Source organism: Diabrotica virgifera, chromosome 7 (assembly GCF_917563875.1).
Source record: "Diabrotica virgifera virgifera chromosome 7, PGI_DIABVI_V3a".
Taxonomy (NCBI): domain Eukaryota; kingdom Metazoa; phylum Arthropoda; class Insecta; order Coleoptera; family Chrysomelidae; genus Diabrotica; species Diabrotica virgifera.
In genome coordinates this window covers 216,483,668-216,555,756 of record NC_065449.1, presented here as the reverse complement: position 1 = coordinate 216,555,756, position 72,089 = coordinate 216,483,668, and the positions used below count along the sequence as shown (strand labels likewise).

Sequence of the window (72,089 nt, the reverse complement as noted above, 5' to 3'; positions counted from 1 at the left end):
ATGGTCCAAGTCTCTGAAGCGTAGGTGACGATAGGAAATATTAACTCTCGAACAAGGCGTAATTTTACGTTTTTTGGAATGTCAGTGTTCTTTCATATTTTTGTGAGTTTGGCTGTTGCCGATCTGGCCATAGAATAGAAAAGGCTAGAGCGAATTTTAACAAAATGAGAAAAGTTCTATGCACAAGAGATCTAAAGCTAGAGCTAAGAGTAAGTTTGACTAGGTGCTACGTCTTCTCGACTATGTTTTACGGAATGGAAGCTTGGACCTTGAATGCGGCATCAATGAAAAAACTGGAATCATTTGAGTTGTCGGTATATAGAAGAATTCTGAAAATATCATGGACAGAACACGTCACAAACAAAGAGGTTCTGAGAAAGATGAACAAAGAAATGGAAGTCTTAAATACAATCCAAACCAGAAAATTGGAATATCTCGGACATATTACACGTGGAGAGAGATACAACATGCTCTAATTGATTATGCAGGGAAAGATTCAAGGAAAGAGAATTGAGAGAATGGTACGGATGTACATCAAATGAACTTTTCAGAGCAGCCGTCTCCAAAGTCCAAATAGCTATGATGATTGCCGACCTGCGTCGCGGAGATGGCACTTGAAGAAAAGAAGATCTGGCCATTATGAAGCGTCTACGGACCTCGTCTTCGCATCCTCCAATGTTATTAATAACGGAGCCTAAGTAATTAAATATCTGATCATTTCCTAACCACCCAAGTTTCTTATCTCCATTTGGTTGTTTCTAATACCCCAATGCATAAAGAGGATGATATAGTGGTAAATACCTATCAAAAAGGGATGAAGAAGAGTTTTAGCTTGTTTTAGTTCTTTGCTTCTTCTCATCTGCTTTATTCTCGTCTGCTGCCATCATAAAAGTGTAATCGTTGAAATATTTTTCTCTATACTGCAATAGGGTAGTCAGGTTGATAATTACAGTAAAACCTCCGTTAACCGAAATATTTCGCGGGAAGGCCGTTTCGGATAACAAGAATTTCGGTTAAAAATAACATTGTTTTTTGTATTCTTCTTGTATCAAATTACATAACCATTCTTGGTCAAAGTTGGTATAAAAAAATGCTATGAGGTGATTTCGTAATGTGTTGTATATTTAATTCCTTTCTTTAGTTGTATAAAAGCAATGTTGACAAATTAACATCGAATTGTTTCCATTTTGCGATAAAAATTTATTTTTCTGACAAAATTATTGAAACTGCCATCCGTTTCGGTTAAACGATGTTTCGGTTAAAAAGGTTACGGTTAACGGAGGTTTTACTGTATATTTAATTAAATATTTTAATAAGCCTTATTCAATAAATTGCAATGGATTTTTGCATTTGTTGTATTTATTTTTATGCAATATATGTATTTAGTTTTTGATAGTTTTTATATTTTGATTATTTAAATGTATGCTACATTTCGTTACTTTGACCAGACCAACATTACACAACAAAAACATCGACAATCAAATTTTAAAAATACCTTTATTTTATTCTGGTAAAAAATAAATTGACTTTGTATATTAAGTGTACATTAAATTAATGATGGGAACAAAAAAACTTTGGTGAGTATATTTTTAATTATTATAATCATATATTTTTAAAAATTTTTGATGATTCATTTGAAAAGAAAATAGATCCTATAAAATAATGAAAGAAGTAAAAACATTTTTTGTCCTTTTTAAGTGCAGGCATGAGTGCTGTTATTGTTAAGTGGATATAATTTAGTAATTAATTTTGGTATTAAAAACTTGTTTAAAAATTTTTAATGTTTCTTGGGACTTCTTTTTTTTTTAAGTTTAATAATTGATATACTCGGTACTGTGTTAGCGATTTTTTTCATTATTTAAATGACAGTGAAAGGTAACAAATGATATTCCTGACAACTTTTTTACTTCTTTAGCATTGGCGGAAGAGTTACTTGCCTGAGATTTTACGTGTGAAACATAGAGAAAAATGAACCTTTCATCCCTAAAGAGTTCTGGAACAGTAAGGATCTGTTTTTAGGTGTATGTGAGAGGTGGCATTCAAATTTTGGCGGATAAAGTTAGGTGATAACTTCGTTATCATATATATAATATGTAATATAATAAAAAACTAAAATATTTAAAAATTTCAAAAAATTTCGTATTTTTCTACTTTTTTTGCTTATAACTTAAAAATTATTCATTTTAGAACAAAGTCGTATAGGAATCAAACAATGATAATTAAATTTTCTATCAGATGCGATTGGTTAAAAATGTCTCTTAATTTATCACCCTTGCTTCAAAATAGGAATAAATATAAAATAAGGGGGCAAAACAAGCCTGTCTTTATTCAATGATTTTGCATCACTTAGGTTACACTTGGAACCTTCCTAATTCGATTAAAAATTTTTTGTAATGTGCTAAAAGCGGACACCAAGTTTCATTAAAATTGACTAACTAGATTTTGCATAATAATTTTGCAATCTAAACTTTTTTTAAAAAATTAACAATTTTTAAAATCTTGCACAACAAAACCTAGAACATACAAAGATTTGTCAATTTTTTTACATATAAAGAAGTACTTCATCTATCTAATGCACTTTACAGAATTGAAATCGGATTATATAAGCAGCTACAGCAATGTTTTAAAGTTATAAACAATTTTTTGGCTTATAAACAAATTAGTGCTGTGGCCAGGAGGGAGTGCTACGGGCTCCTTTATTTAGGTGGACTTACCCAAGTTTTTTTATGTATTTTGACCCGTATAACACGAATTTTTTGGGTAACAATTGATCTGGATGTCGATAAGATTGTTATAAACAAAGAACTTGAGGAATTACATAACATCGATTTTTCGCAAAATAAAACCTTTTTTTTTGTATTTCTTGGGTAATTCTAAGCAAAAAATGTTTTCACAAGTTTTTTCGTAGGATGGAGAGTTTTCGAGATAAACGCGGTGGAACTTTCAAAAAATCGAGAAATTGAAATTTTTGAACGCATAAGGTTTGATTAAAAAATAAAACACCAATTCTGCTGACAGCATTTGAAAGTTTAAGTCAAATTATACCGGTTTTAATTATTTGCATTGCTAAAAATTAATATTTTTATTATTAAACAAAGCTATTTGTTTATAAGCCAAAAAATTGTTTATAAATTTAAAACATTGTTGAGGCCCCTCAGATAATCCGATATTATTTCTGTAAAGTGTATTAGATAGGTAAAGCATCTCTTTATATGTAAAAAAATTAGCCAACTTCTAAATGGTCTACTTTTTGTTCAGAAAGATTTTAAAAATTTGAACTTTTTAAGAATGCAAATTTATTATGCAAAATTTATTAGGTCGATTTTAATGAAATTTGGTACACGATTTAAGTATGTTACAAAGTGCCACTAAAGTGGTTAAAAGATATTGAATAACAACAGACTTATTTTGCCCCCTTATTTTGTATTTATTGGCACATTGCAGAAAAGGTAATACCTTAAGACATTTTTTACCAGTCGTATATCATACAAAATTCAATTATCTTTATTTTATTTCTATACGACTTTGTTCCAAAACGAATCGTTTTAAAGTTATAAGCAAAGAAAGCAGAAAAAAATCGATGTTTTTCTAAATTTTTAAATATTTTAATTTTTTTATTAATGTTTCGGGCATATTTGAGAAGGAGCATAAGTCAATTATTATTACTGAAGGTGTCACCTAACTTTATCTGCAAAAATCCGAATGCCACCTCTCACATCCAAAAATAGAGTTTTTTTCGCAGCTCCTTACTGGTCTATTCTGGCTCAATCGTAATCTCCTGTTAATTATAAATATGCTTAGAATGTCAGACTCTAGTTAAATTCATATTTTACAATTTCATGTTAGAAATTTTTTGAAAACAATTTCCGTATTGAAAATCATATTTTTATTCCTGTGTAAGTATAAAATATTCTGTGAGAAAACTGCACACAAGAAAATAGTTTCAAAATTTTCTTTTCTCCATTATCCAAATTAAATCAAGAGTAAAAGAAGCCAATAACGAATAAAATTAAATATTCTATCACTGTATTTGATAAACCAACGCTGGTCACCGTCATTTTTCAGACATATAAATTATTTGCATGGCTACTCCAAGCCCACGTCTATTGTTCCCAGAACTGTATTTTGCATTCCAAAGTTACCAACCGAACTTTTTGTTATCGTTACCTGGGGACAACAGCTTTTGTCCGCAGGCTTTAAAATTCTACCGAATCGATTTGGTTTTGCTGCTAGCCAGAACTTTAACATAATATTTCACACTGTAATGTCACTCTTTGTTATAAAGCTTGCTCGACGAAAAAGTTCACAATCTGTTGAACTCCTGTAATTTTATGAACAAGAGTTGAAAAAAGTGGAGAAATAATTCGAAGTAAAAGAGAAAATAATTTCCACAATAAAATAAATAAAAAAAGATGAAAACAAATTTCAAAGAAACGTTTTTCTTAAGAGGCTACAGTAGCGATCAACAGGTAGCAACAAACGCGTTCCAAGATTGCGGCTCTAATTTTGAATATTTTGTCGAGATATTTGGCACACATATTCGTAATATAATAAAGAATGGCGGTACAGAGCCCAATTTCAAAAATATATTAGTACGTGGAAATTACTCTATAACTAAATAAAATATTGAAAAAAGGAGCCTGTACCGCCATTAAGAAGAAAAAAAATTAACTTTCTTCAAATAAACAAACTATTTTATCCCATTCCTAGATTTTGTGTAATTTTAGAATTAGTAAAATTTTTTATTTCTAACAAGAAATCGAACATATTATATCTAAATAACTAATTAGGCAACATAGAGAAATTATCACTGCCATTTTGACAAACCTGCTTCAGATTTTCTCTGATCTGTTCTGTCATCTTTATCGATATCTGTTCAGTGCAGTAGTGTGTTAATTTAAGAATTCGTTTTGGTTGTTTCATAGGAAAGTAGTGTTTATTGATAGTTAATTTATTATATACTTGTTGTTGTTGTATAAGTTGTTGGCCTCTTTGAAAGAATAGATTGTTGTTAATTGTGAGTTTTAGTTATAGCCCGATCAAAGAACAATCTGACCAAAAAAAAAAATAAAGGAAGGATGAAAATTTGGGAGTAGGTAGTTGAAATTGTCTATTATTATATAAGAAAATGTTTACAATTCTACATCACCTCCATTTTCCAAAAATAGAGGGGAATACCCCCCTCTCGAAGGTGAAAAATATACATCCAAAATAAATCCGGAATTGGATAAAATGACTAATTCTAAGCAACTTTTGTTCTATAAAGTTTTTTCCCTAAGTTAATACTTTTCGAGTTATTTGCAAGTGACTGTGTTCATTTTTAACAGAAAAAAAACATGTTTTTGGACGGTTTTTCGGAGATAACTCAAAAAGTAAGCATTTCAGCGAAAAAAATATTCTTAGGAAAAATATAGCTTATAAAAAACTGAAAAAAATGGTGTATTCTTGAGATCTGTAGACGTAGTAGAAGCAGAGTTGTAGCTAATGAAAAGTAGGTTCTTCTTCATAAAATTCCAAATCGAATATTTTAATGTGAAATAACCCAAAAACGGAGCACTTTTAGGTGAAATTCTTTTTAACTTTTTTAAAGTGTTTAAAAAAGGATTATTTTGTTCTAAAAAAATATTAACATTAAAAGTAAGTGAGTTACGCTCAAAATATTGTTGGTCCCTTTTATTTTTTGGCAAAAAAATCGCGAAAATCACCCCCTAATTAGCACCACAAATAAATTTTATCATTACCACTTCACAAGTTACTTTGCTTATGTATTATTTATATGATCTGTAAGTTTCATTGGTTCAAAGTGCTTATTTTTGAAAAAGCTGTAGTTAAAATGGCTTGAACGAGTAACTAATCACGAGTTTAGGCAAATTTTGAATAGCCATAGCATAATCAATCTTATAACAAGACAACAAAAAAGGAGAAATATTCAGAAAAGTAAAACGTACATTTTATTACTCTTTAAGTTTTTTGATATTACTAATAACTTTTAAGTTAATTCAATGAACAATTCCATTTTTTTTTCCAAAATTAAAAAAAATGTTTTATTTTAAACCCAATTTTTTTCAAAACTGAGCACTTTGGACCAATGAAACTTATAGATAATATAAACAATACATAAGTAAAGTACCTTGTGAAGCGGTTACGATTAATTTTATTTGGGAAGCTAATTAGGGGGTGATTTTCGCGATTTTTGTACCAAAAAATAAAAGGGACCAACAATATTTTAAGCGTAACTCACTTATTTTTAATGTTATAATTTTTTTAAGAAACAAAAATAAACCTTTTTTAAACACTTTCAAAAAGTTGCAATTAATTTTCCCCGAAAAGTGCTCAATTTTTTGGTTATTTCACATTGAATTATTCGATTTGGAATTTGACGAAGAAGAACCTACTTTTCATTAGCTACAACTCTGCTTATACTGGGTCTGCAGACCTCACGTGTAAACCGTTTTTTTCAATTTTTTATAAGCTATATTTTTACTCAGAATTTTTTTTCGGTAGAGTACTTACTTTTTGAGTTATTTTCGAAAAACCGTCCATAAACATGTTTTTTTCTGTATGAGAGTATATAAAGTTTTAGGAGGATTTTTGATTCTAAAAATATTATCAATAGTTTAACAAAATGGAAAAAGTAAATCAAACGAAAAATAAAGTGAAACTTTCCAAGAAAAAGTCCATTAAAAACGGTGCCAAAATTATGCGAAAATCGAAATTTGTTTCGCTTTACAACAAAAAATTATTATTTATTATTGTTTTATTATTAAATATTTCATGCAAATACCTTTCTAAATACCTATCTTAACATAAAATTTTCACTCATTTTGGTTCATTTTTATAAATATTTATTTATTAATAATAACATCGTTTTCTATTACTTCCATTTAGCGCGACTATGATATTGTCAAAATATTAATCTTAGATAATGTCAAAGATTACCATTGTGGCCAAAGTTTATGATACTATCTCCCGAAGTTATATTTTGTTGCTACCTGTTGATCGCTACTCTTTATTCTTAAGTTACGAGTGACTAAAATTAAAAATATTATAAAATCAACCAAAAAGCAAAAAATAAAAAAAAAAATCAAATTCGAAGGATTATTCGAAAAAAACTGTCAGATTAAATATACAAATATCTCACACATTTGTTAAAAAATTGAAAGAATCTAACACATTCTTTAAGAAAAGCGTGGGGCTCGAAAAGTAAAAGGTATCTATCCTCAAACCATTTATTCGATGAAGACGATGAAGTACTAATAGCCGACAGTTGGAAAGATCTGAAGACGATGATCGATGAGCTACATAGGAAATCCTTAAAAAAAGGACTGAAAATGAATTTGAGCAAAACTAAGCTAATGTCGAACAAAGATGATCAACCGACGCTAACCATACTAGGAACAAAAGTGGAACATGTAAAGGAATATATATCTGGGTCAGAATATCAAGATAAGCAAAACAAAAAAAACAAACTACCGAGTAATAAAACTCTCATATACATATACTGAACGACAAAAAGATACCACAAAACCTTCGAACCAAAGTGTTCGATTCTTGTATATTTCGCTTTCTCACTTAGGCAGGCCGCACATCAAAGAAACATGAAACGTAAATTACGTTTCATGAAAATAAAACAGTGCTAAACAAATATACGTCCGGCCATTTATGAAACTCTCCGAAAATAAAAATGTGTCATGAGTCATGAGCATGAATCACACTCGTTTCATTGGTACGCGGACTTTGAGATTTATTTAGCAGTGTTTTAGTTTCATGAAACATGTTTTTCGTTTCATGTTTCTTTGGTGTGCGGCTTGGCTTACGGAGCTTAAGCTTGGCATTCACAAAAATGAATATACAGGCATACAGGGTGACTGATTAGTAGGGTAAAGCTCAATAGCTCCGCTATAGTAACAGATAGCAATAAAAGTTAAAAAAAAAAATTTTAGCCACCTTTGAGCTTCACATTACAAAATTAGTTAGAATGTTACAGGGTCTTCCATAACACAGTGGCAGACCAAACTTATGTTTTTTTAAATGAAACACCCTATATTTTATTCTAAATTCGAAATCCTGTTAACTTCTTCATCACAAAAATATAAAGGTTTGTTATGTTATACAGTGTATTTACAAAGTTATAACCAATTTTATATGAAAATCATAACAAGTTCAACTCCCTGTATAAATAAAAATAAGCAAAAAACAATGGTGTATTACTGGCATATTTTTTAACGTATTGTCAAAATTTTCAAGAATGGTCGATATTGCTAATTTTCTTTATATCAAATACAGGGTGAGTCAAAACGCAAGTACATTATTTTCTCAGTAATTTTAAATGGAATACCCTGTATTTTATATCACTATTGAAAAGTACCATTACCTTAATTTAATTCTTAGATAACATTCCCTATGTCTAAATTTTTTAGTTTTCGAAATATTTTCATTTTTCAATGGACCAGTACCGTGGCCACCCAAATCACCAGAATTTAATAAACTGGACTGATTTTTTTGGGGTTACGTTAATAATGAAGTTTATAAACTACCTCCAACAACAAGGGATGAGATGAAAAATAGAATACAAAGTGAATACAAAGTATTTCGATGTGTTAATTTACAAATGCTCCGTAGAGTAAGTAGCTCATTCAATGATCGTTTTTAGGCGTACATAAATTTGTTAGCAGATAATTTTGAACACCTTATGTAATTAAATATTAAAAATATTTTATTAAAAGTAGCTTCTATTTTTTTCAAACATGTTTTTTTTGCAAAATGTATTACTGATAAATTATGTTTCGTTCTTTATTTGTTACATTGTTACATATACATACAAAAGTAGTGTTTAATTGTCTTCACAAAATATTGTATTTTGTGTTTGTGTGTTTTTTTTTGTAAAATTTATTAGGTACTAATTTTTTTTGTTTATTTGTTGCATTTACACAAAAAGATAGTTTTTAATTGTTTCAAAAATGTAGTGGTTGTGTTTTTGTTTGTAAAATGTATTACTAATAAATTATTTTTATTTTTTTATTTGCTACAGTGTTACATTGATTACCGGATTGATAATCGGTAATCTTTAATTGTCAATTCAGTCATGGCTTACTTAAAATTTAGATAAATTTGAACACCTAAAATAATTTGCTCAAAAAAATGAAAATATCTCGAAAACTAATAAATTTGGGCATTCTTCTTCTCCTTCACGTGCCATCTCCTCTAAGAAGGTTGGCAACCATCACGGCAATTCGAACTTTCGATACTGCTGCTCTAAAGAGATCAGCAGAGGTGCAGTTAAACCAAGCTCTCAAATTGTTTAACCAGGAGATGCGTCTACTTCCGCGACTCCTACCCTGTATTCTTCCTTGCATTATTAATTGTAACAAGTTATAACGCTCGCCCCTCATAACATGTCCCAGATATTGCAGTTTTCTGACTTTAATTGTATTTAAAACCTCTTTACCTTTTCCCATTCTTCTCAACACCTCGATATTCGTGACTCTATCCACCCAACGTATTCTTAATATTCTTTTGTAGGCCCATAACTCGAAAGCTTCTAATCTGTCCGAAACATCCTTCTTTAATGTCCAAGCCTCCAACCCATAGAATAATACGGAGAACACGTAGCATCTCAGAAGTCTTATCTTTAAAGAAATTGTAATGTCCCTGCTACAGAGTACTTTTTTCAGTCTGTTGAAAGCATTTCTTGCCTGTCCTATTCTTGCTTTATTCTCTTCTGCGTACTCATTAGTTTCACTAATTATTGTACCCAAATATTTATATTTTTCATCCTTTTTAATTTGTTCTCCATGTATTGTTATGTCTTCTTGGCGCTGTCGAGCTTTTTTGATTACCATAAATTGTGTCTTTTTTGTGTTTAGGGACAGTCCGTTTTCTTGGCTGACTTCTACCACTCTGTCAACCATTTGTTGTTACTTTTCAATAATGATATAAAATACAGGGTGTTCCATTTAACATTACTGAGAAAATAATGTACTTGCGTTTTAACTCACCCTGTATTTGATATAAAGAAAATTAGAAATATAAATAATTCTTAAAAATTTTGATAATAAATAAAAAAATATGGCATTAATAAACCATTGCTGTTGTGATTATTTTTATTTATACAGGGAGTTGAACTTGTTACGATTTTCATACAAAATTGGTTGTAACTTTGTAAATACCCTGTATAACATTACAAACCTTTATATTTTTGTGATGGAGAAGTTAACAGGATTTCGAATATAGAATAAAATATAGGGTGTTCCATTAAAAAAAAAACATAAGTTAGGTCTGCCACTGTGTTATCGAACACCCTGTAACATTCTAACTAATTTTGTAATGTGAAGCACAAAGGTGGCTAAAATTTTTGTTATTAACTTTCGTTGCTATCTATTACTATAGCGGAGCTATTGAGCTTTACCCTACTAATCAATCGCCCTGTACAGATTAAATAATACAAGATTAGAAAAACTAAAAGAGCCATGGAACGACAGAGGCTTGATATCTCACTCATAGATCGGCAAACAAACGAAGCAACCCGAAACAAAACAAAAGTAAGGGACGCCGTGGAAGCAGCTAAATTAAAATAGAAATGGGCTGGACACAGAGATCGTCTCGAAAATGGTAGATAAAACAAAGAAGTTGGAAACTGGTGACCGTTCGAAGCGAAGTGACCAAGAGGAAGACCTCAAATGCGCTGGAGCGACGACATCAAAAGAGTCGCAGGACCAATGTGGAAACACCTCACACACAACAGGAATAATTAGCGAGAAAAGGGAGAGGCCTTTATTCGTCAATTCAAATAGAAAAAAATATTCCCGAGGCTGTACCACAAATACACTCGGGTGCAAAAAAATTGATCCACTGAATATTTGGTCATTTTTGATGTCTCGAATTTGCTAAACCTATTGTCCGAATTAAGTAATTTTTTTACCATGTTATAGCCTTATTCATTAACAATATCGCTGTAATAATATTATTGCTAGACAGGTAAACTGTCATTTTATACCGGGTGTACGAATCAAAGTATGTTTCTTTCTCAAAGTTTGCAACACCCTGTGGATTATTATAGCGTTTATAAAATACTGAATTTAAGAACCAACTATAGTCTCAGGTTTTCTTAACATTCTGTTTTTAAATTCATTCGCTTATGTTGGATAATAAAAAAGTTAGGTAGTTTAACAACTGGCCACGTTCGTCATCAGTACATAGTGTTTCGAAAGAAGTGCGGCAAACTTTAAGGGGTAATTTTGCACATGAAAATAATGTCAGTTTGCTTTATAATCATATGTCCGCAAACGCTTCGTTTCCGAGATACGGGATGTTCAATTTCTTTTTACAAACTGACGATTTGTTTATTGTTTTAAAACCAGATGAGATATGCAAATCAAATTTGGTGGGTTTTAAGACGTAGTTATTGCACATTTTTTGGCATACAATTAAGAATTTAATATTCACATTAGCGTGCAAACGGATATTATGACCGATTATATTACTCATATGCACGCCAATGGTGAATATAAAATTCTTAATAGTATAGTATATGGCTTAACACCCCATGTGGGGTTTCGCCGCTTTCGCTTTCTAGATCCATTTTACGGGGTGGATCAGTCCCCATGATCATTGTATTTGTTCACTAATATGTCTCCATTTCTTCCGGTCTATTGCCCTCTCTTTCCATTTTGTAATTCCTGCTCCTCTTAGGTCCTCCTCTACTTCAGTTAACCATTTCGATCTGGGTCGACCACGTCTCCTTTTTCCTCCTGGTTGCCACAATATCATAGCTTTTGATACTGATTCTGGTCCTTGTCTCCATATGTGACCTAGCCATTTGGTTCTTTGTACTTTTATTTTCTTTACTATATCTTCACCATTTAATTCTTCTAAAATTTCTTTATTCGTTCTCCTTCTATAGTCTTGTTCTTCGATTCTCACTGGACCCAGTATTGTCCTTATTATCTTTCGTTCATTTATCCTTAATTTCTCTTCTTCTTTTTTTGTCATAGTCATGGTTTCTGCTGCATACATCGTTATTGGTCTTATTATTGTTTTATATATATTCATTTTTGTTTGTTTGGTCAATATTTTACTCTTTAGTAGTTTTCTATTTGCTTGGAATACCCGGTTTGTCGCAGTTATTCTTTCTTCGATCTCCGTTTTTCTTTCCCCTTTGTTATTTATCATAACGCCCAGGTATTTAAATTTCTGTACTTCCTCGAATTTTTTATTTCCTATCCTTATCTCTCTGTTTTGTTCTGCTTTTCCGAGTCTCATTAATTTTGTTTTCTTTTCATTAATTCTTAGTCCGATTTTCTTTCCCTCTTCTTCTATCTCCATTAATAATTTTTTCATGATTTTTCGTGTTTTTGTTACTATCGCTATATCATCTGCATAGGCGATTAGTTGGTAACCTGATGCTCTTAGGTTTCCCTTATGGATCTTTCTTAACACAAAATCTACTGTCAGGTTAAATAGTGTTGCTGAAAGTGAGTCACCTTGTCTCACTCCTTTATTTATTTCGAATTCTTCTGTTTCCCCTTTTTGTGTTAGGATAGTTATTTTTGATTTATTCATAGACATTTTTATTAGGTTTCTTAGTTTTTTACTTACTCCTTGATACTTTAGGGCTTTCATTATTTCCTTTCTCTTTATTGAGTCAAAGGCTTGTTCAAAGTCTATAAATAATATTTCTATTTCATGTTGATGTTCGTGTGCTTTTTCCATGATTTGTTTAATGGTATGTATTAAAATAAAATTCTTAATTGTATGTCAAAAAAAGAATGTGTGTGTAATTTGTACGCACGTAAGAAGTTATACTTCTATATGATTTCTTAAAAATAAATATACTTTAAACAGTTAGTTTTATTTTTTTTTAAACACCAAACTAATTTTGTGCTTACCGCTTTCAAAAAAATAAAAAAAAAGTATAGGATTGCTCCGGATTCGAACTCAAGACCTCTCGATCTCTGGCCGAATGCTATACCAAATACGCTACGAGGACTGTGTCTGTATCGGTTCGGACGTACCTAATGACAATTCATGGTAACAAACAGACAAGGTGAAGTAAAATAAATATACAATAAAATGTTTTAATAATACTCATTTTACTCCTGAGGAAGACAAATCCAAAGACACAAAAATTATAATAAATATATTTACTAAAATCACTAATATATTCTTTTCACGCCTTTTCTTGCACTGATATATTTATATTACTTCGTCTAATTTACTTACCGTTGCACGTCATCCGCGTCATAGCCTGTGACGTCGCATGATACCAACAAGAAATATTTGGCGGTAGGTGTGTTCTTTTTTAGAATCATTTTGCCGAGTACACTGGAATTGCAGCCGCTAGACATATTTTATTATATACGCGTAGAAATATTATTTGAAGATTTCTATTAATGTTAACCTAAAGAAATACACAATAATATGTTTCATTTAATTTGTACAAATGGATTACAAAGCGTTTTTATGAAGCACATTTGTTCGGAACACACTGTAACTGTAATCGAATGAAGGTGACATTTTAGAATAAACTGGTAACATTTATTTGACAGTTGCGGTAATGACACTTCATATTTGTTTATATTTTTTACTATAAGTATCTGTTCTATTATATTTACTGTTTTTATTATTTACTTTACTATAAAAAGATCTTCTACTAGAAAAATATAAATTTCACCTAATTTTATCACGACTTGGAACAATCGAGGTATCTGACAACTTTTTTAGTTGTTATTGTAGACATACAAAGAAACCTATCGGCTTCTCCCAAGAGTTCGGAGCCGTTTTTTAATAATTAAACAATGCAGTGCAAAAACGCTTGCACTGCAAATCTTAAATGATTATAACTTAATTCTTGTTCTCTATTTCTTAAGTTTTTATTTATCTACATTGAATATTAATTTGTTTTGTTGTATAATCCACGTTTACAATAATTATGTGATCTATTTGATTTAAAATGGATTCAGGATTTTTTTATATTTTGGCAACTATGTCAACTTAGATCTATGGCGTAGATAATGACGTGCAACGGTAAGTAAATAAGACGGACTGTACATAACTTGAAAGATTTAGCAACTAAACGTCATACTGTCTGTGTGCGCATGCGCGCAGAATTATAAAAATTTGACTCTCAATCGCGCTTAAAGAAGTATAACTTCAAAAATGTGCAATAACTACGTCTTAAAAGCAACCAAATTTGATTTGCATATCTTAACTGGTTTTAAAGTAATAAATAAATCGTCAGTTGGTAAAAAAAATTGAACATTCCGTATTTATTATTATATTTATTATTATTATTCTTATTTTATTATTCTTATTTTATTGTTATTGTTATTAATTTTTTGTAGATCGTTTTTGAACACACCTATGATGTTGAAAGGATATAATTAGCTTACCTTAGCTAAGTACCATCTCTTTATTTCAGTACATAAATTACCTCTCAACAGCTATTGAACTAATTTTTCTTCGTTATTGATATTTTATGGACTTACGGTCTTTAAATATTTAATCTTCTTGATATAGTAGTCATGTTGTGACTGGCTCTATGACATAAAGTCCATGCCATAACAAAAAAAAAACAAAAAAAAACAAAAAAACATTCCGTATCTCGAAAAAGAAGCGTTTGCAGACATATGATTATAAAGCAAACTGTCATTATTTTCTCATGTAAAATTACCCCTTAAAGTTTGTCGCACTTATTTAGAAACACCCTGTACTGATGAAGAACATGGCTAGTTGTTAAAGTACTTAACTTTTTTATTATCCAACATAATCGAAAGAATCTAAAAACAGAATGTTAAGAAAACCTGAGACTATAGTTGGTTTTTAATTTCAGTATTTTTTAAACGCTAGAATAGTCCACAGGGTGATGCGAACTTTGAGAAAAAACACAGTTTGATTCGTACACCCGGTATACAATGACAGTTTACCTGTCTAGCAACAATATTATTACAGCGATATTGTTAATGAATATGGCTATAACATGGTAAAAAAATCACTTAAATCGGACAACAGGTTTAGGAAATTCGAGATTTCAAAAATATCCAATTTTTTTGTGGATCGGTTTTCTTGCACCCAAGTGTAGTATCAACGCTTTTCGACGCTGTACTGTTAGTACGTTCTTTAACGGTTAAATATTGCAAAACCTCTAACTTTTAAAGAACGGCTTGGATTGGCATGAAATTTAGCATACACATAGCTAACAAGTCAAAGAAAAAAAGTGATATTGTATCGATGTCTGCTTTTGCCTTGGGGGTGAGTTTCACCCCCTATTGTGGGTGAAAAATATATGTCCAAAATAAGTCCGGAAATCGATAAACTGATTAATTCTAAGCAACTTTTGTTCTATAGAGTTTTTTCACCAAGCCAATACTTCTCGAGTTATTTGCGAGTAAACATGTTAATTTTTCAACAAAATAATCACGTTTTTAGACGGGTTTTCGAAAATAACTTAAAAAGTAAGTATTTTGTCGCAAAAAAAATTCTTATAAAAAATATAGCCTGTAAAAAAGTGAGTGAAAAAATGATGTATATACTAGCTCTTTGTGCCTAGCAGAACCAGAGTTACAGCTAATGAAAAATAGGTTCATATTCGTCAAATTCCAAATCGAATATTTTAATGTGACATAACCAAAAAATTATGCACTTTTTGGGGAAAACTCATTACAACTTTCTTAAATTGTTTAAAAAAGCTTTATTTTTGTTTTATAAAAAACATTTCTACCATCAAAAATAAACAAGTTACGCGCAATATAACGTTGGTCCCGTTTTTTTTGTAAAAAAAAATCGTGAAAATCACCCCCTAATTCGCACCTCATATAAACTTAATCGTTGCCACTTCACAAGTTTCTTTATTCGTGTATGAACTGTTTTTATGATATGTAAGTTTCATCAGTTCAGGGTCCTTATTTTTCAAAGAGCTGTAGTTAAAAGGGCTTGAACAATTCTCTAATCAGGAGTGTATGCAAATTGAGAAACACCAAATCTTAATCAATTTTTGTCTTACAGACAAAAAAATACAAAATATTCAGAAAAACAAAGCCGACTTTTTTTATTGTTTGAGATTTTTGGTATTTCTAACAAATTTTAAGTTATTTAAAAAAAAAGCACTTTTTCAAAATTAAAAATTTTAAAAATTTTACTTTTAACCAATTTTTTTCAAAAATAAGTATTTTGAATCGATGAAACTTATAGATCATATAAACACAACATAATTAAAGCAACTTCTGAAGCGGCAGTGATTAATTTCATTTAAGTGGCTAATTAGGAGTTGATCTTCCCTATTTTTTGTGCCAAAACAAAAGGGACCAACTTTATTTTTAGCGTAACTTGCTTACATTTGATGCTAAAAACTTTATTTATAAAAACAGAAATGAAGCTTTTTTAAAACACTTTAAAAAAGTTCAAACGAGTATTCCCCAAAAAGTGCTTAGTTATTTTGATATTTCACATTGAAATATTCCATTTGGAATTTGGCGATCATGAACCTATTTTTCATTATCTATAACTCTGGTTCTACTAGGTGGAGAGACCTCATGCATACACCATTTTTAGTACTTTTTTACAGGCTATATTTTTGCTAAGAATGTTTTTTTCGATAATGTAGGTACTTACTTTTTGAATAATTTGCGAAAAACTGTCTAGAAACGTGGTTATTTTGTTAAAAAATTAACATTATTCACTCGCAAATAAAAAAGTATTGACTTTTGAAAAAATTCTATAGAACAAAAGTTGCTTAAAATTTGTTAATTTATACATTTCAGGACTTATTTTGGACATATATTTTTTCACACCCAAGAGGGGGTGAAACTCACCCCCGGGGCAAAAGCACGCATCGGTACAATATCACTTTTTTTCGTTACCATGTTAGCTACGGGTATGCCAAATTTCATGTCAATCCAAGCGGTTCTTTAAAATTTACAGCAAAAACCGTGAAAGAATGTACTATGTATTATATTATGATTAAAACAGCATAAATCTTAAAATGTTATATCCGCACCTGATTCGCTGTATTGTAATGTATCACGTATACGGTCTGAATCGCGTTGCCGAGACTATTCGGCTGCAATTTCCACTTGTTAATGAGTTGATAAAAAATGGGAAAAAAATTTCATTAAATCTCGCTTAAGAGAGCTTTTCGAGTTTTAAAAATGCTTTGACTGACAGGCGCCGAAATTTTACGGTAGAGCATTTAAATGAGTATTTAGTTATTTCATGCATTAAATCAAAATTATATATTTTCCTTTACCTATGTAAGCTGTGTCAATTACAACTATGTAGGTTAAAGCATTTTTGTCTTAGTTATCTATTTTTTTTTGGTTATTTTATTTTATTTTTAAATTTATAATAGGTAATTACTAGCTCTGAATCTTACTTCGAATTGATTATTATGGTTAAATTTCGTAAACAAAAAAATTTATTTGCTTATTTTCATGCTTTTTTGTGTAATAAAATAAAAATTTTCTACGGCCGTGATAAAAGAGCCACTTTCACGCACGCATTTCATTTCCGAAAGTTGCACTTTCCCGCACGGTGTGCGCGAAAGTAAATTTTCCAGAGAGTAAAATATCTTGTAATATGGCATTATAATATATTATAATACATGCAATAAACTAATATTTAGAAATTATTTACTAATTTATTTCAAATTTATCTTATTGTGCTCATGTTTTAATGAAATTATCGCGATTATTTCATTCATAGGAGATTTTGACCAATAGAAAGCTACAGAAATCAAAATTAAACTGATAATTTTTGATACTTTCCCATCGTCAAGTATATTACGTCAGATGCCCTTCGTTGCTATGAAAAAAGACATTCAGTGACATTAATGACAATTAGTGTTTTAAAAATTATATAAGTGATGACTTTCAACCGCCAAATATTTATATCAACTGTGTGTTTAATTGTACTAATTTGTACTTACATAAATAAATTACAATAAAATTTTGGTTTTGAACAGTTTTATTCATGAAATAATCGCAACAAATTGCACTCGATCTCTAAAATTAATATAGAATTTTTGCCCTCGTGACACTTTGACATAATTTCACGAGCCGAAGGCGAGTCTGTCAAAGTGTCACTCGGGAAAAATTCAATAATTTTAGAGCTCTTGTGCAATTACTACTGACAATACACAAATAAAAGTGTAAAAGGTTGGTAATTTTTTCTACACATATTCAAAGCGTATAAAATTTACCAACGTTGCTAATTATAATTGCGTAAATTCCGTCAGTAAATATACCTTCACACCTTTTCAAATTTTTGCTCCAATATGCCAGAATTTTAATTTTCTCGGAAGCTTTCCGGGCTGAATTTATTAAAAATAAATTATGACCTGTTGCTATCTTTACTAGATTACCTAATTTTTAGCTTTTTGTAAAGACTATTAGCGCAATTAAATTATATTTTTAACAGTCTGTTTTTGAAGCAAACAATAGAACAAATCGCTAATAGAATAAAGAAATCAAACTAGTTGTTCTATGCGTTAGCGCCAATACTGTGAAAAAGATAACCTACAGAAAACTTCTTCTTCTTCTTTTTGTATAGACATGACTCTGTCTGTTTTTCAATGTGCCTCTAGTAAGTTGTCGTTCCATCGTTTTCGTGGTCTTCCCACTGATCGTCTTCCTATTGGGGAACCGTCTCTCGCTGTACTGACTACCCTATTTGTTGTCATTCGGCTTATGAGGTCGTTCCATTATATTCTTCTGTTTCTTACCCAGTTATTAATGTTATCCACCTTGCATCTCCGTCGTATATTTGTACTTCTAGCTCTGTCCCATAGAGTCTTAACATCGATTTTTCGAAAGTTTTTTATCTCCGCTGTTTCGAGCAATCTTTTTGTCCTCTCTGTGTCGGGTCTTGTTTCTGGCGCGTATGTCATTATTGGTCTGATGAATGTTTTGTGAATTCTGCCTTTCATTTCTTTTCCGATATTTTTATTTCTCCATATTTTGTCATTCGGGAAACCTGCGACTCCGTTTGCTCTATTCACTTGATCTTCCACTTTTGTTTCGAGCCTTCCGTAGCTAGATAGTGTGATGCCTAGGTATTTAAACTCCATCACTTGTTCTATTATTTGACCTTCCAGCTCCAATGTACCACTTACTGGATCTGCTGTTGTAACCATGCATTTTGTCTTTTTTGAAGAAATTAACATGTTAAATTTTCTGGCGGTTATGTTGAATTGGTGCAGCATACGTTGTAAATCATCTTCACTTTGAGAGATTAGTATTGCATCGTCCGCATAACAGATAATTTTAAGTTGTTTTTCTACCATTTGGTATCCTTTTTTAGTTCTATTTTTTTTTTATTATTTCTTCCATGATCAGGTTGAAAAATAAAGGGCTCAAGGAATCCCCCTGTCTTATCCCATTGCTGGCTTCAATTGGGTCAGTTAGTTCATCTTCCACTTTTACTTTTATTTTATTGTGTTGTTTTGGTAGATGTTTTTGATCGTTTTAATTATTCCTAGAGGTACCTCTCTGGAGTATAACAAATAGATAACGTCCTTTAATGTGACCCTGTCAAATGCTTTCTTAATGCCCATGCTCTCTTAAGGTCCATAAGGTGCATGCCGGTTTGTTGTATTCCAACGATTTCTCTTGAACTTACCTCATTATAAATATAGCGTCAGTGCATGACCTTTCCGACCTAAAACCTTGTTGTTCTTCTGCGAATGTTATAACTTCATTCAATTTCTTTGCTCTCACTTTGGTTGTTTATTTTAATGTTGTGTTTAATAAGAAGACGTAGAGGATTTGCTACAGAAGACACAAGGATAAAAATATAATATCATAATGGTGATACCGACTGTGCTCTATACAAGTGAAAACTGACAATTCTGGAAATACTTAAGAACAGGATAAATGTAATGGAGATGAGTTACCTGAGAAGAATGGTTGGAAATACAAAATAGGATAGATTCAGCAAGAAGACGATAGGGAGAATGACCAACCAAGAACCAATAATGAATAAAATGGCAAACAGACAAATGAACTGGTGGGCATATGATGAAGATGCAACGCAACAGAGTTACAAGGAAAGTCCACCAAGCTAAGAACAACGTAAAAAGGAAAAGGGAGAAATAAAACTATATATAGATACAGCAAGTAGTAGAGGCGGGAAAAGGTGGTACTAGAGGCCATATGGGTAAACGAAAATTAAAATACCTAGCCTAAATCCAACATCCTGATGGGGGTCAAAGGAAGAGAAGAAACAAAGAAATGGAAAGTATGGTGTAATTTCATTGAAACTAAAAGTTTTGCACACGTAATAAAATTTATGAGTAATAATTTATATTAGCAGTCGATCTATCTATCTAAGATATCCGCCCTAAGATAAACGTTTTCTTCGGTCCATCTTTGGACACAGGCCTCCCCAATCCTTTTCCATTCTTCTCTGTCTGTAGCTACAGTCATCCACCTAGAGCACACGTGCTTCTTGACATCATCTGACCATCTCATTTGTGGCCTTCCGCTGTTTTTTTTTATATTCCCGTGGTCTCCAATTTATGAGAATTTTGTTCCACCGGTCTACTTTTTGTCTTATAGTGTGACCGGCAAATCTCCATTTCAAATTTGCAACTTCTTGTCTAACATCCTTAACTTTGTTTTTCTCTCTTATCCACTCGTTTCTCTTTTTATCCAATAGTCTTATGTGCAACATTTACCTTTCCATTGCTATTTGCGTTTTTATGATCTTGTCCATGTTTGCTGTTGTAAACGTCCACGTTTAAGAACCGTAAGTGAGAACAGGGAGTACGCACTGATTGTATACCTTGGTCTTAAGATGTTGTGGATATCTTTTGTTTTTAAGGATGTAGCTTAGTTTTCCAAATGCCGCCATGCCAGTCTAACTCGTCTTTTGATCTCTGCTCTCTGGTTTTCCTTTTATCTTGTCCGATCCTCATTGTGATATCCTCATCTGTATTTGTTATGGTTTTGGACTTGCTGTAGTTCATATTAAGGCCTATCTTTCCGGCTTCTAAGTCCAGTTATTTTATCATTTTAAACAATTCTTCTTTTTTATCGGTTATCAATACGTTATCATCTGCTTACCTTAGGTGGTTCAAGTGTTGTCCTCAAATTTTTATACCTTTTTATTTCCATTCTAATATTTTAAAGATATGTTCCAAAGCCTGATTGAAAAGTTTCGGTGATATTGTGTCACCCTGTCTTACGCCTCTATTTATTTGAATTAATTATTGACTCTCTTTCTGTTCGTGAAATGGTTTGATCCAGACTTAAGACGACATGCATCATGTCGTTTTCATATTTTTTAATTATAAAATCAGTATTTTTTAACTTTTTAACTACTTTAAATGTTATTTAATAAGTTCGTTTTCAACGTATGTCGGTTTTTTGCTTAATCTAGCATTCTTGGTAAGTTAAAACTTTGTATTTCTTTTTGAGTACTTAGCAAGTAATCTCTTTGTAGAACCTTGAAAAAGGAGGTAATTGCCTCCGAAAGCTTGGAATAGAATAAATAGTAAGCCATAGCACAGCCCTATTTTATTTTGACTACCACACCCAAAAAGAAAAAAGTATTTATATATTTTTTCCAAACTAGTCAAAAAACTTGGACTACCTTTTTTACTATATATATATATATATATATATATATATATATATATATATAATCAAATAGATGAAATAGAGAATGTGGAAAAATCCCCTTACGAACAATTCACATATATATATATATATATATATATATATATATATATATATATATATATATATATATATATATATATATATATATAGTTATATTTATAGTATATATATATATATATATATATATATATATATATATATATATATATATATATATATATATATATATATATATATAGTACGGTAGCCCGGCGAATAGCAGAATCAAGCTTTATAACAATAAAGCTATGAAAGGCGATGTAACGGAATCCTTTTTCCGACAATACATCATGCAAACACCGTTTGGGCTAACCAATCCGTCTCTTACTGGAGAATACAGTAAAATGAAAAATAGATAATTGCATTTCAGTTAGATTCGAACCCCACCGGTGCCCCGACTAGTTTCGACTCATGTCAAGTCGTCATCAGGAGACACTAGGTAGGTGTTCGGAGCTAACTGATTTGCCGCTATTACTTCGTGAATTTATAAACTAAATCCACCAGAGTATACTTAGTACGACCTCTGTATGTGAAAAGAGAAAATAATTTTTTTTTTTTTTTTTTTTATTTATTTTTATTTAATGTCGTCCGAACCACTGGGGTTATAAACGACAACAATCGGAAATACATTATTAAAAATAAACAGTGATTACAATATTAAGTGCATACTTATGAACTAACAAAAAGGAAATCTGGAAAATTTGTGGTACAATTAAATGTCTTTTATTCCTATATCCGTTAAAAACTGGATAATATTATTGATATTTTTATCGTCTCCAAGAAGCTCCGATATGTCTCTGGGAAGGTTAAGTTTACTTCTCGTTTGCTGGTATTTTTGACAGTCGGATAATATATGTTTAACTGTTACGTTTGTTTGACACTGCTGGCAGAATGGAGGATTGACTCTAGTTATTTTGTAGAGATGTGTATGACGGGTGTGACCAAGTCGGAGCCGAGTGAAGATAACTTGTTTTTTCCTAGGTAAAGAAAAGGCCTGTTTTTGTATAGCGTTGCCTTTAATTTGTTTTAGTTTTTCGGAACACTGCGACCACTTGTTTTGCCACGCACAACTAACTACGTTTTTAAGACACAATTTCACATCACTTGGCACAATTTTATTTAGATGAACTTGATCACTTGTTGCTGCTTCGTGAGCTAGGCGGTCCACAACCTCGTTACCGTGTACTCCAATATGGGATGGAACCCAGATTAATACCACATGTTTGTTTCCCTTTGCAGCATGCTGAAGTTCTTGATAAATGTCTTTATGAATAGGGTTGCAGGAATATATGTTTTGAATGTCACAAAGGGCGTTCATTGAGTCCGTTATGATTGTGTAATTTCTCTGGTTCGATTTGTTAATGAATTTTAAAGCTTCAAGAATTGCATACAGCTCTGCATTGGAAATAGTCCAGTTGTTATGCAGCTTAAATTTAGCATTATGGGTATTGGAGAAAATGGCTGCTCCCACTCCGTCCGCTGTTTTTGATGCATCTGTGTATATCTGTTGGTAGTTGCTAAATCTATCCATAATCTCTTTGAAATGATTTAATATTATGGTTGGATGAGATTCATGTTTATTAAATCTTGATAGATCAGTAATAATTCGTGGTTTATTTACAGTCCATGGAGGAGGAGGGTTTTCGGTAGGATGGTATATGGTCGGGAATGTTATATGATATTTTTGCAGTAATCGGTTGATTCGTTCATAGAAAGGCGGATCGCATTGAGGGTGAGATGAGAAGTACTGATTAAAACGATTTGTATGTACATTATGGTAAACTGGGTTATCTGGAAAGGATAGAACTTTACAAGCAAACGACAAACTCAAAAAATCTCGTCTAAATTCTAGGGGGGATTGCCCTGACTCGCTACATATACTTAGTATGGGACTTGTTCGAAAAGCGCCCAAAGCGACTCGCTATCCCGTATTTTGACTGACATCTAGCTCTTTAAGAACATATTTCTTAGCTGAGTTATATACCACTGAGCCGTAGTCAATTTTTGATCGAACTAAGGATGAAAAAATTCGTAGAAGAGTTGACGTATCGCTGCCCCAGGAGATGCTCGATAGTGTCTTCAAAATATTAATACTTTGTTGGCAAGTACCTTTCAAATTTTTAATGTGATTTTTCCAAACCAATGTTTTGTCAAATGTAAGACCGAGAAATTTTATTCCTTTTACAAAGATAAGATTCTTACCATTCAACGTTAAAACTGGATTATCCTCTTTTCGCTTTTTTGAGAAAAGTAGGCATTTTGTTTTTTCGCTAGAGAAGTTGAGTCCTGTTTTATCGGACCATTTCTGTAGATTATTTAATGTGCTTTGAAGGATTCTTTGGGTGGATTCTATATTTGTTCCTCTTAGTAGGAGAACTAGGTCGTCGGCATACAGTCTTCCTTTAACTGGTTGTTGACATTGTTCCAAAATATCGTTGATTGCAACAAGAAATAAAGTCACACTCAACACCGAGCCCTGAGGGATTCCGTTTTCCTGGATTCGAGTTGATGAGAGTGTTCCATTTACTCTTACCTTAAATGTTCTGAGTTGAAGAAAATTTTGAATAAATTTTAGAAATTGTCCATTAATACCCCAGGAGTGAAGCTTTTTTATTATACCATATCTCCATGTGCAATCGTAGGCTTTTGTTATATCGCAGAAAATAGCTAGGCAGTGTTGTTTGTTAATGAGTGCTTCGTGAACTTCGGATTCAAGATCAACTAGGTTATCGGTGGTTGATCTATTTTGACGAAAGCCATTCTGCTCCGGGATTAGCAGTTTTTTGTTTTCTAAGAACCACGAAAGGCGCCGGTTTATAACCTTTTCCAGTAGCTTACAAGTTGATGAGGTTAGGGATATTGGTCTATAGGATTGGGGATCTGTTTTAGGTTTTTGAGGTTTGGGGATTGGTATAATATATGATTCTGACCAAGATTTTGGAAAGTAGTGTTGTATCCACATTTGATTTAAAATATTAAGGAGGTATGATCTAGCGTTTGTACTTAGTTTTTGGAGAAAAATTATTGGTATATCGTCCGATCCTGGAGAAGAGTTTTTCATGCCGAACAATGCATCGTCCAGTTCTTCTGGTGAAATTGGAGAGTTCATGTAGTCATCCGTGTTCTCTGTGACGATTAGCTCCATTTCATTTCTAAATTTGTATTGAAGAAATCTCGGAGAGTAGTTGCTGGTGCTGGAATTTTGTTCGTAAAGATCAGCAAACGTTTCTGTGATTTCTTCAGTTGAGGTAATTAATTTGTCATCATGTTTTAAAAAACTAATTTGAGCGTTTTGCTGTTTCCCAGATAGTTGACGAATTTTTCCCCAAAATGTAGAAAGGGGGGTGGAGTTATTGATGGATGCCACAAAAGATTTCCAGTTTTGTTTTTTGGTTTGCTTAATCTTATACCGCGATTCAGCTCTTAGTTTTTTATATTCTATTTGATTTTGTGTAGTTGGGCATCGTCTGAATTTGTTAAAAGCCCGCTTGTATTTTTTGATCGCTTCGTCACACTCATTATTCCACCACGGTACTGGTGTGTGAGTTTTTAGAGTTTTGGTTTTTCCCACTGCTTTGTACCCTGCTTCCAATAGTATCTCGGAAAACTGTACATAAGTTGAAGCTATATCTGAGGTATTGGGGTCAGGAAGGTATGACAGTTTTTGGTCTACTTCATCTGAGAAGAGTGTCCAATTGGCCTGGTTTAATTTCCATTTTGAGAGAGGGGTTGTTGATGCAGTTTGGAAAGGACGGGTTATAATAAGAGGAAAGTGATCACTACCGTACAAGTAGGGGTGGACTTCCCAATTTAAAGATGTTTGTAGGATAGGATCGCACATGCTCAGGTCGATAACTGAATGTTCTCCTGTTTGTATATTGAATCTTGTGGGTTCCCCTGTATTCAAGATGTTTAGGTTCTTACTGTCAAGTAATTGTTCTAGTGTTTTCCCTTTTGATGATCGAAATTTGGACCCCCAGTACGGACTGTGACTATTAAAATCTCCTAAGAGTATACGGGGAGATGGGATCTGCTGAAGTAGTTCCTCAATTACGGCCGTTGAAAAATTTTCACTTGGTGGGATATAAATGTTGCATATTGAGATTTTTATATCACTATTAATAGTGACTGCAACGGCTTCTAAAGATGTATTTAAATGTATTGGTTCTGCTTCGTAAATTTGGTTGATATAGATTGCTACTCCACCACTTGCTTTATCTCTATTAGTCCTGTTTTTGTAAAAGCATTTAAAACCTTTTAACCTAGCATGGTAAGAATCTTTGAAATGAGTTTCTTGGAGGCAAATAACTGACGGTTTTTGTTGAGCAATTAGCTTTTGTAACATTACGCAACGGGTATGGTACCCGTTAAGGTTCCATTGTATTATAGATGTGAATGTTAAGTATTTAAGGATTCTTGTGAAGATGAGAGTTCGTTTTCCATTGGTGTCGGTTTATCGGGTTGATAAATTTGATGGTGTAATTTCTTTTTAATGTTTGTGATTTTTGTTTTTAACTTTTTTGAGCATTGAGGCTATATAGCGTCAAGATCATTAAGGAAACCTGGTACATTGTCTGTATATGTTTTAAGAAGATCCAGTATGTTCGCATTTTGTTGAGCTGCTTCGAAGAAATTTAAAGTCTGGTTAAAGTTAAGTGTAAAATTGTTTTTATTGTCTTCAAACATTCGTTGTAATGGTTGCATTTCATCGTGAATGGATTTGTCCGGTTTTATTTTCTTAGCTTTGGGTTTTTGAAATGTGGGTTGTTTTTCGAGGTCTTCGTGCGGCGGTGTGGATTCTGACATTTGTCGTTTAACGGAAACCGTTGAAGTTTCTTGGGGTATCGTTTCAGATGTTTTCGTGGATTCAGTATTCTCTTCGTTTTGCTCTTTGGAATGTACACTGACATCTTGATTGACTGGAGTTGTGCTAATGTTTTGGTGAGATTCATCATTAGACCCTCTAGTGTTGGTGGCTTCTGTGCATTGGGTGAGAATATCTGATGACGTTGGCTCGTTATGTGGTAGAAGTGGGCATACTGCGGCCAAGTGACCTGATTGTTTACAAGAGAAACATTCGAGATTGTCGGTTGCTAGGAAAATTCTGTATGATGTATTGTCAAAATTTATGAGAAAAGAAGCTGGTAATGTTGCAATATTTTCCAATGGAGTAATATATGTTTGTCGGCGAAAACTAAGAATATGACTAAATTCTGGATGAGAGGCATTTATTTTAAGAAAGTTGATAGGACATAACAGATTTAGACCTAGCTTTATAAGCTCGGCTTCTAAAATAGAATGTGGTATGCTAGGGCACACATTGGATAAAACAATTCTCTGACTTGGAGTGATTAGTTTGCGGGCAGTGAGGATTTGATTGTTGATTTTAATTTAACCATAATTTTTTAAAAAGTTATCTACAAGTTCTTTTGAGGAGAAATAAATGCATACTCTATTTTGTGAAATTCGTGAAGCGAAAATGATATCTTTAGGATTTACAATACTGCCCAAGGCTATTAGATAGTCTTCGATTTTTACGTCGTCAATGGAAGTAAATAAGACGGCTTGTTGTTTATCAGGGAATTTTGAAGATGTTTGATTTTTTGTTGTAATTGATGCATATGATTGGAAATTTTGTTGGGTTGGGTGTGGTATGGAGAGACTCAGATGGGAATTAGGGACATAGTCCCCTTGTTTTTCGTTATCCATTATTTAAAATCCACATTTATAATATGTGTATTGGGCAATTACGGTCCTGTCCCTTGAAGAACTTAATATCTTAACTTATCAAGGTTGACAAATAATAGTTTCGACAATAATTGTTTAAATATATGTAAACAAACTTTGTTTACTTACAGCTTTTGTAGATTCAAACGTTGATATGGATGAACTTGATTAAATCACTGTTTTTATTCACTACAGTAAGTTTTACTTTTGCGGTAAAAACTTTAAACTTTATCAAAATTGGTTTTTAATTATCACCGTAATTATAGCTATGCTATCGATACGATGTTTGCTTGACGGAGGTCAGAATGAGAATCCAGAAAATAATTATTCTCTTGGTAGCCCGGCGAATAGCAGAAGGCTACCAAGAGAATAATTATTTTCTCTTTTCACATACAGAGGTCGTACTAAGTATACTCTGGTGGATTTAGTTTATAAATTCACGAAGTAATAGCTACAAATCAGTTAGCTTCGAACACCTACCTAGTGTCTCCTGATGACGACTTGACATGAGTCGAAACTAGTCGGGGCACCGGTGGGGTTCGAATCTAACTGAAATGCAATTATCTATTTTTCATTTTACTGTATTCTCCAGTAAGAGACGAATTGGTTAGCCCAAACGGTGTTTGCATGATGTATTGTCGGAAAAAGGATTCCGTTACATCGCCTTTCATAGCTTTATTGTTATAAAGCTTGATTCTGCTATTCGCCGGGCTACCAAGAGAATAATTATTTTCTCTTTTCACATACAGAGGTCGTACTAAGTATACTCTGGTGGATTTAGTTTATAAATTCACGAAGTAATAGCGGCAAATCAGTTAGCTTCGAACACCTACCTAGTGTCTCCTGATGACGACTTGACATGAGTCGAAACTAGTCGGGGCACCGGTGGGGTTCGAATCTAACTGAAATGCAATTATCTATTTTTCATATATATATATATATATATATATATATATATATATATATATATATATATATATATATATAACAGGTATATAATATTTGCTGAACAGTTAGGAAACAAGGCTGAAATATTGGGGTAGCAGCAAGTTTAATTTAAATTTAATTTAAATATATAGTGAGAGGAAACTATGGTGTTCTGGATTTTTGGTAACACAAAGATAGCAATTATTATTGATTTCAGTTAGCCTATTTGTTAAATACTGTCTATTTATGATTGTAGTTTCCCTGATGATGAAAATAAACATTTTCGAAAGCTTGGAACTATTATAAAGAGTTTTCTTTGAGATTGCTGCTACCCCAATATTTCAGCCTTGTTTTATATATATATATATATATATATATATATATATATATATATATATATATAGAAATGCAAGCCTCAACGTTCCAGGCTGACCGATGACCCGGAAGCCGACGCAGCATAACCGAACCAATAAATAGATGCAACATACATTTTTCAGGGTTCTTTTTAGTTCGTATTTAATTGTATAACAATAGTTCCATAAGTTGTAAAAGTTGTGATTTCTCAAATAAAATCTTTTTTAAAAGTTACGTTTAAGTGTTCCCAACATTTCTGGCGCTGCGAACAGGATTCTTCGTACAGAAACCACCCGTTTCCTGGTCAACTTCAGTTGTTCGACGAGAATCCGCTGAACCTGGGATAAGAAGGAAGAGCATGCAGATAATATCACCAGTGATCATCATCCTGTAAGTCTATTTTCCTTACTTTCCTTTATGAGCATTTTAAACGATATTTCAAGAGATAATTTAGAAGTTTTATTTGAAAATCTTGTCTTAGATACTTCTAGTAGTTCTAAACATAATAATATCCGTAGTTCTAAAAAATCAGTTAAAAAATTAAAAATGCCTATGTCTAATAGTGATATTTCTAGCTTATGCAACACTTTACCCGAATTTTCTACTGGAGATAATCTCTCCACATTTATTAAATCGGTTGATAATTTAATTGTATTTTTGGGTACCCAAGAAATTACCCAACCACAAGAGTTTGTTCTAAATGCTAATATCGTTTCTCGTATCAAGGGTGAACCTAGAGATTTTTTAAACTATTCTAACAAAACTATTTGGACTGAAATTCGGCCCGCTTTACTCGCCAAATATGGCGATAGACGTTCTGAAGAAATTTTAGTAAACCAACTGTCTACCACTGTACAAAAATCTAACGAAAATTATGACCAGTATCACCAAAGAGTTTCCAATAACTTAAATGATCTTCTACAGCATATCTCTCTTAATGACAATGCTGCCACAGTTACGTTCAAAACCCCTTATTTTAAGAATATTGCCCTTAAAACCTTTTGTACCGGCATAAACGACCCCTATTGCGAATATTTGTCGCATTTTAAAATTGACTCTCTAGAAGCTGCCCTCCAAAAATGCATTGCATACGATAACCACAAAAGTCAACAACAATACATGAATTTCTTGAAAGGTCAACAAAATAAACGACCGAATACATTTAGACAAAAACCAAATAATTCTAATCAAAACAATTCAGATAGATTTAATAATAGAAATAATAATCCGAACAATTTTCAAAATAACTTTATGTATCCCCCTGGTAATATGCAACAGCCCACGTTTAATTTTTCGCCACAACCTAATTTTAACCAACAACAACCTAACTATAATTTTCCCGAAAGAAATTTTCCACAGGCTAATCAAGCCAGCTTTCCTAGAAATTATTCTCAGCCCAATAATTTCGGCAATAATCCTAGAAACGATTCTCAGCCCAATACTTTCGGCAATAATCCGAATTTCAGAAAACCTAACCCAAAAAATCTTTATAATAGACGAAATGTCCCAAATCGAAATTATACTTCTCCTATGAGTGGTGTACAAACAATCTCATCCAATCAACCCATGACTGTTTCTACAAGAACTCATAATTTCAACATAGATGCTAATTCTGACGAAAATCCCGAAAATTTCACACAAGACATCGAATCAGATAGCCAAGAACATTCTCAGGATTTTCAGTACGACCTTTTCAACAACGACCCACCTCTTCTATAAACTTAAATAATATTAATAACTCTCCCCGTTTACCATGTTTTATCATGCCCAAAACTGGTTTAAAAGTTTTAATTGACTCAGGAGGTTCTGATACAATTATTTCCCCTAAAGCTGTAAATTATTTTAATTCTTCTCACATTTATGAAAAACCCTTTACATTAACTTCAATGAACGTGACTCGTAAATATTTTCAAAATATAAAAACCCCTCTACTAAAAGAAATGAACGTAAATAAAATTTTTGATGCCCGAATCGCCGATTGGAATCGCGAATTTCATATTTTACTTGGGAATCGCGATTTAGAAAATTTACAAGCTGTCATAAATTATCAGACAAAAACCTTGACCCTTAAGAGTGTCGGTGTCACAATTCCATTTCAAACGCTGTATAGTAAAATTCCAGTAGACGATGCGGAAGGTGAAATTTTATTCCCTGAGACCGAAATTAATCACGTAGTCATACCAGAGTCCATTCACATTGCAAAGGACAATTACATAGATAATATTTCTTTCTGTAATCATATTCAACTTGAACCTATTCATGTAGAAAAATTAAATAATTATGAGGTCTCAAATGGCCCAACAAATTTTGATCCTTCTATTATCAGAACTAGTCATTTAAATTTAGAAGAAAAAGATAAAATTTTAAAATTGTGCAAAAGATACAAAGATATTTTTTATGATGATAAAAATAAGTTAACTTTTACTTCTGGCATTAAACATGAAATTAGAACGCGAGATGAAAATCCTATTTATGTAAGAGGATTTAGGCATCCAAAAAATATGCAAGAAGAAATTACAAAACAAGTAAATAAATTATTAGATAATAATATTATTAGACCGAGTATAAGTCCATTCAGTGCTCCGGTCTGGATCGTAAAGAAGAAAGCCGATGCATCCGGAGAGCAAAAATTTAGGATGGTAATTGATTATCGTAAACTAAACGAAAATACAATAGATGATAAATACCCTTTGCCCAAAATTGACGAAATATTAGACAATCTCGGTAAGGCCACATATTTTACAGTTCTCGATCTTGCTCAAGGTTTTCACCAAATAGAAGTACATCCCAATTCCATAGAGAAAACTGCCTTCACAGTTCCTCATGGTCATTTTGAATTTACAAGGATGCCGTTTGGTTTAAAAAATGCCCCAAGCACTTTCGAAAAATTAATGGACAATGTTCTTAGGCCATTTCTTCACAAGTTTTGTTTCGTATATATGGACGATGTTATTATATTTTCTAAGTCTTTACACGAGCATCTTGTTCATATTGCTACAATTTTTGATACATTCCGGAAAAATAATCTGAAAGTACAATTAGATAAATCAGAATTCCTCACGAAAGAAGTTGCTTTTCTTGGTCACTTAGTAACCGCTGATGGTATTAAACCAAATCCTATCAAAATAGAAGCTATCCAAAAATTCCCATTGCCAAAATCAGTCAAAGAAATTAAATCCTTCTTAGGTCTTATAGGATATTATCGTAGATTTATACCCAATTTTGCAAAAATTACGTCCCCTCTTTCTAGATGTACTCGCAAAGGAGCCGTAGTCGACCCTAAGAATCCTAATTATCTAGAGTCATTTGAAAAATGTAAGCAACTGATAACTAATGCCCCTGTACTCCAATACCCAGATTTTTCAAAACCTTTTGTTCTCACTACTGATGCTTCCAATGTAGCGATTGGCTCTGTGCTTTCTCAGAACAATCATCCAATAGCGTATTATTCGCGAACTCTAAATTCCGCTGAACAAGCTTATTCCACAATCGAAAAGGAACTCTTAGCCATCATAGATTCTTGTAAACATTTTCGCCCTTATTTATATGGCCAAAGGTTCTTAGTCGAAACGGACCATAATCCCCTTGTCTGGATATATAAAATTAAAGATCCCACGTCTAGATTAGCACGTTGGAGACTCAAACTTGACGAATATAATTTTGATGTAAAATATAAGAAAGGAAAGGAAAACCAAGTTGCTGATGCTCTTTCTAGAGTACAAATTAACGCTTTAAGTACCAGCTCAAACTGTGCTGAACCTTCAGATATTGATGAACAATTTGACCCGGACGAATTTTTGGAACAATTTGACCAATTACAAAATGATGATGATACGCAACACACTGCAGTCGAAAATCCCATTTCTGGAATCCAAATTTCGGAAGAACCAATTAATATGTCGACGAATCAAATTATAATTAATGATCACTCTGACAATTTCGATATGGTTTATAAAAAAATATTTAACAAGCACAGATACAATGTTAATGTCACAGAGAATTGGAAAATAGAAATACCAGAATCTTTTAAAAATATTTTAAGGCCCAATCAAAAATTTGCCATAAAAGTCTCTCACGAATTTAGACCTTTTATTTGCAACTATTTTAGAAAAAATATCGACTCAACCGTTAAAACTTTTTTCTGCAATAAAATGCTTCAAGACATTGAAGAAGAAGAAAGACAAATCGAATGCGTAAAGAAATACCATACCGAAAATCATAACGGTATCGTAGAAACCTACAAACATTTAAAAAATAAATTTTACTGGCCTAATATGCAAACTACTATTTCAAACTATATTAATCAATGCGAAATCTGCCTAAAAAATAAATACGAAAGACGTCCCTACAAACTTCCACAGTTAGGACCTTTACTTGGACAAAAACCTTTTGATATCATACACATAGATTTATTCCATTGCAACAAAAATCTCTATCTAACAGTTATCGATTCATTTTCAAAATACGGACAATGTTACAAAATTCCCGACAAAACTTCGTTATCAATCCTAAGCAAACTCAGACATTACTTCTCACACCACAACTATCCCAAAAAAATAGTATGTGATAGTGGTACAGAATTTAATTCCGCCGTAATTAAAGAATTCATGAATCTTCACAAAATTGAACTACATTTCACTACAGTAAATAACTCCTCTTCTAACTCCCCTGTAGAACGATTTCATTCTACCCTTATCGAAAAACTGAGAACTTTAAAAGACCAAAATCCAAACGATCCTTTAGATGACATCTTTACCCATGCTGTATTAATTTATAATCAATCTATCCATAGTTCCACGAATTATTCTCCTTTTTCTATTCTCTACGGACCTTATGCCGAAGAAATACACTTCGATTTTGATCTTCCGGTATATGAAACCTATAACCAGAGACACAAAGACGAACTTCAACCCTTTATAGAGCACTTATATAAAAAACAAAAAGATAAAAGACAAAACATACTTGACAAAGCAAACGAGACTGCCGAAGAGATACCCGAAATAAATCTTGAAAAACCCCTGTACGTAACTAAGAAAAAACATAGACCTAAATTACAAAATCCCTATTCTAAATTACGTCCCGATAAACAAGATAAGACGAAAGTAGTTGGTAAAACTGACAAACAAAACGTAACGAGCACTCACTTAAAATTTGCAAAAAGGACTCGAAAACTTATAGACAAAACTTCTTTACAGGACAATCCTATCCCTGGGACATCTTCTCAAGATCCAACAAATTCCGAATAATGGTTACTTTTCCGAAGAAGTTGGAAAGTCCAGAGAAATCTCACATTATCACAGACACATCTTGCACATAAATTTACAAAAATTAGAAGAAACCTTAGAAAGAGATCCTATCCACTATTTTAAGCATCCTATAAAAAATGAACCTTTGTCCTCATTGTATTCCCAGTATACTCACTTACATGACCTAGCCAAAGATAATTTACACAAAATAACTAGAAAACAGAAAAGAGGACTTTTTAATTTTCTCGGTACAGCTATCAAATATGTAACGGGTAATCCCGATAATTCAGATCTAGAGATATTAAGAACTCACATTACAGCTATTGAACTTAAAGAAAACGAAATCATAAAAAAATTTAACAATCAAATCTCATTTGGACAATCAATTGATACGAGATTCGACAAACTCATAAACAAAATTAATAATAACAGTTTCGTACTTTTATCCGCAGTTGATAAATTATCTGCCGATTTTGACGGTTATGTTGCCTTACATAATGAAATAATTAACCTTCAAAATATTAACGAATTCCTAATGAAACTTATCAGAACAATCACTTTATCCCATTTGGATATCCCAAATATTGAATTATTCACATTAAGTGAACTCGAAAATTTAAAAGAAAATCTCCTTCAAATTTATTCCAGAAACGCCCTTCTCATCGATGAAAATCATCCTTACGAACTCATAGAAGCATCTAAAGCCCTTGTTTGTGTCACTTCTCAAACAATGCTCATAATAATAAAAATCCCTATCCTTGACATCAACCTATACCTCACTTATAGAATTTATCCTATCCCTAATGCAGATCACATCATGATATTGCCACCCACACATTTCTATGCTAACAATAAATGGTACGAAGACTGTAGTGGACATGCTGAATACATGATTTGTACAAAATTGATCAAATCCAGATGCTCCATACCCAATGTTCAAAATTGCACTAAGGTCGTTGTCACAGAAAACTTCTTCCAAGAAACCAATAAAGTAATACTATTAGGAGTAGTCCATCCAATAAAGATTCGAGAAGAAAAAGTCATAACCAGTAGTATCCTAATGACAGATGAACCAATTGTCATAGAAGGAACCAAATTCAATAAAAAGACCACACAAGAGATTTCCATCCCAGAAGTCGTTCCAATAAAATTGATACCAGAGCATAAGATTCAAATTGAAAAACTCAAAATTCCAGATACCCATGGCCAGCTTCAGCCAATAGAAACACTGGACCCTCTTCCACAAATTTCAACGGGACTTGGCACCACCAGTTTAATTTTAATAGTTTTCTTCTTACTATTTATTTTTGTCTTTATAATCAAAAAGAGAAAAAGAATTTCCAGATTGCTTTTTGGACCCAAACTACAGCCAGCCCAAATTCAAATTCTAGATCAGCTAATTGCAGAAGTTTCCCAGACTTCGAGGACTAAGTCAATTCCAGAGGAGGAAGGAGAAATGCAAGCCTCAACGTTCCAGGCTGACCGATGACCCGGAAGCCGACGCAGCATAACCGAACCAATAAATAGATGCAACATACATTTTTCAGGGTTCTTTTTAGTTCGTATTTAATTGTATAACAATAGTTCCATAAGTTGTAAAAGTTGTGATTTCTCAAATAAAATCTTTTTTAAAAGTTACGTTTAAGTGTTCCCAACATTTCTATATATATATATATATATATATATATATATATATATATATATATATATATATATATATATATATATATATATTGTTAAGATATGTAAAATTTGAATTAATATGGTTTCGATCTTAATATTTTAGAAAAGTTAAAACATATAATAAAAATATACCAAAATTCATTTCAAAGAAATGAAAGTCAATTATCTTTGGATGGCCGTAGGTAAACAAAATTTAAATAGGGATTAAGTATTTTCTTTGTACAGTTAGTATGATAAGAAAGTGGTTATGTGTTTGGACAATGATACCGGGTTTCCCAAATGGACTTTTGCGGCGAGGGAACAATTGTATTTAGAAATTTAAATGAATGTAATCTTTGTTTAGATATTAAGAAAGGAAAAAAAAACCGATTGGCATGTAATTAGTTTTAGGAAATTTCTAATGGTAGGGAAAATTGGTGTTTGTTATCTGAAAGGTAGATGGGGATAAAATTGAGGAACTCGGATTGGTGAAGAAGGAAAAAGGAGGGGCTAGGTATGAAGAATGGGAGTTTAGCGAAATGTTAGAGGGTGGAAGAAGAGTCAGTTGTTAAATGATCGTTAAGTCGACTAGTGGTGATCTCTAAGAGTCTCCTGAAATAGTAAGGCAGATAAGTGAATAGTTGTGAGTTTGTTGAAATAAGTGTCCTGACGGAAGCTCATCACGTAAAGCATTGTAAGTTATATTGTTCTACTTATATTCCAAGAGTCACCGTTTGCATGCCGGAACGAGAAATAGATTCAGTTTATCGAGAGGAGAAAAGGCTAGCATTGTTTTTTGAAAGATACGTGCATCTGTAGGGGGTCATTAATGACAATAGGCTTGCAATAATTTGTTGCGAGATTGCTGACTACATAGGGGGCTGCTAAGAGTAAATTGTAGGCGACCAGAGACAAGAATTTGGACAACTCATCATCCGAGAGACAGTTTTATTTTTTTTGTAGAATTATTCATAACGCAAATTTCAATAAGTACTTTAGATAGTGGTAGGGTTATTTCAATAATCAGAATAGGAGATATTATTTTTAGAGGATATTTTGAGGGTGAATTTATTTCAATAGATGCTTTTATACCATTTATGTGTTTTATTCCGTTAATCTTTGACCTTATTTATCATATGTAAAGCAAAGGAGATATTGAAGCACGAGAATATAAAACCCTGAGATTAGAGCATTAAATAGTGTGATTAAATCATAAGTGCATCATTAAAATTAAATTTAATTAATTAGTTAATTATCTAATCAATTGCTTTGAGCACACCGATCTTTGAATATCACATTAACTGGAGCCCAGAACGTGGTGGCTTAAAAATATCGCAGCTTTGCATTTGATGGTAGGGAAAGAGATAAGGAATAACTACAGGTGATCCAGAGATAATTTGACAATTTTTCCAGGTGTAAAAATAATTTTGATTTATGGATTGATCGTAGGTATTTGATATTTACTGCCATTGAATTATTTGATTTTTTTTTACCAATCGTACATTTGATATTTATTTTGAAATTTACTGATTGCATGTTTGATATTTGTGGCGAAAATTTATTAAATTTGGGAGAAATATTTGTCGTGTTCTGCAACTTATAGAGTGTTGTAAAATTTCACATTTGGCGGGGACAAAGAAAACAGTAACGAAAAGAAACAACATGTCGACCACAAGGAGGCAAAGCAAAATGCAAGAAAACAGAGAAGAGGAAAAAATTGTTGAAGAAGGATTGGATAATGAAGGAGATACAACGATTATGGAGAGAAAAGAACAGGAATTAACAGGAATAGAGAAACTATTGCAACTGATGCAACTCCAGTCACAACAAATGGATAGAAATCAACAGGAAACAAAAAGGACAATGCAAGAAAATCAACAGGAATCAAAACGAGCCATGGAAGAAACACAAAGAGAAATATCACAGAGAATAGAACAGAAATTGGAAGAGAATGATGGCAAATTGGAAAAGCGTTTGGAAAAATATGAAAATGAAATGAAAGCCTGTTTAGAAAAAGTTAGAGAAGAAACAGAAAGGAAACTGGAGATGCAACGAGAAGAAATAGAAACTAAAATGAAGGATATTAAGAATGTGCAGAAGATGGAATTAGAACAGTTAGAAAGCAAATTTGAAAATGCAATACAAGAAGACAGGCGAGAAATAGAAGAAAAATTTAAGCAAAACGAAAAACAAATTGCGGAACTCAAGAATCAACAGAATTGTGGAGAAAGAAGGGAAATGATTATCCATGGTACAAGCGACGCGAAAATACAATTTGGCGGGGATATTAGAAAAACACACCCAGTACCATTTGTTAAAAATTTGAGAACCAAATTGCAACATATTAGATATTTTGACGACTGCAAAGAAACAATTAGAAACCATCTGAAAGAAGGAGCAGCGTTATGGTATGAAAGTAAAGAAGATGAGTTTGAAAATTGGACAGATTTCGAAAATAAATTTCTCAACTATTTCTGGGGGAAAGTTAAACAGAGGGAAATCAACCAAGAGCTACAGAATGGAAGATATCACGAGAAAATGGGAATATCGGAGGAAAGATATGCTTTGCAGATATATAACAATTCCAAATATCTAGACTACAAATACTCGACCGAACAACTGGTAGAAATGATAAGCAGACATTTCGAAGAAACGCTGGAGGACCACGTGATTTTGAGAAACTATCAAGATATTGATAGTTTGTGCCAATTCCTTCAAGTAAGGGAAGCAAAACGAAGAGAAATGCGAAACAGAAGACAACATGAACAATATAATGGACCGGCAAGAAGGTATCAATCAAATTATGACCAGAGAAACCGACATGCCCAATCAACAAACGAAGATAGGCCGAGAGAATACCAAAATTACAATAGACAACAAAATTATGATAACAGGAATCACGAAAAAAATAGAACATATGAAAATCACAACAGAAACAGAGATGCACAAAATCCTCCGACTAGGAATACGAACGAACAAAGGGACGGTAGAAACAATCAGAATTTCCAACGACAAAATAGAAGGGAGATGAATCATGTAACAATAGAAAACGAGGAAGAAGATATATGCAATGAATCCAGACAGGATTTTCAATAAAGCATCCACTGAACAAACATAAACAACTCTCCGGTATATTTTGTCATCCGAGAGAGTTTATACAGTTGGCGGGAAATGAAAGACAAAGTTCTAATTCCAATTTAATATTCTTAGATGCATTTATAAAACATAAAGCGATTAAAATTTTGATTGATTCTGGATCGGAGATATCGTTAATCAATAAGAAACTAGTAAAAGAATTAAATTTGGACAGATTTGTGTATAAAATTCCTAGGGTTGCTTTAGTGGGTGCAAACAACAAAAAATTGACGACAGTAAATGAAGGTTTGGGAGTGCGGATGAGAGTGGGAGACAAATACTATATTATGCAATGTGTGGTGATCGAAGATTTAAACCATGATAATATGATAGCGGGAATTGATGAATTGAATGAAAAACATATCACCATAAATTTTTCGGAGAATAAACTGGAAATCAGAGCAGAACCAGACAACATAGAAGAAGAAACGGAAATAGAGAGGAAAATAATTGTTGAAAAGATAAATGAACAGGAAAAACATAAAGAAATCAATATGACTGTAGAGGAAAAACCGAATGTACAAGAAAAAAATCAACCAGAAAAAAAAAGGAAGGAAGAAAAAGAAGAAGAGTTCAAAAAGAAAGAAGGAAAACACGGTGGATACAAGAGAAAGACAGGAAATCGAAGATACGGAAGAATTGTCGGCAATCGACGATAAAACAGAAAGGAAGCAGGAAGAAAAGGAAGTTCTCATAAGAGAAATGAAAGCAGTAGAAACATGGTGCTCGGGATACCAAATGGAAATTGAAGATAAAAAAAAAACAGAAGAAGAAATAAAGGATGAGGACAGAGAAGAAATGGCAATAATGGACGAGAATCCAGAATTTTATGAAGAAATATTATGGACAGTGAACACATGCGAACAAAATGAGGATGAAAGAAAATTAAAATGTGGAGAAAACATGGAAAAGGAAGTAGAGAAGATTCTAGAAAATTATGGAGATTTGATTAATGAAGAAAGCCGAGTGGCTAAAAATTATGAACATTCTTTTAAAGTTAAAAACTTAGAAAATTTTAAATCCAAGACATATCCAATCCCGTATAAATACAGGCAAAGCGTCGGACAGGAGATTGAAAAAATGATCGAAGACAAGGTGATAGAAAGATGTGACTCTCCATATATCAACCCGATAGTATGCGTTAAAAAATCGAGTGGTGATTTGCGATTATGTTTAGATGCAAGAAACATTAATTCACACACAATCGCGCAATACGAAGCGCCTTTGAACATCGAAGCCATATTTGGACGAATCACAGGGTCACACATTTTTTCCAAAATCGATTTGAAACATAGTTTTTGGTTAATACCTTTGGCAGAGAAATGTCGAAATTATACCGCTTTTTCGATCGACGGAGTGGTATACCGATTTAGGGTGGTACCATTTGGCCTACAGAGTGCATGCGCTGCTTTGGTTCGCGCATTGAACACAATCTTAAATAGGCATGAAGAATTTGTTGTACATTACATAGATGATTTATTAATTTTCTCACCAGATATAACAAGCCATCTACGACATATTCACACTGTGCTAGAAGAACTGGATCAAGCGGGATTGAAATTAAACATTCAAAAGTGTCAGTTTTTCCAAAAGGAAATACTGTATTTAGGATTCAAATTAGACACAAAAGGGATTAGTCTTGCAGAAGATAGAATCGAAATTATAAATAACTACGCTAGGCCAACCAATTTAAAAACATTGCGAGGATTTTTGGGAATGGTAAACTATTTCAAAAAACTAATACCAGACATCAGCACAAAAGAAATACCGTTGATAGCATTACTTAAGAAAAATGTTAGGTGGAAATGGGGAACGGAACAAGAAATGGCTTTCAAAAATTTAAAAGGAGCTTTCTCCACAGCTGTAAGAGTACACCACCCAAGATATGATCAACCTTTCATTCTCCGGACCGATGCTTCCATAACAAAATTCGCAGGGGTGTTATCACAGATCCAAGACGATGTAGAGGTGCCAATCTGTTTTGTCTCCCGTGTAACCAAAACATATGAGAGAAAGTACAGCGTTACTGAATTAGAGTTCGCCAGTGTGTTATTTTGTGTAAATAAATTACGGTTTTACCTACTAGGGGCAAAATTCACCGTTGAAACAGACCATGCAGCTTTGGTACATATAATGAAAAATAGGCTGGTAAATAATAGAATTCATAGGGGCATTCTTTTACTTCAAGAGTATGATTTTGAATTTAAATATATCAAAGGAACTGACAATATCTTGGCTGATGCGTTGACGAGAGATGAACAATTCCGCAAAGAGGACCACAAAACTCTCCACGTTGGCATGAACATAATGAGAGAAGAAGCAGGCTTATTTTCTTTGGCTCAGATCAGGGAAAATCAGGAACAACTGGATGAAAGAGAAAAGCAAAGGGCCGAACAAGAAGAAATATTTTAAGAGGGTCGATGGTAAAGAACTATATGTAATCACGGAACAGATGGCAAAAGAAGTTTTAGCAAAATTACACTGTGACAACGGACACATTGGAAGCAGGAAGGTGTGGCTTATGTTCAGGGAGAACTACATTTGTCGACAGGACTATACAATAGCCAAAGAGATGACTCGAAATTGCGAGACATGCCAAAAGTGTAAAAGTAAGAATTTCAAAAACGAAAACATCACAAAAAACGTCATAGCTCGGAAGAAACTGGATATTGTCGCCATTGATATGTTGAGCGATTTAATAACAACAACACAGAGGAATAAACACATATTAGTTATGGTGGATGTTTTCTCAAAGTATTTAAAACTGTACCCATGTAGAACCACGAAAGGAGCTGAAATACTTCGGAAGATAGACGATTTTATCGAAACAGTGGGAAGACCAGACAATATTTTGTTGGACAATGCGACATACTTTAGGAATGACCGTTTTAAAGGGGAATTAAGAGAGAGAGGCATAAATACAAAATTTGTAAGTATCCGACATCCACAGAGCAACCCATCAGAGCGTTTTATACAAGAAGTCACAAAATTTCTAAGAATTGCTGCGGAAGAACATCATCGACATTGGGACAGAAAAGTGTTTGAAATAGAGACGTATTTGAACTGTGCACCAAATACGGTTACCAAGGAGACGCCTTTATATGTAATGAAAGGAACAATGCCTACGAGACCGTGGGAAGACACCGCCCCCAGACAATACGAAGAAGTGATCGAGGTGGTTCAACGAAGATTGAGACGAAGTGGAGAGAAATATCTCCAAAGGCAAGAGAGGACCCGAAGAAGAAGGCCGGTTACATTCCAGAAAGGGGATAAAGTTTTAGTGAGGGCACTGAGGGTGTCCAATTTACAAAATGGTATTTGTGCTAAATTGATGCCGGTATTTGAAGGTCCATATAGGGTCAATACGGAAAATGGGGTAAATAGTTATGAATTAGCGCATATAGAGACAGGCAAGATACGGGGTATTTTTAACATTCACGACATTTATAAGTATCATGAGTAGAGTTTGGTAACATAATGGAATAATTTGATCCTAAAAAAAACTTGTGTCATTTAAATAAATAACAGAGTTTTTCGGCAAATCAAATGGCGGGGAGTTGTTAAGATATGTAAAATTTGAATTAATATGGTTTCGATCTTAATATTTTAGAAAAGTTAAAACATATAATAAAAATATACCAAAATTCATTTCGAAGAAATGAAAGTCAATTATCTTTGGATGGCCGTAGGTAAACAAAATTTAAATAGGGATTAAGTATTTTCTTTGTACAGTTAGTATGATAAGAAAGTGGTTATGTGTTTGGACAATGAGACCGGGTTTCCCAAATGGACTTTTGCGGCGAGGGAACAATTGTATTTAGAAATTTAAATGAATGTAATCTTTGTTTAGATATTAAGAAAGGAAAAAAAAACCGATTGGCATGTAATTAGTTTTAGGAAATTTCTAATGGTAGGGAAAATTGGTGTTTGTTATCTGAAAGGTAGATGGGGATAAAATTGAGGAACTCGGATTGGTGAAGAAGGAAAAAGGAGGGGCTAGGTATGAAGAATGGGAGTTTAGCGAAATGTTAGAGGGTGGAAGAAGAGTCAGTTGTTAAATGATCGTTAAGTCGACTAGTGGTGATCTCTAAGAGTCTCCTGAAATAGTAAGGCAGATAAGTGAATAGTTGTGAGTTTGTTGAAATAAGTGTCCTGACGGAAGCTCATCACGTAAAGCATTGTAAGTTATATTGTTCTACTTATATTCCAAGAGTCACCGTTTGCATGCCGGAACGAGAAATAGATTCAGTTTATCGAGAGGAGAAAAGGCTAGCATTGTTTTTTGAAAGATACGTGCATCTGTAGGGGGTCATTAATGACAATAGGCTTGCAATAATTTGTTGCGAGATTGCTGACTACATAGGGGGCTGCTAAGAGTAAATTGTAGGCGACCAGAAACAAGAATTTGGACAACTCATCATCCGAGAGACAGTTTTATTTTTTTTGTAGAATTATTCATAACGCAAATTTCAATAAGTACTTTAGATAGTGGTAGGGTTATTTCAATAATCAGAATAGGAGATATTATTTTTAGAGGATATTTTGAGGGTGAATTTATTTCAATAGATGCTTTTATACCATTTATGTGTTTTATTCCGTTAATCTTTGACCTTATTTATCATATGTAAAGCAAAGGAGATATTGAAGCACGAGAATATAAAACCCTGAGATTAGAGCATTAAATAGTGTGATTAAATCATAAGTGCATCATTAAAATTAAATTTAATTAATTAGTTAATTATCTAATCAATTGCTTTGAGCACACCGATCTTTGAATATCACATTAATATATATATATATATATATATATATATATATATATATATATATATATATATATATATATATATATATATATATATATATATATATATTGGCTATTAGGTCTGTATATCTGTGGTCAATTCTGCTGTTAATCAAAGAACTTTTCACTGTCCAATGTTCGACACTGTCAAAAGGCTGTTCGAAATCTATAAACGCTATATATAGAGGGATGTGGTATTCATTTGCTCGTTCTATAAGGATTTTTATACTCAATAAATGGTCACTTGTGCTAAATCCCTTTCTAAAACCAGCTTGTTCTTTCGACTGGTATCCGTCGAATTTTGTCGTCAATCTATCTATTGGTTAAAATTTTTGTTAGGAGGGCATTATCGGTCGATACTAGCTTTAAATATGTCGTGAAGATGGCTTTAGAAGGATGCATGGATGGAGTAACGGTGGCGGGTAGAAAAATTTCCAATTTAAGATTTTCTGATGACACACTTACAGCACCAAATGAACAAGAAATACTGGAGTTCTTGCGAAGAGTTGAATTTAAAAGCATTAAAGTTGTTTAATCTATCTCTCAAACAGTCAAGATGAGATTGGTGAATGCACTTGTGTTATCAATATTTCTATACGTGGTAGAAATTAGGACTCTTCGCGCACAAGAAAGCCAAAATATACGCGCATACCTTTAGACAGCTCATCGGACAAACGCTTCACATTTCCACAGGAGTTATACAGTTCTTTGTCCTCAGACGCTGTTCAGTCTTTGACCAATCAGCGCACTGAGAGCATCTCTCACGAATGTTCAAAACGCTATTGATCCGATCACTTAGGAAAATCCACTCTCCTACGTCATAATCCTCAGAATAAAGGAAAATTCGACATAAAAGGAGGTGGATTTTCTATCGATCGTCAGTCCGAGACTTACCTCGTAATCGAAGACTCTTAGGTTCGGTATAGTAATACATCCACCTAGAATCTGCCTTTTTATTTCTTGCCTATTGTATATGTATAAAAACGAAATTAATTTTGATATTTTGCTATATTTTCTTTCGTCTGTGTTATTCTAGCGGTATCTCTGCTTGCAGACCAAGCGCTGAGAAAACACATATTTACTTGCCATTTTATTGTTGCATTTATTTCTGTATGTACTGTTTAAAAATACTCTTTTCTAGTGAAATTCCCTTCGTGGGTCAAGCATCCGAAGTATTTGCCCATTTACTTTATCATATTATTTGATATGTAAATAAATAAAAAAAAATTTAAAAAAAATAAAAAAAAAACCTCGACACCGCAAGGTAAAAGAGGACGGCTTAAGTAAGTAAGTATTATTTGATATATGTTTTATTTTGTACTAAGTCGATTGTTACATTGGTAGCACACTTAAAACAGATAGTTTTTTAATTGTGTTGAGGTATGGCGTCAACAAAATAAATATTTTTAAAATATAACAGAAAATAATATTTATAAATGGGGAATTACAGGAAAATTAGAGAAATTTAATTAAGAGATCAAGAGAAAATAACAATAAAAGTAATTAAAAGTTCAAAAATAATTTCGTAAAGTGTCGAACAGTTACAGGTTCCTTTCGCAAGTCAAGGAAAAACTTAGAATTTTGCCATTTTATTGTTGCATTTTTTCTCTAAGTCGTTTGCTTCTGTAAACACTTAGAAATTTTATGTTGATTACATTTTCTGTCTTACTAAGCTTTCTTTCCGCAAGTTAAAGAACTTAGCCATTTGTGTGAATACTTTTCATATAACTCTACCTGTCTTCTGTAAGTTAAGAACACTAGAGAAATACTATTCTGTGCTATTTTCTTGTTCATATCTATTTCTGTTCTCTGCGAAAGACATCAGCCCAGTGGAACTCCTCCTCGAAGGTTACGCACTTGCTATATCTGTATATGCAATTTTCTAGTTGCATATTTATCTTGTTTCTTGTTTTCTCTGAAGTCAGAGTGATACTTCTACGAACGTAGACTAAACACTTGAACCTCACATATACTAGGACTAGTGGTATTTTCTGTTCCGTCCCCTTAGTGAGCAAGGAATCACGCACTGCCTCCTTAACCATTCTTGTGCAAGAAATTAATATATTTTTACATACGAGAAAATCAGTATAAACAATGGTAGACACTAGAACTCACTTCCGTGCTTCTCGACAGGACCGAAAGGCATCCCAAGAGCTCGGTACGGTCCAATCCCCTCCGACCGACACCTCTAGGGAACATCTTTAGTCACGTAGTTCGCAAAGGTGACGATAATTTAAAGAGATTATTTTTTTCTGGAGACGTTGCAGGGAAAATACCAAGAGGATATATACCTACACTCTAAGTCGACTTTATCATTTATGTATGCAAAAAACAGTAAAATCCTGTATAAAAGGTATATTTAAAATCCCTCAAAAGGGCCACATCAAAATCACAACATAACTAGTTTTCGACTGGTTTACCAGTCATCATGAGTGTTTACCTAAAATTAATATAACCTGATAAAATAATGCAAAGATATTGAAATTTTGAGTACGGTTAAGAAAATTATAGGTTATACTCACGTGCAATGTACATGCTAACCACCAAGATATTGTTTGACAAAAATATGTGTGTCAAAGCCCAGTAAAAGTTGTCCGTCAAGGAAACATTGGTTTAAAATGTTACATCAAACTAGGATGTTTAAAATATTTGGCTAACCTGCCCCAGGTAACATCTGAGTTTTGGATATGACTAGTCACATGTTAAAAGTATGACGGCAAGTGACAATGAAATGGATAGAGACCTCCGAGCGATGACAAGACAGAAATGATAGTTCCACAGGAAGTTGAAAATTAACGTGTCATATTTAAAGACTAAGGTGTACAGCTTGTTAAAATTAGAAATGATGTAACAACACACTCCATTGTGAAAATTATCATTTAAAATTCGTTGTTATAGTTAAAAATTTATTCACGTATACTTTAGTGAAGTCAGTTAGGCAAACCACATTACACAAAAGTTTTGTATTCGAAACTAAATTCAGTAATAAAATCCTTTTATCGAGAGATCTAAGATTAAAAAAAAGTAATTTTGTGTTGATTTAAAGTTATCGAATTTATCTAACTTATTGGTAGCTGTTGGAATTTGTATAGGTAAGTGTGTAAGAAATCACAATGGTGGTGGCTGAGGTGTAAAAATGTCCCCCTTTTCACCCCCTTCTACTGCTTCGTTCACATTCACACTTATAACAATTTATCAGGTACTAGTCACAATAATCCTTTTGTCATCTTCAGCCATCTAACCACTTTTATCTATTTATAACATACATATATGTTACTGATATCATCATCCACAGACATCCACATTTTACAAATTTTCATATACATACATCTCACCACCATATTTCTACATATGGCTATTCTCACCCTACCTGTTCATTCTATTATTACCAACATATAACACTCATCTTTAGTAAAACCAAATCTAAAGTCTAATTTTCTTTTTGGGTGTCGTTCATGTTCCTTTCTCACTAATTTCCTCACAGACATCTCATACCCCCCAGGTCCTACTGTCATCATTATATTACGGTTTTGGTTTTTGGACCCTTAGGAATCCGGGCAGCCTGCGAGGTCTTTGGGAATTAGTCGCCTAAGTTTGAGCTTGTACTTTCTTTATGGTATATCCCCCTAGATTATTTAAGACATTTTTACACCTCAGCCACCCCCATTGTGATTTCTTACACACTTACCTATACAAATTCCAACAGCTAACAATAAGTTAAATAAATTCGATAACTTTAAATCAACACAAAATTACTTTTTTAAATCTTAGATCTCTTGATAATAAGATTTTATTACTGAATTTAGTTCTCGAATGCAAAACGTTTGTGTAATGTGGTTTGCCTAACTAACTCCACTAAAGTATACGTGATTAAATTTTTAACTATAACACCGAATTTTAAATGATTATTTTTACAATGGAGTGTGTTGTTACATCATTTCTAATTTTAACAAGCTGTAAACCTTAGTCTTTAAATATGACAGGTTAATTTTCAACTTCCTGTGGAACTGTCATTTCTGTCTTGTCATCGCTCGGAGGTCTCTATCCATTTCATTGTCACTTGCCGTCATACTTTTAACATGTGAACTAGTCATATCCAAAGCTCAGATGTTACCTGGGGCAGATTAGCCAAATATTTAAACATCCTAGTTTGATGTAACATTTTAAACCAATGTTTCCTTGACGGACAACTTTTACTAGCAGGGCCCCCGCTACCATATGTGCAAAGTGTGCAATGCACACGGGCGACATTCTTTAGGGGCGCCAAAACCCGGGGTCAAAAATTGAAAAATAATTTGCAAAAAAAAATAAAAATTAATTTTAAAACAAAAGTTGAGAAATTAAATAAGATTAGGTATAAATACACACGAAACATATTTAAATTAAGTGACAGCGATCTTTTAAAACGTTGTTTTGTTCTTGAAGAATGACTAACAGATCAGGATAATAAGGATAGGTATAGACTCCAATGATTTGTTTAATGCAATTAAAAAGTTATTTTCTTTACCTGATGATACTGACCCCTTAAGTATTTTACAACATATATTTGAAAACAATTTAATCTTCAACCTTACAAACGTAAGTAAATAAAAATTTGGATGTAGGTTGTACTCTTATCCTTCACTTCAAAGTTGGACTTTGTCGTTGGTTGCTTTTGCTTGGGAGGTGAATAAAACCCCTTCTCGGTGGTGAAAAAATATAGGTTTAAAAGTTATTTGGTGAGTTACTTGCGAGTAAAAATGATTATTAATCAACAAAAAAAAACATGTTTTTAGACGGTTTTTCGTAAATAACTCAAAAACTAAGTATTTTATCGAACAATATTGTTATCAAAAATGTAGCTATTAAAAAAACGAAAAAATGGTGTATTCATGAAGTCTATAGACCTAGTGAAAGCAAAATTGGAGCTGATGAGAAAAACGTTCTTCTTCGTCAAATTCCAAATCGAATATTTCAACTTGAAATAATCAAAAAAATTAAGCGCTTTCGGGGAAAACTCATTATGACTTCTAAACTTCAGTTTTTTGCTTTATTTCAAGCACCTATTGACCTACCTTCTAAAAAATAAATAAATAAACATGAACTAAAATGCCTAAGGGGCGCCAAAATCCTTTTTTGCACACGGGCGCCATTAACCCTTACAGGGGCCCTGTTTAATAGGCTTTGACCCACATATTTTTTTCAGACAATATCTTGGTGGTTAGCATGTACATTGCACGTGAGTATAACCTATAATTTTCTTAACCGTAATCAAAATATCTTTGCATTATTTTATCAGGTTATATTCATTTTAGGTAAACACTGATGATGACTGGTAAACCAGTCAAAAACTAGTTATGTTGTGATTTTGATGTGGCTCTTTTAAGGGATTTTAAATATAACTTTTATACAGAATTTTACTGTTTTTTGTATTATATGGTATACAGCCAACTACAGGAAAACTTTTTCCTTGTGAATATTTATGTATGTCTTTGTAAGCGGTAAAGTGATAGTTGTAGATGCATACCAAAATTTTTAGCATAAAAATACAAAAAAACTTACCTATCAACACTAATACAGCACAAATGTAGAATGGACGCTGTAGAAAAGTATACGTCTAAAGAGTTCCACACGTCGCACATAAAATACCCAAATATCCATCGCCCCCCATTCACTTCGACACTAAAATTAAAACACATGGCCCAAATAGCAACCAACATGTCCGCCAGAGCCAAACTCACTACAAAATAGTTCGTTATGACTCGCAACTTCCTATGTCTCATCACGGACACTATCACTAAGAGGTTCCCAAATAGAGCCGCGACGATGATGAACGCCATCGTGATAGTCTTTAGAGCTACTAAAAAACATAGAAACCATGAGTGGGACGGCCATGCTGTAAATGTGTAGATTGAGCTGTTGGTTATGTGATCTGTGACGTTGCTTTCGGCTAGAGGTTCGGTGGTGTTGGTTTTTTGTTCTGTTATCTTCATAAATTCGTTCATTGTTAAAGAAGTTTTGAGCAAACTGCTTTTCAGGAATTGGTTACGGATTGTTGTATTGGCACTTCATTGTTTATTGTCTTGTAATGCTGAAACAAAATACATTACGTAAATAGTTGTATCAGTTACAAATACATAGTTAATAAGTAATGTATGGGAGCTCAAAAGAGATTAAAACATTAATGCTGTTGTCTAAAAGTTATCTCTCTTGTTACAATATGCTTTTTTAATAAAATTTCTAACGCCCTCTGAAGTTAAACAGCTACAATATGTAGCTTAAATTATCATCACATATTCTCACTAAATTAATGAAACCAGAGTACTTGGATGTTTTTAGAGTCACTGAACACAAACACGCCATCAGAACTGGCCACCAGAATACCTAGTGCCCAGGATCACCGCTAAAGCACGTCATCTTCTTGAGTTTCGAGGGGATTCGGCAATTAATTGATGCAAACAAATTTCTCGTGAGATTTTCGGGGTTGCTGAAAAGGATTATGCCATTAGAACGAAACCCGAAACACCTGGTGTCTAGGGACACGTCATCTTCTTGAGTTTCGAGTGATTTTGGCACTAAATTGATACAAACAGATTACACGGGGGATTTTTGGGGTTGATAAACACGAATACGTCGCCAGAAACGACTACCGGAGTACCTGGTGCCCACGGTCACTGCTGAAAGGTGAGTGTCAATGTCATCTTTTTGAGTTTCAGAGTAGTGTTTGGCACTGACATGCAAGTAGATTATTAGGTGGTTTTTGAAGTCGCTGAATACGAATACGATATCAGAATTGACTCACAGGCCACCTGGTGTCCAGAAACATTGCTAAGGCATGTTACCTTCTATAGTTTGGAGGATTTTGGGCACTAGGTGCATCGGGGGTTGGTTCTGATGGCGTATTCTTGTTTAGCATCCCCAAAACCCCCGAGTAATCTGCTAGCATCAATTTAGTGTCAAAAACCCTCAAAACTCAAGATAACGTACCTTAGCAGTGAACCTGGGAAGCAGGTGCTCCGGTGGGTGATTCTGACGGCATATTCGTCTTCAGCGACCCCAAAAACTTCCGAATAACAAAATCTGGCTCTTAATACACTTATTTTGACATTTTTGTGCACTTTTGGATGCAACTATGCATTTTCACCGATTTTTATATAACAGACTTTTTTTTGACATCATCCTGAACAGAATGCAGAAAGTTGCAGGTTTCTGGGTGCTGTATTTAAAAATTGATTTATTTTGTGAGAAATGTCCTGGGCTAAATAGCAAAATAGTAAAAGCAAAATAGACTTGTCTAAGTACGACAAAAAATAATATATTTGAGATCATGATTTATAACCCGACCCTTACGATAATTTTTGTTGTAAATAGTAAGTATTTGGTTTAATTATTTATTGTTTACAAACTTATTTTACCTTATATTCTATTAGACGTTCTTGTTCAATAAAAAATGTTGTTAATGTATTATTGATGTGTTCTTATTTTTGTTCTGTTTTTGCGGAAATATTCATATCAAAGCTATCCAAAAAGTTTAATTAAAAAATTTAAATTTAAAACTGTATTAACGTTGTTCAATGCTAAACAGCTATTAAATTTATTACGTTTTTCCTCAAATTCATCTACCATGACGGTAAAATATTCAAATTATGTACACGTTTAAAAATATCAAACCGAACAATTTAACAACTGATACATTTTTACACCAAATATTTCGTTAAATAAACAACATTAAACGCGAATTGGTTACATTTTAAAAATACGCTAGTTACTATTTCAGTTATCATGCGAATGGTATTTAACAAAAAATATGCATACATTATAGTCCAAGAGGCAGCGCTGAAAAATTTCTCTGAATTTACTAAAGCTAGTTATTTCACAGTTGATTACTGTGATTTTGTAGAGAAACATACTGAGGTCGGTCACGCGAAACGTAGAAAAGGTGGTACTGACAGTTTGTCAAAGTTGCTTACCTGCGGAAGTAATTAAATCCATTTACTAAGGCTGAAAATCAGAACACACATTCTAAATTGAATATAAATAAAAGTTATTATAGTCGGTCAACTGTATGACGGGACAGAGCCGGTCGTTAGGCCCCAATGATTGTACAGGGTTATTCACTATATTTTGACCCCCCTCTAAACTGCTTTATTTACAGAATTAGAAAAAAATGTAAAATACAAAACTTATTCAATTTTTAAATTATGATATTTTGACATACATATCGTACTAGTGACGTCATCCATCTGGGCGTGATGACGTAATTGACTATTTTTTTAAATGAGAATAGGGGTCGTGTGATAGCTTATTTGAAATGTTATTCAATTGCCTCTTTAATAATATAAACATGGACATGATTGGTTGTTTAGGGTGTCCAAAAAAAGTTTTTAAATAAATTAATTGTTTAATTATTAATTCAAAAAATTTTTCTGAACACCCTGTATAAATAATGATCCTAATGTTTATATTACTGCATAGAAAATTGAATAACCTTTCAAATGAGCTAGCACACGAGCCCTATTCTCATTTAAAAAAATAGTTGATTACTGTGATTTTGTAGAGATTACGATTACGTCATCACGCCCAGGTGAATGACGTCACTAGTACGATATAAAGGTCAAGAAATCATAATTAAAAAATCGAATAGCTTTTGTAATTTACATTTTTTTCTAATTCTGTAAATAAAGCAGTTCAGAGGGGGTCAAAATATAGTGAATAACCCTGTACATTCATTCGGGCCGACCGACCGGCTCTGTCCCGTCATACTGTCATACTGTCAACTTTTATTCACATAATATATTCAATTTAGAATGTGTGTACTGATTTTCAGCCTCAGTAAATGGATTTAATTACCTCCGCAGGTAAGCAACTTTGACAAGCTGCCAGTACCACCTGTTCTACGTTTCGCTTGACCGACCGCAGTATGTTTGTCTACACAATCACGGTAATCAACTGTGAAAAAACTAACCTTAGTAAATTCAGAGAGATTTTTCGGCGCTGCCTCTCCGTCTATTAAATCACATATTCTGGGACCAAAAATAGTTCGATTGAACATAACTGACCTTAGTAAAAATATGCACATAAAAAACCTACAGCCCTTTAAAACTACAAATTTTAAATAGGTTTTTGCCAATATATAAACATGACGGATCAATTTTAAAGGGTTTTTACTCACATATTTTTGTATTTTGGTGGTTAGCATGTTAGAATCACGTAAGCACTGATGATGATCGGTCATCCGTTCGAAAACTAATTCTGTGATGTAGCCCTATTTGTAGTTGAATGATTTTATTCGTTAGTTCTTGTTAGTTGATCCAAAAGATGACATAACCCAGACATCCAAAGTGAAAGTTATCCTTCAACACCAAATTGTTCTATTCGCTCTGAGCGTTAACAAAGTGTCAAAGCAAAATCGACCGACCTGCTCATGGTGGCGGTTTTTTGAAATTTTATCAGGACGCTTTGTGTATGTTTAAATGAGACATTTAAAAAAAATGCCGTGTCCCGCTAATGATATTATGTATTAATATAAACAGAAAATAAAAACGCCCTTAATCTGATATAAATTCTTCTATTTCCAATATTGATTATCAGTTTGATTTTGTATACATAACCTCACTATCGCGGTTTATGTCAATAAATCTTTATTAACGAAAAAGAAAATATTTTTTTGCACTATAAATCTATATATATATATATATATATATATATATATATATATATATATATATATATATATATATATATATATATATATATATATATATATATATATATATATATATATATAAAAGGAAGTCGAGGTTATGTTAGTTACACCATTTATAACTCGAGAACGACTAAACAGTTTTTATGAAATTTTACATGTATATTCTAGAGGACTGGGAATAGGATCATATGGAGTTTCATACCCGTACGTCATAAGGGGGGTTGTCCCCCTGATATATTTTTTTAATTTTTGGAAAAACCGTTTTTTACTATTTTTATGAGATGTAGAAGCAAAAGATACATACAATCCTAAATTTTCAATTTTCTATCTCAGACCGTTATTTTTTAATAGCCATTTAAATATTTTACATCTATACAAAAATTCTCCGGTCGCAGTGTTTGTTACCATACTCCTCCGAAACGACTTGATCGATTTTTATGAAATTTTGCAGGTGTATTCGACTGGACTGGGAGTAGGTTGCTGTCTATATTTCATACCCATACGTCATTAGGAGGTTGCCCATGACGCAGTAACTCTCACAATAATGACATGAAAAATATGAAATTAGGTTGGTAGACTCCTTGCTGAATTCCGAGCAGAACCGTACTAAAATTTTTTCTCTAGCGCAATCGGTGTCCGAAATACAATATCTCAAGCTGTAGCAATATTCTGAGGACAGAAGAAGAACTAGCGATAATTTTCATAGAAAAGAAGTGGAACAGTTTAACGTTGGGACTCAAATTGGGCAAAATATGAATATTTTAATTTTACGAAATTTTCAAAAAATATCTCTAAACGGAACCGTAAGAAGGAGAAAAATTCTGAGCACACGAAAAGAACAAGCAGCAAATTATAAAATTTTACTTAATTTTAATTCATTTTGTTTAATATTATTTAATTTTATTTAATTTAGGTATTTTATCTATTTTCGTTTATTTTATTTTTTTCATTTTATTAAATTTTATTTATTTTTGTTAGACTATATTTTCTTTTATTTAATTTTATTATTATTTTTTAATTTATTTATTATGTTTATTTAATTTTTTTTAGCTTTATTTAATTGTATTTAAGTTAATATATTTTTATTTACTTATTTGTATTTAATTTTATTCAGTTTTAGTTATTTTTATTTACGTTTATTCAATTTTATTTAATCAACACCTATAGACTTGGAATCTCCCCGAACCCAATAATAAATAGAGGGTTGTTTTGAATGTAGATATAATAAAGCTGTTATATTCATTATAAGATAAACAAATTTAAGATTGTAGCTGCTGTACTACAAACTTTATTTTGTTACTTCTAACTAAACTTTATTATTTCAAACATCATGTGTAATTAATTAAAAATAATAATAAAACCTCATTCACATCGAGCATTTTTTGTTTATTAATTACGAATTCCTTTTGTTTATTTTAAGTTTATTGTATACAAAAGTTTGTTTTCATCTATTGAGGCAGTACGAAGTTTGCCGGGTCAGCTAGTTACAGTATAAATTAATAAATAATGAATTCTAACAATTGTATTCGGTTATTATCACCACAAAATAAAATATTCAAGTTTAACAAAATAATCCCATAAGACTCAATGTTAAAACGTCCTGACAAAATCTGACAGCGTGTCACGTGATTGTAAGTAGAGGGGAGACGCACGGAGCCAATATGGTCCACCACACAATGTCCTGAAAAAAGTCACACCATTTTGAGCGTCGGGTTTGGGGGGGGGGAGAGAGGGGAGAAATCGGTAAATTCGTAGTTTTGTAAGTTTTTCGCCAATATTTCTAAAGCTATGCGGTTTAGCATGAACAACCTTCTATACAAAATTGTTCTACATTAAATTTGAAATAAAAAAGGCCCTATGGATAATCTTTCTAAAATGAATGGTTCCAAAGTTACGGAGGTAGTATAGTATAACTGGTCCAAAAAAAGGCCTAACCCAAACATCCAAAGTAAAAGTTTTCCTCCAACACCAAAATGTTCTATATGGTCCACATATTGTTCAGTAAAAAGTTACACCATTTTGAGCGTCCGGTTTGGGAGGGAGATGGGAGAGAAGCCGGTAAATTAGTAGTTTTTTTAAGTTTTTCGTCAATATTTCTAAAACTATGCTTTAGCGTAAACAATGTTACATACAAAAATGTTTTACATGAAATTTAAAACAAAAAATGTGTTCTACATAATTGTTATAAAATCAACGGTTCCAGAGTTATGGAGGGTGAAAAGTCGAGGTTTTTATATTTTTTGGGCAATATTTATGATATAACTATACCAAAAACCCAGACATCCAAAGTGAAAGTTATCCTCCAACACCAAATTGTTCTATATAGTCCACATGATGTTCAGAAAAAAGTCACACCATTTTGAGCGTCGGGTTTGGGGGGGGAGAGGGGAGGAATCGGTAAATATAAAAAGTATCGAAAACCTCCTCGTTTCACCCTCCGTAACTCTGGAACCGTTGATTTTATAACAATTATATATAGAACCTTTTTTGTTTTAAATTTTATGTAGAACATTTTTCTATAGAATATTCCTTATGCTAAAGCATAGTTCTAGAAATATCGAAAAACGTAAAAAAAACTACTAATTTGCCGACTTCTCCCCCATCTCCCCCCCAAACCGGACGCTCAAAATTGTGTAACTTTTTACTGAACAATATGTGGACCATATAGAATAATTTGGTGTTGAAGGAAAACTTTTACTTTGGATGTCTGTGTTAGGCCTTTTTTGGACCAATTATACTATACTACCTCCGTAACTTTAAAACCGTTCATTTTAGAAGGGTTATGCATAGGGCCTTTTTTATTTCAAATTTAATGTAGAACAATTTTGTGTAGAAGGTTGTTTATGCTAAACCGCTTTGTTTTAGAAATATTGACGAAAAACTTAAAAAACTACGAATTTGCAGATTTCTCCCCCCTCTCCCCCCTAAACCCGACGCTCAAAATGGTGTGACTTTTTTCTGGACATTATGTGGACCATATAGAACAATTTGGTGTTGGAGGATAACTTCACTTTGGATGTCTGAGTTTGGGTCTAACTATACCATACTACATCCAGTTTTGGTCCGTGGACTTTTTGACTTTAAATGTAAGTTACATGGACGTCCATTGGACGTTGTGTGCTATATGGGATGTCCATTTTTAATATAAAATCTCTAACAGTTATCGTTATATGGAAAAAATAGGTTTTCATTTTGCAACTTCAAAGCGTTGGAATTTTTTTGTGTGCCCATTTATACTAAGATAAGTTAGGTCCAATAGAACTATTTTTGGTCCCACAGTGTTTGATTTTATGCTCGATGGTACCTCGAGCGTGAAACATTGGATATATTATACATCCATGTTCAAAACCACATCATTTTCATATTTTCCTATGACGGATTAATTATAAAGGGTTTATACCCAAATATTTTTTACTTTGGTGGTTAGCATGTTACATTCTGAGAATACACTGATGATGATCGGTCAACCGATTGAAAACTAGTTATGTCTTTGATGTAGCCCTGTATAGGGATTTTAACAAATATACCTTTTATAAAGGATTTTATGTTTTTGTAACGGTATACAGCCAACTACAGGAAAATTTTTTCCTCGTTGATTAATTTTATTTATGACCTTCCTTTTTGTTTCTCCCTATACTTGATGTACCTTTAAATAGAACAACTAAAGTATAATTTAGCGACTATATCACTTTAAAAGATAAACACTATATTGTATGAAATCAATAGGTGTATTCGTAAAACGGACAGCAATTTTCTTTGAAATCAATACCTTTGCGTGATTACAAAAATTAGGTAAAGGTCTTAACTCTTATTGTCTCTTATCTAAACCGTTTACTTTTAGTGTTGTATCTGTATGTATGTATATGCAATGTTTACTCGGACATTTTGAGAACAATAAAGATATACATGTGTTACTACAGGTACATTTATTTTTTATTAGACACGTTTTATTAAAAGCTAATACTAGAAAAGTAATAACGTAGATATTAGCCGATATTATAAAATGATATTACTCTATTCAGTAATTGCCAAATTAGTCGTACTAAAATAAATTTTATTGGACTATTTTTAATAGGAAAAAACCGCTAAACGCGGTAAAAATGAGTGGCGCACACAATGATCCAGCTACGAAAGAGCTTATTACATAGCGCAAAAATGTCTTTTCATTTTGACGGAAAATAAAATTCTAATTTTATTTGAAAGATTTTTCCATATTGTGCTAAATTTCATGTAAAACGCGCCACAAAAATACCTCAAACAGCAAACTTCATTAAAAGTACTCTTTTGTGTCACGTTTTACTTCAAATTTAGCAAATAATATTTTAAAAACCTTTCAAAATAAAACTACAATTGGAAAAATGAAAGAATACCCATTAGTGATCACATCAATCACTTATTTTATATTTGCTGTCTTTTTCTATAAATAACAAACGTTTGTTATAGAGAAAGATAGCAAATACGAAATAAGTGATTGATGTGATCGTTCATGGGCATTATTTCATTTTTCCGAGTGTATAATAATTTTATTTTTCTCCGAGCGTGCAAAAATGTCTACTTTCACGCACGCGTTTTAGTTTAGAAAGTTTCACTTTTCCACACGCGTTTTACTTTTCCGCACGCGTGTTACTTTTCCGCACGCGATTTACTTTTCCGCACGCGTGTAGATATTTTAATATGGCTTTAAAATAATTATAATATATCCAATAAATTAATATTTATATAATATTTACTATTTTATTTCAAATGTATCTTATTGTGTTCCTGTTTTAATGAAATTAACGCGACAATTCGATGAAATAAAATTATTTTGACATAATATTCGAAAGTCAAATAGGTAGAAAATAACAGTCGTTTTGAATCATCATCATGGAAACCAAGATCGTCGTCATGCCAACTAGTTATATTGAAAGTTTGGTTTTGACAACCTTGTCAAATAATTAATTTGTGTATGTATTTTCATATTAATTGAATTAATTGATTAAGATTTGGTAATTTTTTAAAGACTCGTCGAAAAAATATTGTTCCTAACTCTTGCAGAAAGTCTCTTTTTCGCACCCGACTGCTTGCCGAACTCCCGCTTCGCGTCGTTCGGCAAACTGCAGTCGCGTGCGGAAAAGTATGACTTTCTGCACTTGTTAGGAAATAGTATATTGTGCAACAAGTGCAGAAAGGTACTAATTTCTCACGAGTTTGAAAAGTTGCGGTACGAGCGCAAGCGAGTGCCGCAATTCAAACGAGTGAGAAATTACCTTTCTGCACGTGTTTCACACTATACTTTTTCTACAAGCACAGTTTTTCCTAAAAATAAAAATCACAATTTCCAAACGACGATTAATTATAATAGGTACCTATGTGATAAATTTTAAACTGTATTTAATTAATACCTACTAATCAATTTAAATTCCTTATACCTAAATAAATTGCACAGAAATCAGTTAAAAAATTAATGCACTGCCTTAATTTGTTTAAATTTAAACAATTATTACACATTATTGACATTATATTTATGCAGTCACGGATTTACACAAAACCTACTTCATTCGACGTCTCTTGCACAGGTTGCTAAATCCTTATTGGTTATTTGATAATTATAAAATGTTTAATAAGAATAAAATTGTAAAATAAAACAGTTGTAACATCCATAATTTAGTTTCTATGCTATAGTTAAATATAATAATTGTCTTATAGGTTATATATTTGTCTAAAGTTTAACCACGGATGTAAACAGAATATAACGTTACTCAGAATGCGGTAGTCCACGGATGTAAACAGAATATAACGTTACTCAGAATGAGGTAGTCAACTGTGCAGAAAAGAACTTTGCGGCACAGAAACGTCACTTTGCGGCACAGAAACGTCACTTTTCTGCACACTAATGTCAAATATCTTATACTGTGAGAAAATATCAAGTTTGCTAACATAAAACCGTGCAGAAAAGTGCACTTTGAATAGTGGTTGTAGAAAAATAACTATTTCCATCAAAATTAAAATACAGTTTTGCGCCACGTAATATTTGTATCAGTTTAGTCCAAGTAATGAAGCTTAAAAAAGGACAAAACCTCGCAATTTTTACAGAATGGATGCAATTTGCTTAAAAATTTAAGAATAAGTAGTGGATAGTTCAAGGATCAAACTCTATATTATGCCGAAAGGCGCTTTTACCTTGGGGTTGTTGCCACCCCATCTCGGGGGTGGAAATTTTTTATTATATTTTACGGCAAAAGTTAGTAAACAAATTCATTCTAAACAAAAAACATTCTATATGTTTTTTTGATAAAATTAATAGTTTTCGATTTATTCGCTATCGAAAGTGTTAGTTTTATATAGAAAAATCAATGTTTTTATCAGTTTTCTGCTAATAATTCAAAAAATTTTTGTTTTATCAAAACAACTTTGCTTAACAAAAATGTACCTTTTGAAAAATAAACAAAATCGTTTTTTTAATATTCTTTAAGACCAATAGTAATCGAGCGATACTTCATATGTTAGCTCTACTTTGTCAAATATTAAATATTGTAGTTTCCAAGTCAAAAGACGGGAAAACTATACATTTTTAGAGGATAACTTGTTGAAACTACTTAGTATTTAAAAATATATATCTCCAGAAATAAAAAAGTTTTTAGCTCAAAAAATTAAGTGAGTTATAATGAAAACAATGTCAGTCCCTATTTTTTTTCAGCGAACAAGTGATCGGAAACAATCCCCTAATCACCACCCTAATTAAAATTAGTCATCGACTTTATTTGGTCTTCTTTATTTATGTTTTATTAATAGGTTCTAGAAGTTTGACCGTCTTAGAATGATTAGTTTTTAATAAAATGGAGTTAAAAACGAATAACGAATTTTGTAGTTTTAGTATAGTATAGCTGATCCAAAAGATGGCATAACCCAGACATCCAAAGTGAAAGTTATCCTTCAACACCAAATTATTCTATATGGTCCACATAATGTCCAGAAAAAAGTCACACCATTTTGAGCGTCGGGTTTGGGGGTGAGAGGGGGGAGAAATCGGTAAATTCGTAGTTTTTTAAGTTTTTCGCCAATATTTCAAAAACTATGCGGTTTAGCATGAACAAGCTTCTATACAAAATTGTTCTACATTCAATTTGAAATAAAAAAGGCCCTACGCATAATCTTTCTAAAATGAATGGTTCCAAAGTTACGGAGGTAGTATAGTATAACTGGTCCAAAAAAAGGCGTAACCCAAACATCCAAAGTAAAAGTTTTCCTCCAACACCAAAATGTTCTATATGGTCCACATATTGTTCAGTAAAAAGTTACACAATTTTGAGCGTCCGGTTTGGGAGGGAGATGGGAGAGAAGCCTGTAAATTAGTAGTTTTTTTAGGCTTTTCGTCAATATTTCTAAAACTATGCTTTAGCGTAAACAGTGTTATATACAAAAATATTCTACATGAAATTTAAAACAAAAAATGTTCTATACATAATTGTCATAAAATCAACGGTTCCAGAGTTACGGAGGGTGAAAGTCGAGGTTTTCGATACTTTTTATATTTTTTGGGCAATATTTATGATATAACTATACCAAAAATCCAGACATCCAAAGTGAAAGTTATCCTCCCACACCAAATTATTCTATATGGTCCACATAATGTTCAGAAAAAAGTCACACCATTTTGAGCGTCGGGCTTGGGGGGAGAGGGGGGAGAAATCGGTAAATATAAAAAGTATCGAAAACCTCCAATTTTCACCCTCCGTAACTCTGGAACCGCTGATTTTATAACAATTATATATCAACCTTTTTTGTTTTTATTTTATGTAGAACATTTTTCTATAGAACATTCCTTGCGCTAAAGCATAGTTTTAGAAATATTGACGAAAAACTTAAAAAACTACTAATTTACCGATTTTTCCCCCACCTCCCCCCCCCCCAAACCGGACGCTCAAAATGGTGTAACTTTTTACTGAACAATATGTGGACCATATAGAACAATTTGGTGTTAAAGAAAAAATTTTACTTTGGATGTCTGGGTTAGGCCTTTTTTTAGACCAATTATACTATACTACCTCCGTAACTTTGGAACCGTTCATTTTAGAAGGGTTATGCATAGGACCTTTTTTATTTCAAATTTAATGTAGAACAATTTTGTGTAGAGGGTTGTTCATGCTAAACCGCTTAGTTTTAGAAATATTGACGAAAAACGTAAAAAACTACGAATTTGCAGATTTCTCCCCCCCCCAAACCCGACGCTCAAAATGGTGTGACTTTTTTCTGAACATCATGTGGACCATATAGAACAATTTGGTGTTGGAGGATAACTTTCACTTTGGATGTCTGGGTTTGGGTCTAACTATACCATACTATTTGCTAAAAAATGCCCTTTTCTTCGGAATTGAACGATTAGCATCAAAGATACGAAAAAATGTTTAATTGTATATATTATGAAATTGTAGCTTGTTTAATGCCCAAGAACTTGGTTTGCAAAAATTTTTTCACGGCAAAAATTGAGTGAGCTATTGACAATTAAATCTTGTAATAACATGCAAAAACCACCTTTACCAACCCATTCAAAGTCACCTCTTTGTGCGACTGAGGATTTTAGAAGAAGGATTTATTAGTAATAGCCTTATAGATCATCTCAAGACTACAAATTTCTCTTTCGCCAAACTTTCTAGAATAAAAAATAAAAATGAAAGAAGTGAAAGAAATATATTAAAGTGTGTAAATGTATTTTAATTTCCTTAGCTAAGCGCTTTCGACATAAAAGTCATCTTCAGAGCTAATGCTACAATAAAAAGTTAAAACAATAAGTAAAAAGATGTTCTAAGTACAAAGTTTTTCAACTTACGTCAATATATAAAAAGTACCGGCTACTTAGGATTGTATTTTCTTGCATCGCATTAAGAAATTTGTAATTCAGGTCCACTGTACAACTCCGGCTGATGAAAGCTAGTTTTAATTTTTAGTTTTTCTATGGTAAAACAATAAAAACAACCACTGGGACGATACATACATATAAAATTTTTTTCATGGCAAAGGTTTTACCCAACCATTTTGAAGTGATATTAGCTGGCTACTGACTGACAGTGGTTGATTGTACGTTGGATTTTAAATGTTTCATCTGTCTGGTGTTGACATCTGACAGCTGACATTACAAATGAATGAAATTTTTAAATAATTAGTTTTAAAAAGAATAATTGAAAAAATTGATGAACAAAAATTGTACCTTAGATGTCTGTACAATACAATAATAATAATTTAATTGTCTAAAATTATCTACCAAACTGAGGGCCTGGTGGCTCAAGACATAATATATACAATGTGTCATGACAAAGGGAAGAAGATATTTTGTTTATAATAAAAAAGAAGATATGAATAAAATTCAATTTGTTAATTCTGAATGATATTGTTTATTCAAAATTTTCTTTCATCCCTAATATGAAGTATTTAGATCTTAATTGTTTCTTGTTAACAACTTTTGTAGTTGAGCATAAAAGTTTTCGAGATGAAATTGCCCTGTTGTATGAATATTATAATAGTATAATATTTTGCATATTATGTAGAATTATGCAGGTTTTGGTAAAATTAATGACCAAGATCATTTGAATGATGAAATAAGTATATTTAGTCTATAACATACTACTCCTAAAGTTGGTTTTTATGAGAAGGTAGATTTCGATGGAAATTAAGTTTTTTCACAAAATATACTTTTAATAAACACATTTTGTTGTTAAGTGAAATGTGGTAATAACTGTCAATGCTTCAATGTACATACAGACTAAGCCACCAGTCTCATGATTTCCTGAGTTTAAGTTTAATAAATAACTTATCTATGTTGTTAAAAGTTACAAAAAGTTTTTTTGTGACAGAAATTGTATGAGGCCACTACTCCACTGTTTCCCACAGATATTTAAATAAAGATTCAAGATCTAAATAAAGGTTTATAATTGCAATTCAAATTAATCTGAGTGTTAACACAAAAATCAGGATTAGATTTCATTTCTTTGGAGATCTCAAGGTCTTCTAACAGATTCATTAGTCTATAGCTTTTAAATGGGATGTTATGTAAAATTTGGCTATCTTTGGTAGGAGAGAAGGAATGATTGGTAGTTTTAACGTGATAGCCAAAATTTGACTTTTCTGGAGTTCTTACATGTTCCTTGATTCTCTGAGAAAGGGTCCTCATCGTTCTACCTACGTAGGTAGTACTACATTCACCACAGGATAGTTTGTAAATTCCACTTTTGTTTAATTTATCGATTTTATCTTTGGTTTTACTGAATAATGATTTGATGGTATTTTTGGTCTTAAATTACATTTTGAGGTTATCAACTTGGTGTGATAATACATTTGATATTTTATCTGAAATTGGTCCTAAATAAGAAATAGATCTGTAAATGTGGTTTGTATTATTGTTTGTACTTGAGTTAAAGGCTTGGTTTATTCTTATTTTAAGTAATTTATTTTTAATAATGTTGTCTATTAAAGAAGGGGAATAACCATTGTTAACTGCTAGCTGTTTTAGTATAGAAACTTCTTTATTGTAGTTGTCATTGGACAAAGGGATGTTTAATAGTCTATGTATGTAACAATGAAAAGCTGACATTTTGTGTTGATATGGATGGTTGGATGAATTTGGGATGATGTGGTCGGTTTGTGTGGGTTTTCTAAATATTGAGAATTCAAGTTTAGACGGGGTTTTTTGAATAGTAAGGTCTAGAAAATTGATACTGTTGTTATTTTCAATCTCTAGAGTGAATTTGATGGCTGGGTGTAGATTATTAATCAAAGATAGTATGTGGTTTGGTGTGTTGGTAGGACCTTCTATGAACGCTAAAATGTCATCCACATACCTGTGCCAAAGTATAATTTCGGGACGAGTGTGTACAAACTTTGTTTCTAGAGAGTCTAGAAAAAGATCAGCTAACAACGGGGAGAGTGGATTTCCCATGGCTAACCCTTCTGGTTGTCTGTATAGTTTGTTGTTAAAAATGAAGAAGTCTTGGGATAGGCAAAATTGTAACAAAGATGTGATGATCCCCTTTGTTAGCTGATCTTTTTCTAGACTCTCTAGAAACAAAGTTTGTACACACTCGTTCCGAAATTATACTTTGGCACAGGTATGTGGATGACATTTTAGCGTTCATAGAAGGTCCTACCAACACACCCAACCACATACTATCTTTGATTAATAATCTACACCCAGCCATCAAATTCACTCTAGAGATTGAAAATAACAACAGTATCAATTTTCTAGACCTTACTATTCAAAAAACCCCGTCTAATATTGAATTCTCAATATTTAGAAAACCCACACAAACCGACCACATCATCCCAAATTCATCCAACCATCCATATCAACACAAAATGTCAGCTTTTCATTGTTACATACATAGACTATTAAACATCCCTTTGTCCAATGACAACTACAATAAAGAAGTTTCCATACTAAAACAGCTAGCAGTTAACAATGGTTATTCCCCTTCTTTAATAGACAACATTATTAAAAATAAATTACTTAAAATAAGAATAAACCAAGCCTTTAACTCAAGTACAAACAATAATACAAACCACATTTACAGATCTATTTCTTATTTAGGACCAATTTCAGATAAAATATCAAATGTATTATCACACCAAGTTGATAACCTCAAAATGTCATTTAAGACCAAAAATACCATCAAATCATTATTCAGTAAAACCAAAGATAAAATCGATAAATTAAACAAAAGTGGAATTTACAAACTATCCTGTGGTGAATGTAGTACTACCTACGTAGGTAGAACGATGAGGACCCTTTCTCAGAGAATCAAGGAACATGTAAGAACTCCAGAAAAGTCAAATTTTGGCTATCACGTTAAAACTACCAATCATTCCTTCTCTCCTACCAAAGATAGCCAAATTTTACATAACATCCCATCTAAAAACTATAGACTAATCCTGTTAGAAGACCTTGAGATCTCCAAAGAAATGAAATCTAATCCTGATTTTTGTGTTAACACTCAGATTAATTTGAATTGCAATTATAAACCTTTATTTAAATATCTGTGGGAAACAGTGGAGTAGTGGCCTCATACAATTTCTGTCACAAAAAAACCTTTTGTAACTTTTAACAACATAGATAAGTTACTTATTAAACTTAAACTCAGGAAATCATGAGACTGGTGGCTTAGTCTGTATGTACATTGAAGCATTGACAGTTATTACCACATTTCACTTAACAACAAAATGTGTTTATTAAAAGTATATTTTGTGAAAAAACTTAATTTCCATCGAAATCTACCTTCTCATAAAAACCAACTTTAGGAGTAGTATGTTATAGACTAAATATACTTATTTCATCATTCAAATGATCTTGGTCATTAATTTTACCAAAACCTGCATAATTCTACATAATATGCAAAATATTATACTATTATAATATTCATACAACAGGGCAATTTCATCTCGAAAACTTTTATGCTCAACTACAAAAGTTGTTAACAAGAATCAATTAAGATCTAAATACTTCATATTAGGGATGAAAGAAAATTTTGAATAAACAATATCATTCAGAATTAAAAAATTGAATTTTATTCATATCTTCTTTTTTATTATAAACAAAATATCTTCTTCCCTTTGTCATGACACATTGCATATATTATGTCTTGAGCCACCAGGCCCTCAGTTTGGTAGATAATTTTAGACAATTAAATTATTATTATTGTATTGTACAGACATCTAAGGTACAATTTTTGTTCATCAATTTTTTCAATTATTATTTTTAAAACTAATTATTTAAAAATGTCATTCATTTGTAATGTCAGCTGTCAGATGTCAACACCGGACAGATGAAACATTTAAAATCCAACGTACAATCAACCACTGTCAGTCAGTAGCCAGCTCATATCACTTCAAAATGGTTGGGTAAAACCTTTACCCAAACATTACCCAAGGTCCTTTCGGAATTATATATAGATTTTGATCCTTGGAATATCCACTACTTATTCTCAAATTTTTAAGCAAATCGATCCATTCTGTAAAAATTGCGAGGTGAAAAGCTTCGGTTCCTGGACTAGTTGTTTTGTAGCTGGAATATTGTGTGCGACCCTCATTTTTACCGCCTTTATTGGTTTTCAATTTTTGTATCAGGAGTTTTTTATGAATTAAATTTATGAACTTGAACGTAGTTTTTCTATTACATGTTAAGTGTTATAAATGGTAACCTTTGTAGCATTATCACACAAATGGTCTAGTGGGTACGACACTAAACTTGCGATCGGCAATCCGGGATTATATCACAGACATCCCAATATTTTTAACAATTTTTTGTACATCGAATCCATTGTGTCCATCGGATGTACACTAGTTGATTTTGTATCCAGAATACATTAAAAAAAGACTGGGATAACTGACAAATGAACTCCGATTCCCCAATCAAGTTTAGCATCATAAGCACTAGACCAGTGTTTCCCAACCTTTTTGTGCCATGTCCCACCTTAGCCATTCTAAACATTCTATTGCCCTCCTATGTAAAATACACTTGCATCATTATTTTGCATATTAAAAAATTTAAGGGAGTAGGCGCAAAATCTTGGTCCAATGCTATTTAAATGCATTCATTTTTTCGAATTCTGAGAAAACTAATATTTTTAAAAAATATAAACACAGACTGAAAGATTACATTATTACCGAGGGCCCAAAGTCCCTTTAAACTTCTATCATGTTTATTTTAATAAGTTAAAGGGGTGAAAAAAAAAAAAACAGAGAAAATTTAGTTTGATTTTTAATTTAAATATTTCATTCCAAAGAATCTTTTTGTTTATTCTAGGGGACTTTCGACCCTCGGTAATAATGTAATCTTTCTTTCTGCGTTTAAATTTTTCAAAGATATTTATTAGTTTTCTCAGGAGTCGAAAAAAATTAATATATTTAAATAGCATTGCATCAAGATTTTGCGCTCACTCCCTTAATTATTTACTTAGAAGAAATCACTAGGAAATTGTTAACCAAAAGTAAATTTTCAAAACATAATAAAATGAAAGACTAAAATTCAGATTCCAAATAATTTTAATATACATTTTTCTATGTTAATTTATTATTTTAATTTAGTGAGATCCTTGTTCTTCATTCTTACTGTAAGAGATTTTAAGTTATGTTCCAATTTGTTTAGCTTCACTCTTAAGTCTCTAAGTTGTATTATATCCAGCTGATTTCTTTTATTACCAGTAAATCATTTACAGCACTAAATCCACATTTAGCTAAATATGAAGATGAAAATGGTAGGAATAGTTTTATTGCACATTTGGTTGAATTCAGGTATTTGATTTCTGTTTTCCCACAGTGCCATGCAATCGATACATTTATATTTAACACGTTGACGGACCAAGGGCGGATCCAGGACCGATTTTCGGGAGGGGCCATGAACTTTTTTTTGTGGGGAGGAGTACCAGTGGACCTGGGTGTAATTTTTAAAAATTAGGGTTAAAATGGCGAGTTTCGCCAGGCCTTCTTTTTCCCCTTTTTCTTGATTTTCAACGAACTTGACAAAGTCTTCCACGAATGTTGTTATTGTGTATGTATCTCAAATTTAGAGAAAGCTGTTCCATGTGAGATACGTCGGTCGTTTCGTCAAATATGACAGAACAACAATTTGCACTTCGAACCTGATTCATTATTTGTTCAATTATTTCTTCACAATCAATTGATTTTGAATGGTGCTACTAATGTATGTTGCTCAGGAAGATGCTGTGGATAGGTGTTGTTTAAGAGTCTTACCTCCTGATGCGATGTTAAACCTTAACAATTTCCCTCATTTCTAGGTCCAGCATCTTCGTCCAGAAGCAAAAGGCCATTTCGCGATGGCCTATTAGAGGAATATTTTGTCGACCTAAGAACTCTATAGACCAGGGGTTTTTAATGAGGCATATTTTTGTGGCACGCGAGAGTATTTACAAAACTAACAAATAGACTTTTTTAAGTTTTGAGAAAACAGGATATATGAACTCTTTTTATGATACATAATTTCAGATATTAAAGATTGTGTGATTGTTTAATGATTATTAAAGTGCGGACCGCACCCAGACCAAAAGTTTCTAGTTTGGCCCTCAATACCTTATAAGTTGGCAACCCCTGATATAGACTCTACTGTTGGTCGTAGTCTCTTTCTCAATTTTCTTGTTTCTCTTTAGACCTCTAAGAGTCTATCTGGTTAATGTCTGACTTTTGCAGGTTGCGATAACTTTGTAGAAAATCCTGCCCAACCTGAACGGACTCCTTGTGTTATGATGTTTTTTCATGGGTTTGTATGCCTCTGCCTTTGCCCATGAGCTTGGCGAAAGATGATAAAGGTTTAGTGACAAGGCTTTGGGCTATCATCCCTTTACTATGACCATATTTTTCATTAGAAAAATAAAACGCAATACTTCCACAACAATCTATTTTGAATGTGCGAAAGTGCCAACCAACTACTTTGTTCTAAGTGCTGGTGGCTTTATTTCTTTTTTATTCTGCATTGTGTACAGAATGTGGAAATTGATACGATTTTAATGACTGCCAAGATCGTTCTAACAATCGGCACTCTGTTAAATTATCAACATTTTGATTTACAAAACATCCTATATCATTCTTGAAGTTTCCGTTATTGTTTTTGTTCATTTCTAGTCCAGAAGACATATTTATCCTCTCTTTTGTACATAATATGTGTTTGAAACTAAAAACATTTGAATTGAAAATAAACATTAATATAATTATTTATAAAGGGTGTACAAAAAAATTTTTTTTAGTAAATTAACTTTGATTAAATTTGACAAATAGAAGAAATTTTTTTTTGTACACCCTGTATAAATAATTATGTTAATGTTTATATTACTGAATAGAGAATTAAATAACCTTTCAAATGAGCTTTCACACAACCCCTACTCTTATTTAAAAAAATCATCGATTACGTCATCACGCCCAGAAGGATGACGTCACTAGTATTATATATATACCAAACAGTCCTTATTCAAAAATAAAAATCGACCTGTCTAGGATTTCTCTTGAAATTCGCCCATTCTCGAGATAAGGAATTTATGCAAACTCAATCGTCCTCACTTATACTACAGTGTCGCGCGCCCGCTTGATTAGCAATTAAAAAAACAAAGGGGTTTTCGCTATTTTATTGCAAAAAACTCTTCGAAATTTCATCAATCAATGTTTAAAGAATATCTACGTACCTTGTCAGTATTGAAATTTTTAGATAAATGGCCGATTTAGGGTTAAGAATCGCCGTTTTCGCAATTTTCAAAATTTTCAATCGCTTATATAACAAGAACTATTAACTTAAGAGAAAAATCACTAAAGACCTTTTCTGTTTGGAATGATTCAAGAAACCTAAAAAAATTTGTTCGATGCAAAAAGAATAATTTTAGGAAAAACCCCTAACCTTTCCCCTCGCCTGGCAAGGTTTTATGCCCTTGAGAATCGCCTGCCATTGTACACATTTCTTCTAAATGACTTACTCAAACACATCTTCTTCTTCTTCTACGGCACTACAGCCCAAATTGAGCCTTGGCCTCCTTTATTTTTTGCCTCCACCCTTGCCTGTCTGTGGCTGCTCTTCTCCATACACGGACTCCTAAAAGGGCTTGTGCGTCGCTGTTTACTGTGTCTTCCCAGCGCTTTCGTGGCTTCCCAACCGGTCTCTTTCCTTGCATTCTAGCATTCAGTGCTCGTTTTGGTAGCTTATCCTCTCCCATTCTTATCACATGTCCGGCCCATTGCAATCTTTGTAATCTAAACTCAAACACATACATACTTAAATTTAAACCTTACAGGAGACAGTATATTTTACCCCCTAAATTTGCACTTTTCGATTCACCTGGTAGATACACGTGCACCGCTGATGCCTGTCAGGTCATGGTTTTTAGCCTTGGTGTGCTATGAATTATCACTTAGACAAATTTCTAGCCTTACAGGACGACCGTTAGTCGGAGGGTTCACTAGGTCTTAGACTATACAAGGTTTTTCATTAATAATTGTCCATATAGCAACTGGAGACACCTTAGTACAAAATACGAAGATTTAACCTAAAACACTTAAATAAAATGTGGTTCCTTACTGAGTTACAGGGTATTTTATCTAAAAATTTAAAAACTATTTTAGCTTAGCATTTTAAAACTATTCGACGTATCCTTTTCATACTTGGTAGGAAGTATAGGTACTATACAAACTGCTAAATTATGTTAAACAAACGTTTCTGTCTATTACCAGAGGCGTACGACGGGGGAAAGTGAATAGTTGACCCTTTCCAAATTCTACACCACTGGCGGAATTTCTATTTTAGTTAAATTTTTGGATTCTCCAATACTTTCTATGAAAATAGTATACTCTTCATTCGTAACGATAAAGTCATTCGTTTTCGAGATCTTTGAAGGTAAAAATGAAACGACACGGTTATTTTGATTAATGTATTGTGTCGCTTCATTTTTAATTTGAAATATCTCGAAAACTAATCATTTTATCGTTACGAATGAAGAGTATAATATTTACATAAAAGGTATTGAAAAATAAAAAAAATTACACTAAAATAGCAATTTCGTCAGTGGCGTAGAATTTGGGAAGGGTTAACCAGCCACTATCCCCTGTCGTACGCCTCTGGTAGTAGCTAGAAACGTTTATTTATCTTAATTTAGTAGGGTATACTGTACCTACACCTTCTGCCAAGTATAATAAGGATACGCCAAATAGTTTTAAAGTACTGGGTACAAATATTTTTTAAATTTTAATCATATGAATCATAGCATAAATTAATCAAAATAACTGTGCCGTTTCATATTTAACTTCAAATATCTCGAAAACTAATGACTTCATCGTTACCAATGAAGAGTATATTATTTGCGTAGAAAATATTGGACAAGCTAAAAATGGCACTAAAATAGTAATTCCTTCAGTGGTGTAGAATTTGAGAAGGGTTAACCATACACTATCCCCTGTCGTACGCCTCTGTTAGTAGCTAGAAGCGTTTCTTTATTATAATTTAGTAGGGTGTACAGTAGTGGCGCTTTCTGCCAAGTATGAAAAGTATAAGTCGAATAGTTTTAAAATGCTGAGCAAAAATAATTTTTAAATTTTTTGATAAAACACCCTGTAACTCAGTAAAGAACCATATTTTTTTAAGTGTTGTAGGTTAAATCTTCTTATTTTGTGCTAAGGTTTGTCCAGATACTATATGGACAATTATTAATGAAACACCCTGTATAGACAGGATCCGTGAAGTAGAACTGATAGAATAAATGGCCTACATATTAATAGTAACTTTTGAATCGACTGTTCAGCTGGAAAAACCTACAGTTCTTAATAATAGATGTATTTATTTATTTTCAGTTTTCTGCAACGAACACTTTGTTTGCGTTTATAAATTAGCAAAATCTGTTTTTCTTTCGTTTGTGCTTCGCCGTCCCTGCAATATTTACCGATCTACATATGGATTAATGTGTAGTTTTGTCTTCTAAATCCAAATATCGAACCGGCATTTCGATATCTCGAATCATATTCTGAAGCATTCACGCATATTTCGCAGCCAAAATTAACAGTTTCTTCTACATCCCACAATTTTTCGTCCAACTATCTTTCCTTACAATATTAGCTATAATAACTCATAGCTAGGATTACCTCATCACGCCCAGATGAATGACGTCACTAGTATATGCCAAATAATCATAATTAAAAAATAAAAGTCCACCTGTTCCGTGATTTTCCTCAAAAAAAGTTTGCGAAATAATGAATTTACTCAATTTATGTTGTAAAAGAAAATTAATTGATTAAATTATTTTTTAACGAAATAATGAATACCGGTTTACCGGTAATGTTTACCGGTTTTACGCAATAATGAATTTATTCCATTTATTTTGGCTTTATTGCACTGTATACAATTTAACATGATCACGAAAATAGATATAGTTTTGTCATCCAGT

At 32.5% G+C, this 72,089-nt stretch overlaps 1 protein-coding gene across 1 annotated transcript; it reads left to right on the top strand.

Annotated features, from left to right (window-relative positions):
* The first annotated feature begins 29,207 nt into the window (after positions 1-29,207).
* LOC126888711 (uncharacterized protein DDB_G0287625-like) lies at positions 29,208-30,380 on the top strand. Its single transcript, XM_050657092.1, has one exon. It carries the CDS (start codon positions 29,208-29,210, stop codon positions 30,378-30,380), a length of 1,173 nt encoding a protein of 390 aa, XP_050513049.1.
* Positions 30,381-72,089: the final 41,709 nt, after the last annotated feature.

Excerpts from the sequence above, each read along its gene's own strand:
- LOC126888711 (XM_050657092.1), top strand. The coding sequence starts at position 29,208 with ATGCCTATGTCTAATAGTGATATTTCTAGCTTATGCAACACTTTACCC.